This window comes from Zingiber officinale, chromosome 9A (assembly GCF_018446385.1).
Source record: "Zingiber officinale cultivar Zhangliang chromosome 9A, Zo_v1.1, whole genome shotgun sequence".
Lineage (NCBI taxonomy): Eukaryota > Viridiplantae > Streptophyta > Magnoliopsida > Zingiberales > Zingiberaceae > Zingiber > Zingiber officinale.
The window spans coordinates 106,073,700-106,145,788 of record NC_056002.1 but is presented as its reverse complement, the minus strand read 5'-3'; the positions used below and the strand labels follow the sequence as shown (position 1 = coordinate 106,145,788).

Genomic DNA, 72,089 nt, shown 5'->3' with positions numbered 1-72,089 from the left:
TAATTACAACCTCTAGTCAAACCTACATATGATCATGAAATCAAAATTATACTATGATCTACAACCAAGATCAAATACCTACACATAACAACTAAATCATATCTAATACAACAAGTATCAACTACCTCTACACATCATGTAATCAAATCCCTACACCATACCTCAAGTCCCAGCTGCTATTGATGCTGGATCAAATGGTTATTGTTATCGGAACCAAGATCACCTTCTCAGATCCTCACTGGTTTCCACAGAACATAATCCTCCTGAAATCCTTCCCTACTCAATTGGGTTAAAGTGAGATCAAGAACACCACAGAATAGCACCTCATTATCTACTGGAAACAACCGGATCACGAAGGAATCAATTAATGGAGATCACGGATCACACAATAAACCTTCAAGCCTCTGCCCAACAACTCAATTGATCCCATCATCATCAACTGAAACCTAAATCAACCACGAGAAGATGAGGATCAAGAATAGAGTATCGGTAACAGAGAAGAAGACCTAAGCTTACCTCAATCGATGGTCTCCAGAAGGTATCACCCAATCCGATTCAACTTGAGGATACACGGATCATTCTGTGAACAGCTCAAGAAGGAGAAAACGAAGGTCAATCGGCCGGAGACAACCAAAATCAAGCCCTAATCTACTGGAATCCGGCGATGTAGAAATAAAGGGAGAAGAGGATCGACCATCAATAACCAAAAGAACCTAACAGTGACGAAGCACACTGAGAGGAAGATCTCTACCTGTGATGAGCTTGCAAGCGATCGGGATTTGTGGCATCGACGGCGACACCGAGAGGAGAAAGTGATCGATGCTCTCGCCTAAGGCTGGAGAAGGTCACCCATGTCCGGATCTGTATCGGCGACTACTCCCCTGGGTCGAGATCGACGATCGCCGGAAGCCCGTTCGGCAACTGCTCCACTGGGTCGAGGTCGATGATCGCCGGAAGTTCATCGGCTTTGCTTCATCCGCGAGAGAGAGAGAGAGAAGAACGAGCAGAAGGGATAATTTGGTGTCGGGGAAGAAAGGAAGAAGGGTTCGAGTCGGGTGGATCGGCGTTTGGGGGAGAAGGAATAAAAGAAAAGGAATATATAATTAAAACTTTTCCTCACTTAAACGGGTATCCCAAACAGGCTTTATCTTAACCCGAAACTGATCCCCTCAAAACCCGTCGTACGAGCTCCGAAAAATTCTCAGAAAATTTCTAAAAATTCCAGAAAAATTTTATAAGGCAATTTCTCAAATAACCCTATTTATTTAAATTTTTCGATATCTCGCATTCTCCCCTACTAATAAAAATTTGGTCCCCAAATTTCGCTATAATTAGCAACAAACACTAGAATATAACCAAACAGTATAAATGCTGAAAGAAACTCTAACCCACACACCTCAAGTAAACAGATGAGGGTATCGAGCTCGGATCGTATCCTCCAACTCCCAAGTAGCCTCCTCGTCAGAATGATACTGCCATCCGACTTTAACCAGCCGGACAGTCTTGTTCCGCAACTGACTCTCTCTATGATCTAGAATCCGTACAGGAACCTCCTCGTAAGTAACGTCAAGCTGAATGGGAACTGATATATCTGATAGTGCATGTGCTGGATCGGATACGTATCTCCTCAGCATAGATACATGGAATACATCGTGAATGCCTGCTAAAGATGGTGGTAGCGCCAGACGGTAAGCTACTGCTCCAATCCTCTCCAAGATCTGGAATGACCCAATATATCGTGGAGCTAATTTACCTCGAAGACCAAATATCTTCACACCTTTCGTGGGTGAAACTCTCAAAAATACATGATCACCAATAGAGAACTCCAGGGGTCTCCGTCGCTGATCAGCATAACTCTTCTGACGATCCTGAGCCTCTAACATCCTCTTTCTGATAGTACGAACTAACTCTGCATCCTGCTGAGCTCTCTGAGGTCCTAGCAGTTGGACCTCCCCAACCTCCTCCCATAGGGTGGGTGTCCGACAAGGTCTACCATACAACGCCTCAAACGGTGCCATCTGGATAGCCGAATGATAGCTGTTGTTGTAGGCGAACTCCACTAATGGCAGGTGGTCCTCCCAGCTGCCCCCGAAGTCCATAACAGAAGACCTCAACAAATCCTCCAAAGTCTGAATAGTCCGCTCTGGCTGCCCATCTGTCTGCGGATAGAATGTCGTACTGAAACGAAGCTGTGTGCCCAAAACCCGCTACAGACTCTGCCAGAACCGGGACGTGAATCATGGGTCTCTATCCGATATAATACTTAAAGGAACTCGATGCAATTTGATAATCTCTCGACAATATAACTCTGCTAATCGATCCAGAGAATCAGTCTTTCGAATCGCTAAAAAGTGTGCGGATTTGGTTAATCGGTCAACGATTACCCAAATCGCATCATGGCCTCGTCGAGTCCTAGGCAATCCTACCACAAAGTCCATAGTAATATGCTCCCACTTCCACTCTGGAAAAGGGATCCTCTGAAGTAAACCAGCAGGTCTCTGGTGCTCAGCCTTCACCTGTTGACAAACAAGACATCTAGCTACAAACTCTGCGATGTCTTTCTTCATACCATTCCACCAATAGGAACGCCTCAAATCACGATACATACGGGTCCCACCTGGGTGGATAGCAAATCTAGAACGATGAGCCTCCTGAAGTAGCTCCTCCATAACCGGGTGAGACTGAGGTACACATAATCTTCCTCGCAAATAAATAATGCCCTTGTCATCTCGTGTAAACTCGGTCTGCTGTCCGGAAGCTATCTGGCTGCCAATGAACTGTAAATGCTGATCTCCGGCCTGGGCCTCTCAAATCCTCATCCTGATCGACGACTGAGCAACCATGGTAACAAGAATACCCTGCTCTGTCCATCCCTATTCCTCAAGGCCCAACTTGGAGAATCCCTGAATCAAGTCCGTGACTAAAACTCGGTGATAAGCTAAAGTCCCTCTGGACTTCCTGCTAAGTGCATCAGCAACCACATTAGCTTTACCCGGATGATAGCTAACAGTACAATTATAATCCTTCAAGAACTCCATCCATCTCCTCTGTCGGAGATTGAGTTCCTTCTGTGTGAAAATATATTTGAGACTCTTATGATCAGTAAGAATCTCAAAAGTAATATCATAAAGATGATGTCGCCAAATCTTCAAAGCAAAGATAATAGCGGCTAGCTCTAAATCATGTACTGGGTAGTTCTTCTCATGCTCCTTCAACTGACGAGAAGCATAGGAGACTACCCTACCGTGCTGCATCAAAACAGCACTCAAGCCCTGAAGAGATGCGTCTGTGTAAAGTACGAATCTGTCATCACCAGAAGGTAAAACCAAAACTGGTGCTGATACTAATCTCCGCTTCAGCTCCTAGAAGCTGGTCTCACAAGCCTCTGACCAAGTGAATTTCACACATTTTCTGGTCAGACGTGTCAACGACATAACAATACTGGAGAACCCCTCAACGAATCGTTTGTAATATCCAGCCAATCCTAAGAAACTGCGGATCTCCTGGACTGACTTCGGCTGCTCCCAGCTAGTGATAGCCTCGATCTTCTGAGGATCTACTGAAATACCTCAGCTTGACACCACGTGTCCCAGAAAACCAACTGAGGATATCCAAAATGCATACTTACTGAACTTCGCATACAGATGATGTCGTCGCAGAGTCTCCAAGACTATGCAAAGATGCTACGTGTGCTCCTCCTCAGAACGCGAATAGATCAATATATCATCGATAAACACAATAACAAACTGATCTAGGTACTCTAGAAAGATACGGTTCATCAGATCCATAAATACTGCAGGAGCATTGGTAAGCCCAAATAGCATTACCAAAAACTCATAATGTCTGTATCTAGTGCGAAATGTTGTCTTCTGAATATCAGAATCTTTGACTCTCAGCTGATGATATCCAGACCGCAGATCAATCTTAGAATACACTGATATATCTCTGAGCTGATCAAATAAATCCTCAATCCATGGCAAGGGGTACTTATTTCTGATAGTCATTGATTCAGCTGCCTATAATCGATACACAACCTCAGAGTACCATCCTTCTTCTTGACGAATAGTACAGGAGAACACTAAAGCGGAATACCGTGGGGTTCTCCACAAGGACACCGGAATGCTCCTACCCGTGCATGTCATATGCAGCTACTGCAGGGAGAGCTGTCCTCTGCTGACGATGCGAAGATTGGGCTTTCGGCCCGCCTCGCTGAGTCCCAGACTGACCAAACTGTCCTTCCGGAACAGAAATCCCGGAAGCTACATGCTGAGCCTTCAGCGAACAGTCTCGGCTCAAGTGCCCAGGCAGTTTGCAATAATAGCAAATTGACTGTCCTAGGGTGATCTCGGGATCCGCATTGGGTACAGTACGAGTCACTAGTGGACAGTTTTCGATTCTACTAAGAAGACCGGGAACGTCCTGATGAAGATCGTCCTAACTTCTGGGGTCGTCCAAATGACCCAGAAGTACCCTGACCCGACTGAGTATGATTGCTTTGCTGCTGTCCTATGGTCTGTGGCTGCTGGATCTGTCCGAAAGTCCGATCAGTCTACTTTCTCTTCTTGTATGCATTACTCTCTGATGAGCAGACTCAATCATAAGAGCTCTATCCAGTGCCTCTGTGTATGATGAACTACCAAAATCGGCAATCTTCACCTGAAGATGCCCGTCTAGTCCCTGGACAAACTGAAGCATACGAGATCTATCCTCGGCAACTAACTCAGGATAGAATCTGGCCAACCGATTAAATTCGGCATTATACTTTATCACTGAGCGGTTATTCTACCGAAGACTCAGAAAATCCCGCCGACGTGTCATCTGATACGCGCGGGGAAAATACTGACTCTCAAATGCCTTCCTAAATCTCGTCCAGGTAATATGCTGCTCGCCAATAATCGAGTGCTGTGTGTCCCACCAGATTTCTGCCTCGTCTCGTACCTCAAGTACATAGTAATAGGCATGACTGGAGGGGGTGCCGGGTATACTGAAGGTGATACCACTAGTGGTACAGTCGAGGTAGGTACCTCTGAAGTCGGAACTGTCGGGATCTTATAATCCGACGTGCCTATAATATCCTGACGAGTCTGTCCCTAATGGACAAGCTCGACCCGAGCAGATCTCTGTGAAGACTCTGTCTCCGGAGAATCTATTGACCTCTTACGTGTGCGACCACGTCTAAGTACTAGAACACGGGTATGTGTCATATCTGTAAACAAAATGTTACCCAGATACCACTATAGGCATAAGAACTATAAAATTACCAAATTTACCTATTGTCGTCTAGAGATGTCCTGTCGCTGCTTAGTCCCCCAAATAAATCTCGTCAACATACCTCGGAATTCTGAATCGAAAAATCGACGAAAATCCATAAAATTCGAAAAAACCCAGATAAACTTGTAAACTCCAGAACACGAGAAACAAGTATCAGAAATCCACTCTGATACCAAAAATATTGGTATAAGATTAAATCTTGGAAATCTAGAATGCCTAGCAAGTATCGTAACCTACTCTGATACCAAATAAATTGGTATCAGATAAACTCACAAATCCATAACACAAAAGCAGGTATCGTAAACCTGCTCTGATACCAAATATATTGGTATTAGATAAACTCACAAATCCATAACGCAGAAGCAGATATCCAAATAAATTGTCATGCCCCAGGTAGTCCCTATCTGAAGAAATTTCGACAGCATCTCCCCTGTATGGGTGACAATATCAATCCAGAATACATATATCTATACATCGGCCCACACGGCCGGAACAATACAATACAAATAAGAAACAAACCACGCAGTTTATGTCAACATTCCACACAGTTCAACATATACACAATCCACGCAATTTAATAAGGAAGGATGATATAGAATCCTCGAAGATATATGTAAACATCCTACTCCACTACAACGAAGAAAACAAAGTCCACGAAGTAATGAAAATATCCGCAGCAGAAAACCAAAAGTAGTAAACCCAAGTGTTCGATATAAAGTCCACAATACAAAACCCACATCACAAGTATATAAGATGCAAAAGCAAAACATATCCCGACAACAGGAAATTCTCGCGATAAAGGGGGCTAGCGACTGGAATATCTCCCGACGGCATCAACCTGAAAAGTAGTAATACAACGGTGTGAGTCCAAAGAACTCAGCAGGTAATCCAATAGATATGTACAGCAATATATAACTACCAGTAATAGCCTATGGTACAACCTCCTAAACCATAGCACATATAGTACAATTTCCTAACAATATAACAGATATGCATAGCTGAATAAACTGTAGTAACTAACAGTAAGCATGTAATACAGTTTACAGCAAAAATAATAAGAAATGCATAACTGAAATAAACTGTACTAACCTGCGAGGCTTGTGCAACTGACTGCGAACATACACAGATAAAAATAGTCAGAGCAAAAGCAAATAACCTGTATGCATGTCAATCATATGCAATCACCAAAATGCATTAATCACAAATAATGCAATCTGTGCATATGATGCAAATGACATGTCCTGGTCACCCCTACTGCCATGCTCAACCGTCTCACACACGAAGGTGAGACCGAGTGGGTAGGGCTATGACAACCGTGCACTCTGCCGTCACTACCCCTGATGAGTGACCGAGTGGACGGGATGCTGTCGGAGTACACCTATCCTCCTACCTCAAACATAGTGAGGGAGCGCAATGCTCTCATCTCTCAGTACACAATGACGGGGAGGGACCCCGGCGTGCTACCACGCTCCTATCACGCTACCCATGAGCGTCCTAGCGGAGCACCACTGGACAACCTGCCATACACATCCTGAGTGATGTGCCACTACCCATGCAGTGGTCACATTGTGTGCAGACCCATGTAGCTGGCCGACGAGCTCAACAATAATGGAGTCGTCAATCACTAACCAACATGCAATCATGCAATATGGTGCATGTGGCTACAGTATGTCATACCTGAATACAGCCTCCTCCATATATGTGTGTGCCAAAAAGGTAAACGCATATATATAACCATGATATAAACAGCATAAATCCAAGAACATCACATATAACAATGATATAAGTATCATGAATCCAAGAGCACGTATCAAACATGTAAAGCAACTAATCCAGTATAGTGGAGCACTATAAATATACATATCCATCTCTATAAACATAGATACACATGACAAAAGATAAAAGCATCCAGTTCTAATGTAAAGCAACTAACAGTAGAAATATGATAGGTATCAACTAAACTAAACCAAGGAAATACTAACTACCAACACTAGTAAGTATATATAAACTGCACATATCATAAGACACTATCAAGAGATAAGTCAAAGGGTACCCGCCTCAAATAACAGGTAGTATCACACCAAATCCAATGTCGAGACACCTGTCTCGAATCAGAGTCCTGTGTCAAACAATATATATATTTTATTTAGCTAAAATCCAAATGAATAGCTAAATAAAATCCCTAAAACTAAATCAGGGTAAAACCCTAATCACACAATCTTATCCTATCTAATTAAATCTAACGGTCAATTAGGATTAGTTATCTAATCCCTAATCTCCCATTAGATTAGAAATCCAACGGTTGACTAGGGTTAATTACCTTAACCCTAATCATTCCATTAGATTAAATCTAAGCAATTAATCTAATCACAATCAACAACTAATTACAACCTCTAGTCAAACCTACATATGATCATGAAATCAAAAGTATATTATGATCTACAACCAAGATCAAATACCTACACATAACAACTAAATCATATCTAATACAACAAGTATCAACTACCTCTACACATCATGTAATCAAATCCCTACACCATACCTCAAGTCTCAGCTGCTATTGATGCTGGATCAAATGGTTATTGTTATCGGAACCAAGATCACCTTCTCATAACCTCACTGGTTTCCACAGAACATAATCCTCCTGAAATCCTTCCCTACTCAATTGGGTTCAAGTGAGATCAAGAACACCACAGAACAGCACCTCATCATCTACTGGAAACAACCGGATCACAAAGGAATCAATCAATGGAGATCACGGATCACACAATAAACCTTCAAGCCTCTGCCCAACAACTCAATTGATCCCATCATCATCAACTGAAACCTAAATCAACCACGAGAAGATGAGGATCAAGAATAGAGTATCGGTAACAGAGAAGAAGACCTAAGCTTACCTCAATCGATTGTCTCCAGAAGGTATCACCCAATCCGATTCAACTTGAGGATACACGGATCATTCTGTGAACAACTTAAGAAGGAGGAAACAAAGGTCAATCGGCCAGAGACAACCAAAATCAAGCCCTAATCTAATGGAATCTGGCGATGTAGAAATAAAGGGAGAAGAGGATCAACCATCAATAACCAAAAGAACCTAACGGTGACGAAGCACACTGAGAGGAAGATCTCTACCTGTGATGAGCTTGCAAGCGATCGGGATTTGTGGCATCGACGGCGACACCGAGAGGAGAAAGAGATCGATGCTCTCACCTAAGGCTGGAGAAGGTCACCCATGTCCGGATCTGTACCGGCGACTGCTCCCCTGGGTCGAGATCGACGATCGCCGGAAGCCCATTCGGTGACTGCTCCACTGGGTCGAGGTCGACGATCGCCGGAAGTTCATCGGCTTTGCTTCATCCGAGAGAGAGAGAGAGAGAAGAACGAGCAAAAGGGAGAATTTGGCGTCGGGGAAGAAAGGAAGAAGGGTTCGGGTCGGGTGGATCGACGTTAGGGGGAGAAGGAATAAAAGAAAAGGAATATATAATTAAAACTTTTCCTCACTTAAACGGGTATCCCAAACAGGCTTTATCTTAACCCGAAACTGATCCCCTCAAAACCCGTCGTACGAGCTCCGAAAAAGTCCCAGAAAATTTCTAAAAATTCCGAAAAAAATTTATAAGGTTATTTCTCAAATAACCCTATTTATTTAAATTTTCCGATATCTCACATTGGATGTGTGCCGCGAAGAAGATTTGGCCCAATCGATTAGTTGATTGATTGAGAGTAATTGTCATGAGCACAGAACCTTTCCCAATCGATCTGCCGATCGATTGGGCACCTCCAATCGATCAGTCGATCGATTAGGGAGCTGGAAATCGCGCGATAGTGGTTGAATGGATCAGGAAATCGATTCAGAAATTTTTCAGTGAGCACAGACGTGCTCTAAATCAATCAGATGATCGATTCACATCCTCCCCAATTGATTGAGAGCCATTCAATCAATTGGGATCCGACCGTTGTGCAGGTTATAGTCGTTGGCGAGCGTCTTCTTCAGTGATTCTCCTCCAGCAACTACAGCGATCTTAGCGGCGATCTCAGCGAGCTTCTCCACACTTTCATTGCCAGTTCTTGAAGTCTCTCGGAGACAAGTGTTGTTACACTTCCAAGGTTCAAGAGGCAACAACAAGCAACAAGTAAGCAAGAAGAAAGAGTTTCCATTTGTATCTTTTGATTTTCTTCTTATGGGTGTTATATATTGTTGTGTGAGTTTATACGAGGCTTCTCCGCCTCCGGCTGCAACCGAGAAGGAGTGCTTTTATTAGTGGAGAGCGTGTCGTGTGTGGATAATTGAATTAGTCACCTCTTCTTGAGGTGGATACCAAGTAAATCCTTTGTGTTAGCATTGTAAGCTTGCTTCGAGTTCATTCCCCTGTATATCATCATCAAAGAAGCAAGCAATCAAGCGCGACGAGCTATTCACCCCCTCCTCTTCTAGCATATTTTGACCCTAAAAAAACGCTCTACAACAGATGGTCCTGTGGGCAGTCAGGGTATATAAACTGCCATTGTTTGCGGGAGACATGTTCTACCATAAATGGTCCAGTGGACAATCAGGGTATGTAAACCGTTATTGTTTGCGGGAGAACGCTCTACCACGGATGGTTCCATATGCAAACAGGAAGTATAAGTGACCACTGTCTGCAGGAGAACACTCTGCCATGGATGGTTCTATGGATAGACAGGATATTTACATAGCTATTTGTTGGTCCCTTTGGAGGTCGGCAAGAGGGGAGGGATGAATTACCTTGAAAAATAAATTCGACCTTTCTTGGATTTTCAACTAAATTAATAGCATTTATAATTATAAAACAGAAAGAGACTAAAAGAAACATACACAAAAGAATTACTTGATTTGCAATCAGAGGATTGCTAATCCAAGGAAAATGTAGCGCACTATCTGACGATCTCCTTCGGGCGGAGTAGCCTCTTTACAACGTTGACAGCACAAACAAAAATGTAGAAATGAAAGAACTGGATTACAAGTGAGTTGCTACAATTGTTGAAAAGCTTCTGGACCAAGGCTATATTTATAGCCTTGGTTGGGGTGCCCCGAAGGGGTTCCGGGTGCTCTGGGGGGATAAAACTTTATTCCCAATGTAATGGATCGCGCTTGACGCAATCTGGTCAAAAACGCAACTCCGAGCGCCCAGACTACTAAGTCAACCAAGTTGACTTCCTGGTCCGGGCCTTCTGCTCCGGTGCTGTTCGCCTTGATCCGGGTCTTTCACTTTTGGCTCCGCTTGCTTGGGTGATCTTGGCCATCCGGAATAGGGCTCACCCGAAATCAAGTTCTGGCCTTCTCCTCGAGCAGCCTTCCTTCCCGATTTCTCATCCCTCGAACGTCGCGTATGTTCTTCTCGTCCACCGGTGTACTCTTTCGCGGTCACCTCGTCCCTCGGACACACCAAGCTCATCGGCTCTCTCCCCATGCCGTCCTTCTCGCTAGTCACGTCTTCCGCTTGACTTCCTGTGTTCCTAAGCTCCTGCACACTTAGACACAAGGGTTAAACCACACAGGACCTAACTTAACTTGTTTGATCACATCAAAACACCTTGGGGTTCCAACAATCTCTCCCTTTTTGATGTGAACAACCCAAGTTAAGCTAGGGTAAAACAAACAAAAAGTAAAAACAAATAATGTTGAAAAATAAGTGTAAGCAATATTTTTTTAAAAGAAAATTTAAATACACCTCCCCTAGACTTAACATGCATTCATCTCCCCCTTTGATCACATAAAAAATGGGGTGCTTTTAACAAGTCTAAGATAATTTCTAAAAAAATTTCTAAGTAAAAAAAAATATTTAAAAAACTTTCTAAAAAAAATTATAAGTTAAGAATTTAGTGTAACGGAATAAGAAAAACATATTTTTCAAGGTTTGAGACATATTTCAAAATTTTCAACAGAAAATAAAAAGTTTCATAAGTGTTGAAAAAAAATTCTAAGTTTTCGTAAACATGAATATTTTTGAAAATATTTTCTAAGAAAAAATGTTTAAAAGACTTTTTAAAGCATTATTAGATTTCAACCTTAATGTTTTGTCAGAAAGTTAATTAAACATTTTATTTCAATATTTTGACTTCCAGGTCATAGCAAGGCACTAGACCTTCTTGGTTATTGGAGCAACAACCATTTCCTTAGATAAAGCCTTATAAAGAAATTCACTTTTTAATTTTCTCGCTGAAAAGCGCTAAATTTAATTAACAGTTCAAGTTAAACACGACTTTGGAACCCAATATAAATTCCATCCTACAAGGTTAATCAGGTATTTTCTAGGTATATAAACTTTTGATATTTTTCTAATATGACTTTTATGAAACCTATAGTACCAGTTTAATCCCTTATAACTTCTTAAAGCAGAAAAATTTGAATAGGTAGAGTTTTTCAATTTTTCTATTTCTTCTTTAAATTTTTCATTTTCAAGTTTAATTTTATCAAAATCCTCTATCATACATGATTTTGCTAAAGTTCTTTTTATTTCTAAGTTTTCATGTTTTTTAATTTAGTATTTTCACTTTTTAATTTATACATAGACTTTGCCATAGCCTTAATACCGAAATAAAGCTGATCAGGAGATAAGAGACATACCTCACTTACCATATCAGACTTGAAGCCTGACTCTCCCCCTGCTTCGCTGCATTCATCTGAGGTCGCTCTCCCTTCATCGATGCTGGGTTCCGATATACTTTGTCCTTCATAGCTCGTCATCAGTGCTAGTCCAGCATATTCTTGTACTTCGGATTTAGATGATGAAGTGTCGTCCCAAGTAGCTTTTAGCTTCTTGTGCTTCGTGGGTATCTTCACTTTGTCTTTCTTGAGTTCTGGGCAGCCCTCTTTTAAGTGTCCTTCTTTTTGACATTGGTAGCAACGAACCTTTTTTCTATTTCTTGGATTCTTCTCATTCTGCATTTTGTTAAATTTATTAGATTGAAAGAATTTTTTAAAATTCCTTACCATATACGCTTCTTGATCTTCTTCTGAGTCTGACTCGGGTTCATCCTTTTTGGTTGTGTTTAGCGCCATTATCTGACTTGATTCCTTTGTTGTCCCTGTACATCTAGTTTCATGTAATTCAAGAGTAGAAAATAACTCCTTGAGTGTACTTACCTCCAGGTCCTTCGAAATGTAGTAGGCGTCGATGATTGACGTCCATTCTGGAGTTCTGGGAAAGACGTTGAGTGCATAGCATATGGTGTCCCGGTTGGTTACCGTTTCACCAAGGTTCTCGAGTCCGGTAATTAATTCTTTTACCTTTGCATGTAGATCGGCTACTTTCTCACCTCTTTTCAAACGAATATTTGTCAGCTTGTTCTGAAGTATATCCCTTCTAGCGAGCTTGGCTTCTAATGTGCCTTCGTGAAGCTCCAGGAATTTTTCCTAGAGTTCTTTGGCCGATGAGTAGCTTCCGATGCGGTTGACTTCTTGAGGCGGCAGCACGCTCAGCAAGTGATACTCCACTCGGTTATTCGCTACGGAATCATTCTGCTCCTTCTTCATCCAAAGACTCTCTTCTTTTTCCTCTCAATTTTGATTTGTCGGAGCTACAAAATCGTACTTTATTATTAAACAAACTGTTTAATTTTCTCGCTGAAAAGCGCTAAATTTAATTAACAGTTCAAGTTAAATACGACTTTGGAACCCAATATAAATTCCATCCTACAAGGTTAATCAGGTATTTTCTAGGTATATAAACTTTTGATATTTTTCTAATATGACTTTTATGAAACCTATAGTACAAGTTTAATCCCTTATAACTTCTTAAAGCAGAAAATTTTAAATAGGTAGAGTTTTTCAATTTTTCAATTTCTTCTTTTAATTTTTCATTTTCAAATTTAATTTTATCAAAATCCTCTATCATACATGATTTTGCTAAAGTTCTTTTTATTTCTAAGTTTTCATTTTTGTAATTTAGTATTTTCACTTTTTAATTTATACATAGACTTTGCTATAGCCTTAATACCGAAATAAAGTTGATCAGGAGATAAGAGACATACCTCACTTACCATATCAGACTTAAAGCCTGACTCTCCCCCTGCTTCGCTGCATTCATCTAAGGTCGCTCTCCCTTCATCAATGCTGGGTTTCGATCTACTTTGTCCTTCATAGCTCGTCATCAGTGTTAGTCCAGCATATTCTTGTACTTTGGATTCAGATGATGAAGTGTCGTCCCAAGTAGCTTTTAGCTTCTTGTGCTTCTTGTGTATCTTCACTTTGTCTTTCTTGAGTTCTGGGCAGTCCTCTTTTAAGTGTCCTTCTTTTTGACATTGGTATCAATGAACCCTTTTTCTATTTCTTGGATTCTTCTCATTCTGCATTTTGTTAAATTTATTAGATCGAAAGAATTTTTTAAAATTCCTTACCATATACGCTTCTTGATCTTCTTCTGAGTCTGACTCGAGTTCATCCTTTTTGGTTGTGTTTAGCGCCATTATCTGACTTGATTCCTTTGTTGTCCCTGCACATTTGGTTTTATGTAATTCAAGAGTAGAAAATAACTCCTCGAGTGTACTTACCTCCAGGTCCTTCGAAATGTAGTAGGCGTCGATGATTGACGTCCATTCTGAAGTTCTGGGAAAGACGTTGAGTGCGTAGCATATGGTGTCCCGGTTGGTTACCGTTTCACCAAGGTTCTCGAGTCCGATAATTAATTCTTTTACCTTTGCATGTAGATTGGCTACTTTCTCACCTCTTTTCAAACGAATATTTGTCAGCTTGTTCTGAAGTATATCCCTTCTAGCGAGCTTGGCTTCTAACGTGCCTTCGTGATGCTCCAGGAATTTTTCCCAGAGTTCTTTGGCCGATGACTAGCTTCCGATGCGGTTGACTTCTTGAGGCGGCAGCACGCTCAGCAAGTGATACTCCGCTCGGTTATTCGCTACGGAATCATTCTGCTCCTTCTTCATCCAAAGACTCTCTTCTTTTTCCTCTCCATTTTGATTTGTCGGAGCTACAAAACCATACTTTATTATTAAACAAATTTTGAAATTAGTTTTCAGAAATACCTCCATACGACGCTTCCAGTGTGCGAAGTTCCCCTCGAATTTTGGTGGAACGATGCTTGGTTCGGCCATTGGTTGCTTACTTCGGTCGATGGTTAGTCCTTCTGAAGCGTCCTTGCTCTGATACCATTTGTTGGTCCCTCTGGAGGCCGGCAAGAGGGGAGGGGTGAATTGCCCTGAAAACTAAATTCGACTTTTCTTGGATTCTCAACTAAATTAATAGCACTTGTAATTAAAACAGAAGGAGACTAAAAGAAATAAACACAAAAGAATTACTTGGTTTACAATCAGAGGATTGTTAATCCAAGGAAAGTGTAACGCACTATCTGATAATCTCCTTCGGGCGGAGTAACCTCTTTACAGCGTTGACAGCACAGACAAAAATATAGAAATGAAAGAACTGGATTACAAGTGAGTTGCTACAATTGTTGAAAAGCATCTGGACCAAGGTTATATCTATAGCCTTGGTCAGGGCGCCCCGAAGGGGTTCTGGGCACCCTGGAGGGATAAAAATTTATCCCCAAAGTAACGGATCGCGCTTGTCGCGATCTGGTTAAAAACCCAACTCCGGGCGCCCAGAATGGTTCCGGGCGCTCGGACGATCTGGGCGCTCAGAATGGATCCGGGCGCCCGGACCACTAAGTCAACCAAGTTGACTTTCTGGTCCGGTCCTTCAGCTCCGGTGTTGTTCGCCTTGATCCTGGCTTTCCACTTTCGGCTCCGCTTTCTTGGGTGATCTTGGCCATCCGAAATAGGGCTCACCCGAACCCAAGATCCGGCCTTCTCCTCGAGTAGCCTTCCTTCTCGGTTTCTCGTCCCTCAAACGTCGTGTGCGTTCTTCTCGTCCACCGGTGTACTCTGTTGGTGCAACATCCCTCAGGTCAAGGTTGACCTGGTTGACCAAGCTTGAGTCTTGGTTTGGGTTTCGATGTTTGACAATGCAAGATTGATTGAAGAAGAGTCAAGTAGGTCAAGGATGACCGGATACTTGACTGGGAAGTCCTAACTGGGATGTTAGGCAGAAGGAAAGACCTAGTGAGTGAAGCTAGGCAGGAGGAAAATCTTGGTGAGTGAAGCCAGGTGAAAGACCTAGTGAGTGAAGCTAGGCAGGAAGAAAATCCTGGTGAGTGAAGCCAGGTGAAAGACCTAGTGAGTGAAGCTAGGCAGAAGGAAATCCTGGTGAGTGAAGCCAGGTGAAAGTCCTAGTGAGTGAAGCTAGGCATAATGGAAGTCCTGGTGAGTGAAGCCAGGCAAGGGAAAATCCAGATCGGACATCTGGTGTTGGGAAGTCCAAGTAGGTCAAGGGAGTGACCGGATACTTGGTATGAAGAGAAAAGTCCAAGTAGGTCAAGGGAGTGACCGGATACTTGGCACAAAGAGAAAAGTCCAAGTGGGTCAAAGGGATTGACCGGACACTTGGTGGGAAGTCCTAGCAGGTCAAAGGAGTGACCAGATGCTAGGCATGATGTACCAATAGGTCAAGGTTGACCGGATGTTGGTTTGAGAGGCTTAGGACTTGGTTTTGGGCAAAAACCAAGAGCTGGATCGATTAGTGGATCGATCCAGGAGCTGGATCGATCAGTGGATCGATCTAGGCCTTTCCCAGCGAACAGAGAGCCTCTGGATCGATCAGTGGATCGATCCAGAGGTCCCAATCGATAAGTGGATCGATTGAGACGCTGCTGCTTCGCCCGATAAGCGTTGGATCGATCCATGGATCGATCCAAGCGTTTTTCCAGAGCACAGAGGCGCTCTGGATCGATCCAAAGCCTCCCCGATCGATTGGGAATAATCGAATCGATCGGGATCCGACCGTTGCATCGTATTTGAGCCGCAGGCGAGTGTTGTCTTCGACATTTTTTTTTCTTCACCGATTCATTTTCAGATCTTCACCAGCTTCTCCACAGCTCTTCTCAAGCTCGAGATCGCCAGTTCTTGAAGGCTCTTGGAGGTTCTTCCAAGTCAAGAGGTGGATCAAAGCAAGAAGAAGAAACTAGGGTTAGGGTTTTTGCTCTCATTGTAAGCTTGTAAGCTTGTAAGCTTGTATTTCATTACCTTTCCCTTTCTTCTTGTATTGAGTCTTGTAGGGCTTCTCCGCCCTTGGTAGTTACCATAAAGGAGAGTTTTATTAGTGGAGGGTGTGTGTGTAGGTGTGGATCCTTGGACTAGTCACCTCTTGTGAGGTGGATACCAAGTAAACCAACCTTGTTAGCGTTGTGTGATTTATTTCTTGTATTTCCGCTGCACATCTTTGAAGAAATAAGCAACGACGAGCACCTAGCGAGCGACGAGCTATTCACCCCCCCTCTAACTACTTTTCGGTCCCAACAAGTGGTATCAGAGCGAGGCCGCTCTTCACCGGAATCATCGCCGGAAGGGGCAAACAAAACAAGCAAAGCTAGAGGGTGAATAAGTTGGAGCAAATTCATCAAAGTCAAAGAATTCAAGAAGCTCAACTTCAAGATGCAATTCCAAGATGGACTTGGATTTGACACAAGGGTGGCTCCATCGTACACATCCACAAGCTTCGATTCTTGGAGATCAAGAATCGAAAATTTCTTGATGATGGAGATAGAGCAATGGTTTGCTCTCATGGAAGGATTTGAAGCTCCAACAAACTCCAAGGGCAAGCCTCTCAAGAAAAGCAAATGGAGTCAAGAGCAAGTTCAAAGGAGCAAGGCAAATGATAAAGTGACCAAGCTTTTGGTCAACTTATTGCCAAGCAATATTTTGGCTCAAGTTGGAGAATTCAAGGATGCCAAGGAGCTTTGGAGCAAGTTGGCATCAATTCATGAGATCCCATCCACTGTACCGAATCAAGAGGAATCCAAAGAGGGTGACTCATTGGAGCAAGATCTAGAGGAGGACTCAGAAGTTGAGAGATGCTCAACTTCCGAAGAAGAAGTTCAAGAAGAAGCTTCATCTTCGAGGGAATGTAATGAAGGGAACAAGAAGGAAGCATACTCCTTGTTCCATGTACAAGATGATGAAGCCTCCACCTCTAGGATTGAGGGGGAGCAATCTTTGGTGACACCGGATCAAGAAGAAGGAGAAGCTTCTACATTCGGGTCAAAAGAAGAAGAGTATGATGAAGCTTCCATCTCCGCAAGTCAAGCAAAATCGAATGGAGGAATATCTTCGGATCAAGAGGAAGCTTCTACCTCCGGATCAAAAGGAGAAGATGCCACCCCTACAAGCAAAGGTATAAACATTTCAATTAATAATAAAAAGCATATAATATGCTTTAAATGTAGGGAACATGGGCATTACAAAAGTAAATGTCCTAAATTGGTCAAGAAGAAGGGCCAAGTGGCACAAAAGGGCAAGGTGAAGCTCAAGGAGACCATTCCCGGAACAAAGAAGAGCAAGGAGCACATTGTGTGCTTCTCTTGCAATCAAAAGGGGCATTACCGAAGTCAATGCCCTAAGGGGAAGAAGATGGTCAAGGCTCAAGGAGGCACTAGTCAAGGGGGAGCCTCCAAGGTAAAGAAGAAGGTAACATTTATTGAGCTTACCCCTTTACGTTATGGTAAAAAGCATGATAGTTCTAATTTTTATCATTTTAATACAATTTACCATAAGAATAGAAAGCATGAGGGCATTAAGGAAAAGCATGTGACCCTACATGCTAAGACTACCACACCTAGGATTAGGAAGATAGATAAAAATCTAGGAAATCACACTAAGGACCATAGTTTTAAGTCTAGAAACAAAAATGCTCATGGGTGTAATGAAAAATTAAAATCTAAGGATTTAATGATAGAAAATCAAGTCTTGAGGTCAAGGCTTGATAAAATGGAAAAGACCCTAAAAAGGATGGAAAATATCCTAAAAGGGCAAAATGAGCATAGCTTAGGTCTAGGAGCACAAAGGTCATCTAATAGCCATAGAGGTTTGGGATACAAACCCAAGGCTAAGAAGGATGTGCCCTCTTACCATAGGGTTCCATATAGTTATGGAACCAACCCTAGGTCTAGTGGTCAAGTCAAAAATACTAAGAAGGTTATTCCTAAGAGTATTTTTGCAATAAATGTGACTAAGACTTCTAAGAAGTCTAAGAAAGTCACTAACAAGGTCACAAGGGAAGCAATCCCTAGGGTTGATCTAGAAAAAGTGACCAAGGCTTCTAAGGAGTCAAACAAGGTCACTAGGAAGGTATCTAGGGAAGTTATCCCTAGTGAATACCTAGAGCATCCAAGGAGCACCAATAGGTTTTGGGTTCCTAGGAGCATCTTCTCTACCCCATAGATGGGTTAGAGAGTGTCAATTCTAAGAAGAAGGGTAGTTAACCCAACTTTGAGGAAATTGACACTCAAGGAGCATTTTCAAGATTTTTGTTAACCTTTGAAAATGAAATGGAATTATTATTTACTCCTTGAAAGAGTAAAATGTGCCTAATGGTGGAACATTTGATTTTATCTTAAAATGGCATAAATTGGGAAAACCTAGAGAAATACCAAGTTGAGATTTTGGTATTCTCTTAGAAATTTAAGGCAATCCGGACCTTGATTTATGTGATTACTCTTGAGGAAAAATGGAATATGCAAACATTTGAGGATATGCTTAATTTTTAAGTGGCATAAACAAATCAAGAGAAATAGAAATGTCAATTTAGGTTTTGGCATTTCTTTGAAGCATTTAGGGCAATCTAGGTTTAACGTTTTAAGTTAAATGAGTTAGCTAAGTGGTTAAGGATACTTAAAAAGGAAATCTAGGTATATTGTATTTATGCTAAACCTTGCCATGATTGTTTGCCCATCATATGCCATGACATCATGTCTATTTTTGCATTCATGTTTTATTATGAAAAATCCAAAAATACCATGTCATGACATTCATACATCATGTAGTTATAGGATATTTTCTTTTGAAAATTATTTCCTTTTGATGTATGCCATAACATAATCATGCATTAAGATTAATTCCTTGTAATTAAGGACAAATGGCATTTAACAACACTTATTAACAAGTGACATCCTAGGTGGATGTCTAATATCTCTAAAATACTTAGATAGATATGCATGATCCCTAGATTAGGGCAAAAACAAAATTTACATCTCACAAAGACCTATAAGATGACTTGTATGTGTTTTGTCCACAATAGATACAAGTGAGATGTTAGGATGATGAACAAAACTCAACATGTTGATTTAGTGCATTTCTTTGAGTTTTAAGTTCATCAAAACACATAGTTATGTGTTTTCCCATCATTGGGAAAGCTAATGTACAAGTCATGTGCATTAAGCCCAAGGAACATGGTGGGATATTGGTTTTGAAAAGGTTTTTATAATAATTTTGGAAAACCTTGGTGAAGGCTATCTTTTGATAGTAATCACCATTGAATAGTTAGACACAAACTTGAAGAAAACACTAAAGTTTTTGCAAGTTCTCAAGTTTGTGTCAATCTTTGAAAATATGATGTATTTTCATAGAAAACTATTTTTCCATGATAAATTATACCCTAAATAATGTCTACACAAATTTTTACGATTTTTGGAATTTTGTAGAATTTTCTAGGGGTTTCTGAATTGGCTGAAATTGAATTTCAGCAATTTTAGGCCTCCAATCGACCAGTGGATCGATTGGAGTGTCTCAATCGATCAGCTGATCGATTGAGAAGGCATTTCTCGTGAGCAGAAGCTCGCTAGATCGATCAGCCGATCGATCCAAGAAGACTGAATCGATCAGTGGATCAATTCAGAAGGGTTCAATCGATTGGAACCCAACTCCAATCGATTGAAGATGCTGATTTTGGCTGGGAAAGCTTATTTTCAGCATTTTGAACCTATTTTAGTCTAGGTAACCATTCCAAACCCCTGAAAATATATTTGTATACATAAAAAGGGTGTTTTCGTGTGGAAAACAAGGATGGATTGGTTAAGGAATGCTAAGTTGAAGTTTAGGTTGAGGTTTGTTTCAAATTTTGAATATTTGAACCTTAAAACTTCTAAAATTGGGTTTCCTAAAGTTTTAGGGATTCCAAGTCATTGTTGGTGCAATGACAAAAGTTACCACCATGTCTTTAGGGGGAGGGACTCTTTAAAGACATGAAAATTATTTTTTTTATGAACCTTGGAAGGTGGTTAACTTTCCGTTAAGAACATGCTCAAGGTTGAGCGTTTGAACCTTAATGTGGAGTGGATATCCTCATTGTTCAAGTGGTTTCAAGTGCTCAAGATTGAGCGTTTGAACCTTAATGGGGAGTGGATATCCTCATTGTTCAAGTGGTTTCAAGTGGATAATGCTCAAGGATGGACATTTGCCTACATTGGGGGAGAATGTAGGGTTAAGGATAATGAAGGGTATGGGACCTTCATTATCGTGTTGATCACAACAAGTGAAGTTGTGAACAACGATGAGAAACTCTTCAGGGGGAGAGTTTTCAACAAGTGAATTTGTTGATGTGTGCCCAAAAATGGGGCATGGTTTGATGTGTGCCAATAGGGGGAGAATGAAAGGGAGTAAGTTAGGCTTTTATCACCAATGAAAGGGAGTATGTTAGGCTTTTATCACCTAGAGGGAGTTTGTCCTCTTAGGGGGAGAATGAAGGGCTTAACTTATGTATTCATTACCTAGTGGCATTAAGAAGGTTTAGGCTATGGGATTAGCCTAACTTACATGTGGTATTGTAAGTGATAGTGTTGGTATTGTCAAACATCAAAAAGGGGGAGATTGTTGGTGCAACATCCCTCAGGTCAAGGTTGACCTGGTTGACCAAGCTTGAGTTTTGGTTTGGGTTTCGATGTTTGACAATGCAAGGTTGATTGAAGAAGAGTCAAGTAGGTCAAGGATGACCGGATACTTGACTGGAAAGTCCTAACTAGGATGTTAGGCAGAAGGAAAGACCTAGTGAGTGAAGTTAGGCAGGAGGAAAATCATGGTGAGTGAAGCCAGGTGAAAGACCTAGTGAGTGAAGCTAGGCAGGAAGAAAATCCTGGTGAGTGAAGCCAGGTGAAAGACCTAGTGAGTGAAGCTAGGAAATGGGAAGTCCTAGTGAGTGAAGCTAGGCAGAAGGAAATCCTGGTGAGTGAAGCCAGGTGAAAGTCCTAGTGAGTGAAGCTAGGCAGAATGGAAGTCCTGGTGAGTGAAGCCAGGTAAGGGAAAATCCAGATTGGACATCTGGTGTTGGGAAGTCCAAGTAGGTCAAGGGAGTGACCGGATACTTGGCACGAAGAGAAAAGTCCAAGTAGGTCAAGGGAGTGACCGGATACTTGGCACAAAGAGAAAAGTCCAAGTGGGTCAAAGGGATTGACCGGACACTTGGTGGGAAGTCCTAGCAGGTCAAAGGAGTGACCAGATGCTAGGCATGATGTACCAATAGGTCAAGGTTGACCGGATGTTGGTTTGAGAGGCTTAGGACTTGGTTTTGGGCAAAAACCAAGAGCTGGATCGATTAGTGGATCGATCCAGGAGCTGGATCGATCAGTGGATCGATCTAGGCCTTTCCCAGCGAACAGAGAGCCTCTGGATCGATCAGTGGATCGATCCAGAGGTCCCAATCGATAAGTGGATCGATTGAGACGCTGCTGCTTCGCCCGATAAGCGTTGGATCGATCCATGGATTGATCCAAGCGTTTTTCCAGAGCACAGAGGCGCTCTGGATCGATCCATGGATCGATCCAAAGCCTCCCCGATCGATTGGGAATAATCGAATCGATCGGGATCCGACCGTTGCGTCGTATTTGAGCCGCAGGCGAGCGTTGTCTTCGGCATTTTTTTTTCTTCACCGATTCATTTTCAGATCTTCACCAGCTTCTCCACAGCTCTTCTCAAGCTCGAGATCGCCAGTTCTTGAAGGCTCTTGGAGGTGTTGGTGCAGCGGAGACCGGCAAGAAGGGGGGTGAATTACTGAAAACAAGAGAACAAAAACTACCCTCCTCGGATTTCAACTCAGAAATAAAATCAGCAAAGTAATAGCAACTAAATTAATGAAACAGAAAAAGAAACAGAACAGACTCAGAGATTTAACCTGGTTACAACCAAGGAGGTTGTTAATCCAGGACAGTAGAAAAAGCGCAATAGAAGATCTCCTTCTCTGAAGGCGGAGAAGCCTTTTACACTTTGGAAGCTCACTAGTTGCTTAGGAATTGCTTACAGATTGGATGCTTGAGTTGTTGTTGAATTCCTAGCTCCAGGGGCCTTTTTATAGCTCCTGGAAAGTCTATCCCGAGGGTCCAAGGCGCCTCCAACGAGGTTTAAGGCGCCTCCAACTCGATCTGCAGATAAAACTTTATCCGCAGCGCAAACGGTCAAACTGGACTGCTCAAGGCACCTTGAACAGGCTTCAAGGCGCCTTTAAAGGCGCCTTCAAGCTTGTTTAAGGCGCCTTCAAGCTACAGTAACTTCTGCTACAGTAACTTTCTGCTACAGTAATTTCTAGCTTCTTTTGACTCTTTTTCTTCTTCGCTTTGGCTTCCGAAGCTCTGTTCTTTTGGGTGATTGCGGCCAACCGGAATAGGGCTCACCCGAACCCAATTCCCGGCCTTCTCCTCGAGCAGCCTTCCGTCCCGGCTTAACGTCCCTCGAATGTCGTGCACGCTCTTCACGCCCACCGGAGTACTCTTCCGCAGCTCTCTCGTCCTTCGGACGCACCGAGCCCGTCGGCTCCCTTCCCGTGCCGTCCTTCTCGCTAGCTGCGTCTTCCGCTCGACTTCCTGTGCTCCTAAGCTCCTGCACACTCAGACACAGGGATCAAACACAGCAGGACCTAACTAACTTGGTTAATCACATCAAAACTATCACTGGGTCCAACAATCTCCCCCTTTTTGATGTGCATCAACCCAAGTTCAAGTTAGGGTTTAAAACAGACATAAAGAGTAATTTTAAAGAAAAAATTACTAAACTAACAAGTTAAGCATAATTTTTGCAATTAGTAAAATTGCAACACTTTTTATAATAATAGAAATTTTAAATAATAACAAAAATTTTAAAATTTTCTAACTCCCCCTAAACTTGTACTTTTCTCTCCTCCTTTGATCACAGCAAAAATGGGGTTAATAGAAAAAAAATAACTTAAGTTAAGTGAAATGTATAGAATTTTAAAAGAATTCTAAGTTAAAAATGAATTAAAAAAAAATTTTGAATTTTCAAAAAAAAATTCTACGTCAATATGAATTGTTCAAAAAATATCTAAGTCCAAAAAAAATTTCTAAGTCAAATTTTTGAATTTTCAAAAAAAAATTTCTAAGTCAATATGAATTTTTTAAAAAATTTCTAAGTTAAAATGATTTTTTTTAAAAAAAAAAAATTCTAAGTCAAAATTTTTGAATTTACAGGAAAAATTTTCTAAGTAAAAAAAATTTCTAAGTCAAATTTAAATTTTTGAATTTTCACAATCTGACTTTTTAGAATTTTAAAAAGATTTAAAAACTTTTAAAGCATTATTTAATTCTACTGTAATGCTTTTTCAGAAAGTTAATTAAACATTTTCTTTCAATATTTTAGCTTCCAGGTCGTGGCGAGGCACTAGGCCTTTTTGGTTATTGGAGCAACAACCACTTCCTTAGACAAAGCTTCTATAAAGAAATTCAATGTTTAATTTTCTCACTGTAAGATTTTAATTTTTGAAAAATCAATTAAGCATAGATTTTGGAACCCAATAGAGGTTCCTACCTACAGGGTTATTCAGATACTTAGGGGGTACATAGTTTCTTGGTATTTTCCTAAGTTGACCTTGATGCTTCCTTATATACCAATTTAATTTACCATAAATTCTTAATTTTGAATTTGGAAATTGATTTAAGCATGCAACAGATTTCAGTTTTTCAATTTCTAATTTTAATTTATCATTTTCTGATTTTACACTATCATACATTTCAAGTGGACATGCTTTTGCTAATTTCATTTTTAATTCTTTATTTTCTTTTTCTACTTCGAATAAATCTTTAGAAAGCGATTTAATAAATCGAAATGACTGAGACGGGGTTAGATTGCGTACCTTACTTACCTGATCAGGTGACGCTCCCCCTTCACTGCTGCTTTCTTCTGACGTTCCTCTCCCTTCGTCGATGCTCATCTCTGAGCTGGACGTTTCTTCTTGCTGATGGTTAGCCATCAGTGCTAGTCCCGAGAATTCTTCGACTTCCGATTCGGAGGATGACGAATCATCCCACGTTGCCTTTAGGTTCTTGTGTTTGGAGGGTTCTGGCTTCTTGTATTTTGGCTTTTCCCTTTCTTTCTCCTTTCTCTTTAGCTTTGGGCAGTCATCTTTGATGTGCCCCTCTTCGTTGCAGTTGTAACAGTGAACCGTTCTTTTCTTTCGATGATGCCTCTGTGATTTAAATTTGTTAGTACTAAAAAACTTATTGAAGCGTCTTACCAGTAGTGCCGCTTCGGATTCGTCGACTGATGCTTCGGAGTCAGAACTGTTCAACTTTGCCTTTAAGGCAATGTTCTGACTTGTCTTCTCTGCTCCGTTGGGTTCTGAAACTCGAGATTCGTGAAGTTCAAAAGTGGAAAATAATTGTTCTAAAGTACTTACCTCAAAGTCCTTAGAGATGTAATACGCATCTACTAAAGAGGCCCACTCTGGAGTTCTCGGGAAGGCATTGAGCGCATATCGGATGGAATCCCGGTTGGTTACCTCTTCTCTAAGGTTCGTTAGTTGCGTTATCAGCTCCTTGATTCTCGCTTGGAGTTGCGCTACCTTCTCGCCTTGGTTCATCCGGAGGTTCGTTAACTGGTTCCGGAGGATGTCGCGCTTCGGAAGTACCTTCGTGAAGCTCCAGGAATTTTTCCCAGAGATCTTTCGCTGAGTCGTAGCTTCCGATCCGATTTACCTCCTGCGGCGGTAGAACGCTGAGTAGGTGGAACTCAGCTTTTCCGTTGGTGACGAAATCTGCTTGCTCCTTTTTTGTCCAGGTATTTTCCTCCTTGTCTTTCGGTACTACATACCCATATTTCATTATTAAAAGAATGTCAAATTTAGTTTTAAAAAATACCTCCATTTTGCGCTTCCATGTGGCGAAGTCTCCGTCGAACTTCGGGGGATGGATGTTCGCTCCGGCCATCGTCTTGATCGTAGTGCTTCAGTTGGCGGTTAGTCCTTCTGAGGTGATCAGGCTCTGATACCACTTGTTGGTGCAGCGGAGACCGGCAAGAGGGGGGGTGAATTGCTGAAAACAAGAGAACAAAAACTACCCTCCTCGGATTTCAACTCAGAAATAAAATCAGCAAAGTAATAGCAACTAAATTAATGAAAAAGAAATAGAACAGACTCAGAGATTTAACCTGGTTACAACCAAGGAGGTTGTTAATCCAGGACAGTAGAAAAAGCGCAATAGAAGATCTCCTTCTCTGAAGGCGGAGAAGCCTTTTACACTTTGGAAGCTCACTAGTTGCTTAGGAATTGCTTACAGATTGGATGCTTGAGTTGTTGTTGAATTCCTAGCTCCAGGGGCCTTTTTATAGCTCCTGGAAAGTCTATCCCGAGGGTCCAAGGCGCCTCCAACGAGGTTTAAGGCGCCTCCAACTCGATCTACAGATAAAACTTTATCCGCAGCGCAAACAGTCAAACTGGACTGCTCAAGGCGCCTTGAACAGGCTTCAAGGCGCCTTCAAAGGCGCCTTCAAGCTTGTTTAAGGCGCCTTCAAGCTACAGTAATTTCCAGCTTCTTTTGACTCTTTTTCTTCTTCGCTTTGGCTTCCGAAGCTCCGTTCTTTTGGGTGATTGCGGCCAATCGGAATAGGGCTCACCCGAACCCAATTCCCGGCCTTCTCCTCGAGCAGCCTTCCGTCCCGATTTAACATCCCTCGAACTTCGCGCACACTCTTCACGCCCACCGGAGTACTCTTCCGCAGCTCTCTTGTCCTTCGGACGCACCGAGCCCGTCGGCTCCCTTCCCGTGCCGTCCTTCTCGCTAGCTGCGTCTTCCGCTCGACTTCCTGTGCTCCTAAGCTCCTGCACACTCAGACACAGGGATCAAACACAGCAGGACCTAACTAACTTGGTTGATCACATCAAAACTATCACGGGGTCCAACAGGAGGTTCTTCCAAGTCAAGAGGCGGATCAAAGCAAGAAGAAGAAACTAGGGTTAGGGTTTTTGCTCTCATTGTAAGCTTGTAAGCTTGTATTTCATTACCTTTCCCTTTCTTCTTGTATTGAGTCTTGTAGGGCTTCTCCGCCCTTGGTAGTTACCATAAAGGAGAGTTTTATTAGTGGAGGGTGTGTGTGTATGTGTGGATCCTTGGACTAGTCACCTCTTGTGAGGTGGATACCAAGTAAACCAACCTTGTTAGCATTGTGTGGTTTGTTTCTTGTATTTCCGCTGCACATCTTTGAAGAAACAAGCAATGACGAGCACCTAGCGAGCGACGAGCTATTCACCCCCCTCTAGTTACTTTTCGGTCCCAACATACTCTTCCGCGGTCACCTCGTCCCTCGGACGTACCGAGTCTGTCGGCTCTCTCCCTCGTGCCGTCATTATCACTAGTCGCATCTTCCGCTCGACTTCCTGTGTTCCTAAACTCCTGCACACTTAGACATAAGGGTTAAACCACACAGGACCTAACTTAACTTGTTTGATCACATCAAAACACCTTGGGGTTCCAACACTATCTAGCTATGGACCACGAGCGAGCATACTACAACATATGGTTCGGTGGATAGTCAAGATATACAAGCATACAAACCAATAATTACAAGCAGTAACAATCACATTCAAGAGTAAACTCTGCTAACTACACTATAGTCTAATGATATCGTGCATATATAAATAATCAAGCATGAAGAACAATGTGACTGCATAGATATCAAATATACTCAATCTAAGGATAAGAAATAAAATATTAAACTTAGGAACTAATCTAGATTAGAGTTAAGGTAAGCAAATAACTATAGTCTAATCAATATATAACAATCAATAATCATGCACTAAGATCAACAAAACTATAGAAGTCAAGAAGGAACCACCCACCTCAACCATAGAATGTGCTGACTGACTTTTAATTAGAGGGTCTAACTCAAGACTAAATTCTACAAGTATAGAATATGAAATAGTCTAACTCTAGCTCAAGCTATCAATTTGTTCATATATTACTCCTTTAAATCCCTCTTAGTCAATTACCAATTCCATTAACTATGTAGTTAATTAAGTAAATTAATAACTCGATTAACTCTTAATTGATAACTTAATTATCCATTTAATAATTCAATTAATTTATCAAATTAAATAATACTGATCACTATTAATCAATAAATATAAGAAATCTAGTAATTAAACTTATTGTTAATTAATCAATTGGATAATTAATCTATCACTTATTAACTACTTAATAATTAATCAACAAAAATAATTAAGGTTACCTTAGTTTTCGGCTCCCACCTCGACGGTGAGCTTTCTATTGCAAGTGGCCAGTGGAGATGCTGAGGCTGGGGGTCGACGAATCCAAGCAGACGGCTCACAGTGGCAGCGGGTGGTGGTGGCACAAGCTGCGTCGATGATTTGCAAAGGGGCAATCAGCTACTGTTCACAGCAAATTGCACACAACAAGGGAGAAAGGAAGGAGGGTGGTCGGCGTCTGGGCGGTGGTAAAGGACACCTGGCACGATTGGTCACGTGCTCTAGCCGAGAGGAAACACGGCTGTGGCCCACTCGCTCACGGTGGACAACAGCGGCTTCGCCGCCTCGAGACGGCGGCAATGTGCCCTCCGCGTTTCGGCTCTGGCAGAGAAGGGATGGCACGATGGTCGACTACGGTGATGGAGGAGAGGGACACTTCTCCTGCTATCGAGTGGGCAGAGGGTGGCGTGGTCATTCTCATGCCGGAATTGCATGCACATGGGAGGGGGAGAAGTGGAGTCGGAGATTTTTAATCAAACTTATGTTTTGGATTAAAAAAAATTAAGTTTATTTTAATCGACTTCAAATTTAAATGCAAATTTCCAAATATACTTTTCTTCTATCCGACTTATCCCCTTAAATATAATCAAAATTTATTTTAAATTCTGAAAAAATCTTATAAAATCATATATATTCTATTATGTTTATTTCTTTAATTATTATTAATTAAATTAATATTTTATTTCATATTAATTTAAATTGGGTGCATAATTTATTAATTTGATTCTTCTCTTGTATAATATATAGTATATTGGAGCATCAACAGAAACGTAACCATTCGTCATTCATGTTATCTTGAACAAAGGAAGGGGTCTTCCTTCAGCGATCGACCTTTCTAGAGGGGAGATGAAAGAAAGTAGGAGTACGGCCTTGCATTTTATCTTGGTAAGATTTGATTAAAACTTGTACGCTATACATTAATTTTAGTTGATTTTTTTTATCATTAATTATACCTAATCAGGAATTGATTTTTTTTATCATTAAGATTTAGTGATAATTAGTTTAATTTGATCAAATATTATTATAATAATTTTAATTAAAATTTTTTAATGTAAAATAATTGATTAAAGTAGTTTGGTGAAAATTATAAATCAAAATTTGTTTATTATTAATAAGAAAAAAAGGCCAAAAAATGGCCTAAAAAATATGTTTACTTGGGAGAGCAAGCTCAATGCTGTGTTCAAGAACAAATTTACTCCTCCAAAAGGTAAAACCGAACCGCAAAGGATGCAACTTTTCTTCCATTTCTTCATCCTCTCACTTTGTTATGTTGGATGATAGAGTTGTTATATATCGCGTAAAGTTATTGTATTAGTGAGGATTTTATGTTTTTGCAGGTTGAAGTGAACAATAAATAAATAATAGTGTGCAATTTGCTTATTGTTTTTTTCCTCTTTCCTGTTATCCGTTGATATGTTTAGCGGAATAAATAATATCTTTTGATATATTTACTCTAAAACGTGAGATTAGCAGATGATATTTTATTTAATTATCTTTTGCAAGAAATAATGGTTCCCTCAAAGAAAGCAAAAAGTTGGTCATAGATTTTATGTTCTGCACTAGCAAACCTGCTTTGCCTTCAGCAGCTGGTCATAGATTTATTCTCAATTTTTCTCTTTAAATCAATAATAATTTTTTGGTGAATTAAACTTATAGTTCTCTTGCTAATATTGCCAATATGATAGTAATTTGACTATAGTTTGTTGAAGTTTAATTGTGATATTGATTGTTAATATAATGCCTCCATCAAAGATTGAAATCGTAAATGACCATTGGTTCGTCTTCTTTCTCATTTCTTTGCTTGTCTAATTTTATTAGGAAGAAAAGTAAGATAGCATGCTTTTCATTGGATTTAACTTTGAAAGCTCTATGTATAATCTAAAATTTGATATTGACTTCTCCAAATTGCAAGTACGGGCATGGATTCAACGTTGAGATTTCAAGCCCACGTGCATATCCAAGGTAACTTCCTCAAACTATTCTATGCAAGTGGAGGTGCCAGCTGAAAGAGTAGTGATCCTGTTCAAACCAGGAGTCAACGGACGTTGGGGATGTGGCGCTCCCTGCTGGATCCTCGAGTGCTCTGGCGAACCTGCAACAAAACCGAGCTGGGAGGGGTGTCCCGGCGACGACCCTCCGACGCTCAAATCAGGCGAGGAATAACAAAGAGGTGGCTTCAGAGATTCAGACCAGCGTGCCTCCGGTGAAGAAATGGAGACCTTATATAGACCTCTCGAAGGAGCCTGGGCGCGCCAATCAAAGCAATCACCTGCTTTCGACCATGCCCAGGTATGGGTATGTCAGAAGGGCATCCATGCCCAGGTATGAGTCTGTCAGAAGAGCACCCATAAGGTCATACCGCTACTGTATCAACCTCTCCATGATGTGACGGCAAGACCCTCTATCGTGAAATCTTGTGTACGACATAATCATCCGACATGCCTTTGCTGACATCCCATATTCCGAGCCGAACGAATAGGCCGCTCGGCTAACCTTTGTATCCTCGCCCTTATCCTGGCCGAACGGACCACCCGTTCGGTCCTTCGGTTCCAGCCGGGCAGACACCCGCTCGGCCATTCAGTCCTCCCGCCTTGGCGTCGGAAACCCAAGCCTATGGCTAGGTTATCTCTAGCTCCGCTCGGACCTGCTCAACTGCTTGACGCGGTCATTACCCGCTTAGTCAACCCTCCATCCGTCCTTAGGCTGGGACTCTTCAGAAAATGGGTCCCCCATTCTTAACGCCGGATCAAGTAGAATCATCAATCATCTTCCTCAACCCTATTCTCGACAAAGATATATAGCTAGCGGATGCAAAGGGCTCAACAAGCTAGGAGTCTTGGCATTAATGCACAAAACCTATTTGTTATTTGTGTAGAACAACATAATTTATTATTTGTAAATAATACCTTTATTTAATGCATTCAAATACGTACAAAGCAACAGTGAGTAATTATTTATATATCCTATTCGGCTATTCGATTAATTCGATCCTACCTGTACAGACAGTGTCCCAACCTCTCACATTAGGATGGTGGGACTCACATTTAAATGTGGATCCCACCATCCTAATGTGAGAGGTTGGGACACTGTCTGTACGGACAGGGTGAAATTTACCCGGCTATTCCTGTAACATTCACTAATGAATTAAGCAGTATAAGGAGGGATGCCTTGTTCGTTCCAGAAGTAGTTCTCCGGGTCAACTCGAGCCTTGACTTTCGCGAGCTTCTCAAAGTTGTGCAGGAAGTATCTTCTTCCCCAAGCGCTTGCCTCCTTGTAGCTCGTCCTGCCTTCCTCTGTGCTGATCCCCAAGTCGATGTCCTTGTAGTTAAGATACGCAGCTCTCGGATTGCTCGACACGTGAGGGGTCATGTAGTCGTAGAGCCTCCTCATCCACCTCAAGTGCCTCGCCGTAACCGCCGCCTCTGTCTCGAACCACCTCATGAAGTACTGAATGTTATACAAATTCCCCTTCCTGTGAGGGAAGGCAATGGCGTCGTCTTCTATCTCCCAAAGCCTTCCGCCCCACGGCTCAAATATCATCTCCAGAGGCTCCTCCTCCCCCTCCATCATAACCTTCCATATCCCCTCCCATGCCTTCTCGGAGATGGGCTCCCTCACGAAGTCCGACTTGGCTTTGAAGGAGCTGTTGAACGCCGGCCGCCGGTTCAACAGCGCGCGGGTATTATTCAATGCACGCCCATCGAAGTAGAGAGTCGACTCCACCCAACTCACCTCGTTGCAGTCCTCGGCCCTCACGCGCAGCTCAGGGAAGCTCTTCTTGATGGCAGCAAGCGTCGCGCGACGCGGCCCAAGGAACAGGCCTTGGAATGTGGCCTGGATCGTGCGGTTCACCGGCGCTTCTCCGATCGCAATCACCAAGGCCCTGATCCATAGATCGTCGGCGAGCCGCGGCGCGATGCTCTGCCATGAATGCAGCAACCTCGTCGCACCCTGCCCTAGCGTTCTGCTAACGGAGAACACCGTCAGCTTGGGCGGCACCGGAACGAGTCGCAATTTGTAGGCCACGACGATGCCGAAGTTCGCCGCGCCGCCTCCTCTTATCGCCCAAAACAAGTCTTCCCCCATGGTCTCCCTGGTCAACAACTCGCCCTCGGCGTTGACTAGCCTGACATCAACGACGTTGTCCGCGGCGAGGCCGTACTTCCTCTGCAGCGACCCAATGCCGCCGCCGCTGATGTGCCCACCGACACCGACCGTGGGGCAGATGCCGGCAGGGAACCCGGCAGTGGGGCTGGCGGCAGCCACGTTGTAGTACACCTCGCCGAGGGTGGCGCCAGCGCCGACCCAGGCGGTGTGGTCTGCGGCGTTTACCTCGATGGAACGAAGGCCAGAGAGGTCGACGACGGCAAACGGGCCATCAGTACTGGAGAAGGAGACGTAGGAGAGTCCCTCGTAGTCATGGCCGCCACTCCGGACTCGGAGGCGGATGCCGTGACGGCGGCCGCAGAGAACCGCGGCCTGGGAGTCGTGGTCGACGGAGGGGAGGATGATGAAGGAGGGAGTCTCTGCGCCGGAGGAGAGAAACCGGAGGTTTTGGACGGAGGAGCGGAAGAGGGTGGAAAAGGAGGTGGTGTTGGGAGTGTAAATCTTCGAAGGAGAAGAGGAAGATCCTCCGGTTGCTTCAAGAAAGCAATTGAGGAAGTTGGCTTGTGTATGATTTGCTGCGTGAGAAGTGCAGAGGAGGAAGAAGATGAAACAGGAGAAGATGATAGTGGTGGACGCCATTGCAAACTTGCATGTTCTTCTGCGTAACACGCTCTAGGGGACTATATAGAGATCGAAGACGCAATATTTATCCAAAAAAACCCTCCTCCTCCTATTACGTTTTGAAAAGATCCATATAGTTTCACAATTATTAAATTGTCACTTATTGCAAAAGTATTACCGAAATGTCTCTAAATGATGAATGATTATTGTTTATAATTCAAATATACACAATATCATTTGCAAATCAAATTATAAGGCACATTCCGTGGCATTCTTTTACCATGCTTTTTGTAAATTGGAAAGTAGGAGGTGATGTATGAAAAAAAAAATAAAGTTGGTATATGATACAGTAAAATACATAAATAGGTCCAGTTTAACCTTCACAGACTAATTAATATATAGATTATGTAGAGTTTTCTTTTTTTTGCCTTTTCTGGAATTAATTAATTATCGAATGCAAATTTTCATTATTTCTTAATGCTTCATAATTTACATGAAGAGCATCATATTGATATTAATACATAGGTGTTATAACATGTAAATAGTGTTCCAAAAAAATAACTAATATGGATGAGTGCTGTCACATAGGTGTTATAACATATAAATAGCCTTATAAATAGTCTTATAAACTAATATGGATGAGTGTTATAACATTCACATATTAACAATATTCAACTAATTTAAACATTGATAATGAGCAAATTTTATAAAAAAAGCATTTAAAAAAAAATTGAATATAAAAGAATAAATGAATAGTGAGGTCAATAAATAATCAATATTAATATTAAAATAAATGTGACCGTATGTTAATAAAAGAGTGGTGTTAATATAATAGGTATATAACATGTTATTTAAAAAGATGACATATATTAATGTTTAAATCAATACGGATGTCCTAATACATGTAAAGGTATACTTCACCTTATTTTGATACATTAAGAGCATTTGTATTAATTTGAATGTTAATATATACCACTTCTTCAAATAACATATTGCATACTTATTATATTAACACATTCTTTTCATTAACATACATTTACATTCATTTTAACAGCATTTGTATTAATTTGAATGTTAATATATACCACTTCTTCAAATTAAATAACATATTGCATACCTATTATATTAGCACATTCTTTTCATTAACATACATTTACATTCATTTTAACATTAATATTGATTATTTATGGGTTTTACTATGTATTTATTCATCTTTATTCTTTATATCCAAAATTTATTTATTTTTTATAAAATCTACTCATTAACCATGTTCAAATAATTGAACCTTATTAATTTATAATTATTATAAAACTCATCAACATTGATTATAACATCATTCAGGTGTTATAAAATTCATACATATTTTTTTTAAGGTAAAATAGGTAAATATACTACATATTTTAAAAAAACATATCAAATATTTATTATATTAATATTTTTTATTAGCACACCCATATTTATTTTAATATTAACACTGGAGTCTCACTATCTACTTATTTATTTTTATTGCTTATAAGCAAAAATTATTTTCTTATTTTATGATTTTTTTATAAAATCGATCATTAATAAAGTTTAAACAATTGAACGTTATTAATTTATTATAATACTTATCAACATTGATTATAAGTTTATAACATCATTTGGGTGTTATAGAATTTATACATGCCAATGCCCAAATATCTTCTTTTTTAGGTAAAATATGTAAATGTTTCATGTAATATCTATATATTAATTTTTTATATTTATTGTCTTAAGCATATAGAATACGTAAGTAGTTTACAAAAAAATATTGTTAAGATACGTCACTTTGATTTTGGTAAAACACGTGTCAAAGATACGTCACTTTGATTTTGGTAAAACACGTGTATTTGACGTTGACATGGATATTTATAGGAATTTTTTTCTAAATAAGGGACAAAAACAAAAGATATTGGGTATAAAAAACGTTGTGTTTCTGAATTTATCACCATGTACTTTTTGATTTTTTACGATGATCAAAATTTTCGTAAAATCGGATAGATTAATTAAAATTATTATTATTATTGGCTACGTAATTATTGCGTATGTTTTTGGGATAGATTATATATATTTTTAATAATTGGTCATTCAAATATTATTATAAATTAAATAGTTGACTAGGCTATTCAAAATACGATTTTAAAAAGATCATTTAATTTATTAATAACATGTAATGTTTGCCCATCCGCCTATAGCAGATGAAAAATTTTTATGGAGCTATTAATCATCCTCAAAATTAATCAATTCAAAAAATTAAATATTTATATTTAAAAAACACTAATTATTTATCAAAATTTGATGTTATTCATATCTTATTAAATAAAGTGGTTGTATTCACATGAAAAACTAAAATACTAAATGGTAAATGTGAAAAGGACGTTTTTTTAAAACTAATCTCCAAAAAAGACATCATATATTAGGGGATAAATCATAATTAGATATAATTAGATCATGATCACGATCTAACCTCAAATAGTTACGATCATATTCTGAATTTATCATCCCTCCAAGTTATAGTTTGAATTGGGATGAATGTTCGGAGACCGTCAGAGGTGGGCAAGTGGCCAGGCTGTAGGTGTCGAGCAGGAGACAGCTTTCGACCACTTGTCCCGACCCAAACTATAACCTGATAGGGATGATGAACTTAAGGAGAGATCACAACCAATTACGGTCAGATCGTGACCACAATCCGGTTACAATTATAAGTGATATATTTCATGATCTATTTTTTTGTGGACCAAGAGATCTGACCTCTTTTACCATATATAAAATGATATAATTATCTTTAAATATTATTTTAATTATTATCCTACCTATGTCTCTAGCTAAATTGAGCACATTATAGTAACTATAAAACTGTAGTTACTATATTGTTATAGTAGTTACAAAATTATAACGACTACAACATAAGTTTTTTTTAAGACAAATTATTTTGAGTAGTTGAAAAAATTTTAAACTAAAAATTAAAATTGAGCAGTTATAGTTATAGGTCTCATCTGATAATTGAATAAATTTTAATTTGATATATTACCGCATGATTTAATTTAAATTAAAAATTATGATATCTTAAAATTTAAAATTAAATATTTACATTATAGTTGCTGCGATGTATATATTAAACCCTAAAAAATGAATGCTATCAGTGTAGTTTTTATGTTTTTGTTATTATTTTAAAGTTATGTTCATTTTGTTGAAGTTTAATTATGTGATAAAAGATAAAATTGTCACTTGACGACTTCTCTAAGATGACCCTTCACTTTCTGAAAAGGGATAAATTATGGAGAGTTTTATCCAATAATAATAGCATATAAAAAAGGTAAGATAATCAGTAGTAAAGTATTTTACACTTATTTAGAATTGATCTCGGATTTATCTGCTTAATCGAGGATTTTTTTTATAATTTTTTTTTTCCGAAGTTCAATTGTCCATCAAGGATGTCAACTTTGTGGGTTATACTTTTAAAAATTTTGAAATCGTAAATGACCATCAGTTCCAGGCGTTGGTCGGTCTTCTTTCTCATTTCATTATTGCTTGTCGAATTTTGTTAGGAAGAAAAGTAAGATAGCATACGTTTCCTTGGATTAATTTAACTTTGAAAGTTCTATGTCTACTTTAAAATCTGTCCTCAATTTCTTTATCCCTGAGTCTTCCATTTCTATTTGTCTTTGTACAGCTGAGCTGAAGAAAAAAGAGTAATGAGTCACAGAGGCCAACAATTAAACCATTGTTTGATGTTGACTTTTCCAAATTAATTTGTTTGGATAGCAATTTGTTTGTGGAGATAAGGCATCGCACATACAGATTCAACGTCAATTTAAGTTCACATATTCAAGGTTGCTTCCTCAAACTACTCTCTCTGCAAGTGGTGGTGCCTGAAAGCGAGCCCTTGGAATGTACTTGTTGTCTGTCAGATTGTTCAAATTAATTTCAGTGGATCTCATTTGTAATCTAAAACGACTTCACAAGTATTTTTCTGTAATTAAATGCATTCAAATACAAAGCATAAGTAGTTGTTTATTCATCAAGCAGCAAAAGGAGGGATGCCTTGTTCATTCCAGAAGTAGTTATCCGGGTCAACTCGAGCCTTGACTTTAGCGAGCTTGTCAAAGTTGCGGAGGAAGTATCTTCTTCCCCAAGCGCTTGCCTCCTTGTAGCTCGTCCTGCCCTCCTCTCTGCTGCTCCCCAAGTCGATATCCTTGTAGTTAAGATACGCAGCTCTCGGATTGGTCGACACGTGAGGGGTCATGTAGTCGTAGAGCCTCCTCATCCATGTCAAGTGCCTCTCCGTCGACGCTGCCGCCTCTGTCTCTAACCACGCCATGATGTACTGAATGTTATACAAATTCCCCTTCCTGTGAGGGAAAGCAATGGCATCGTCCTCTATCTCCCAAAGCCTTCCACCCCACGGCTCAAGTATCATCACCAGAGGCTCCTCCTCGGCCTCCATCATAACCTTCCAAATCCCTTCCCATGCTTTATCGGAGATGGGCTTCCTGACGAAGTCCGACTTGGCCTTGAAGGAGATGTTGTACACCTGCCGCCGGTCCAACAGCACGCTGGTATTATTAAATGCACGGCCATCGAGGTAGAGATTCGTCTCCACCCAACTCAGCTTGTTGCAGTCCTCGGCCCTCACGCGCAGCTCACGGAAGCTCTTCTTGATGGCCGCAAGGGTAGCGCGACGCGTCCCCAGGAACAGACCTTGGAATGTGGCCTCGATCGTGCGGTTCACCGGCGCCTCTCCGACCGCCCTCACTAAGGCCCTGATCCATAGATCGTCGGCGAGCCGCGGTGCGATGCTCTGCCATGAATGCAGCAACCTCGTGGCACCCTGACCCAGCGTTCTGGTCACGGAGAACACAGTCACTTTGGGTGGCACCGGGACGAGTCGCAACTTGTAGGCCACGACGACGCCGAAGTTGGCCGCGCCGCCGCCTCTTATCGCCCAAAACAAGTCTTCCTCCATGGTCTCCCTGGTCAACAGCTCCCCCTCGGCGTTGACCAGCTTGGCATCCACGATGTTGTCGGCGGAGACTCCGTACTTCCTCTGCAGCGACCCGATGCCGCCGCCGCTGAACTGCCCTCCGATACCGACCGTGGAGCAGATGCCGGCAGGGAACGCGGCGGTGGGGCTGGCTGCGGCCACGTGGTAGTACACCTCGCCGACTGTGGCGCCAGCGCCGACCCAGGCGACGCGGGCTGCAGGGTCTACCTTGATGGAGCGAAGGCCAGAGAGGTCGACGACGGCAAACGGGCCATCAGTACTGGAGAAGGAGACGTAGGAGAGGCCTTCGTAGTCATGGCCGCCGCTCCGGACTCGGAGGCGGATGCCGTGACGGCGGCCGCAGACGACTGCAGCCTGGGCGTCGTTATCGACGGAGGGGAGGATGATGAAGGAGGGAGTCTCTGCGCCGGAGGAGAGAAACCGGAGGTTTTGGATGGAGGAGCGGAAGAGGGTGGAGAAGGAGGTGGTGTTGGGAGTGTAAATCTTCGAAGGAGATGAGGAAGATCCTCCGGTTGCTTCAAGAAAGCAATTGAGGAAGTTGGTTTGTTGATGATTTGCTGCGTGTGAAGTGCAGAGGAGGAAGAAGAGGAAACAGGATGACATGACGGCGGACGCCATTGCAAAGCTGCGCGTTGCACTGCGTAAACGCAATATATAATGGACCCACATAGATAACATATTTATCGATCATTACCGTCCCCTTCAGCAAAATTTCGGTTAATCGAAATCATTGATATCGAATGAGAAACTATTATTAATTTATTTTTTTTAATTTTAAATCATAAATATTTCAATTTATTAAATTCAATAATTTTAAAATTTTGAATTCAACTAAATAGATTGAAACAAATTGATATTAATTGATCGATATATTTGAATTACAATTCAACTAATCAATCAAATTGATTCTATATTCAATATAGATTGATAAATCGATCCAATTTATTAAATTTTATTGATTAATTTAGTAACTAATTGTTTTAATCTATTTTATATTTGTTTGATTCGTTCAATTTTAATAATAAAATTCTAATAATTATATTTAATTAAAAATATAAATTAATTAAATTCAATTGATTTAATTTTTAATCGAATGGCTACTATGAAACATTACCCTACGTTTTGAAAAGAAGCATCTAGTTTCACAATTATTATTTTATCCCTTATTTAAAGTATTATCGAAATGTCTCTTGATCCTACTTGAGACCGTCAACGAATGAGCCACCGTTGAGCTGAAATTGATGTTGATTTTGTTGTTGATCTAATCACCAAGGAATTGCGGGGACTAGTGAAAGGATTTATCAAAGTCTGAATGGAATAGAACAAGGAAGAGAGGGTTGGGATGAAGGTTAGGAGATTCCCTAACGCAGTCACTCTGTTGCTTAATTAAGTTTCTGGCAGGAGAGAATGAAGAAGAAAGAGAACCATAATTTAGGATTTATGGAAGCTAGGCGTGTGAGTACTTGCGCCTACGGAAGTAGGCGATCTTTTATAGGGTTGTAGTTGTACCGTCACGTTCTCCACGTGTTCCGAGATTTCCTCTTACGTTACTCATGTTTCCTGCAATAAATAGTTATGTTTTTCCATGTTCTCCCACAAAATAATTGTTGGTTCTTGTTAGGTCGGCTAGAGCGGAGGTAAATAGCCCTATAATAAAATAGAACAATCTTTTACTTTTTGAACTTAACAAGGATATAAGTTAGTTACGCACAAGCAATTAACATTAAAGAAATAATAACAACTTAAAAGAAAAGAGGCACAATAGTTGCTTGGTTACAACCTACTGTTGGTGCAGAGTGCTTTTGAATTAAACTTGAATTTTGATGTTGTCAAAGGTTGAAGTTAAGTCTTGTTGCGATCTAACAAGTTGACCAAGTGTGTAGGCTGTTTACTCAATCGGGAAAGTCCTAGTTGGAGGCTAGGCAGGAAAGACTTAGCAGATTATGGAAGCTAGGCGGAAAGTCCAAGTGGGTCGAAAGGACTCGACAATTGGCAGGGAAGCTCAATAGGTTTGGAGGACCGAAGATCGAGGGAAAGTCCTGGGCGACCGATCCAATACTAAGCGGCAAAGTCCAAACAGGTCTGCAGGACCAAGGTTTTGTTGGAACTATAATGTTGTTTTGATGTGATCAACAAGTTAAGTTATGTATTGTGGTGTTTTAACCTTGTGTCTAAGTGTACAGGAGCTTAGGAGCACAGGGAGTCAAGCAAAAGACGCAGCTAGCGAGAAGGACGACACGGGAGAGAGCCGACGGGTTCGGTCCGTCTGAGGGATGAGGTGCTGCGGAAGAGTACGTGGGCAAACGAGAAGGAAGCACGCGACGTTTCTGAGAGACGAGAAGCCGGAGTGGAAGGTTACTCGAGAAGGTCGGAAGTTGAGTTCGGGTGAGCCCTATTCCAGATGGCCGAGATCACCCAACTAAGCGGAGTCAGAGCGGAAGACCCAGACCGAAGAGAGCTGAACCGGAGTAGAGGGTCCGGACTGAAAAAGTCAACATTGTTGACTTTCTTGGTCCGGGCGCCCGTGTTGGTGCAACCTTAGGTCAAGGTTGACCTGGTTGACTAGACTTGAGTTGACTGGACTCGAGTTGTGTTTTGATGTTTGACGAGTTATGTTTGACAATGGTTGTATCTTGATGTTTGACAAGGATACAAGCTTGGGAGATTGTGGGTGCAACTTGTGGTCAAGGTTGACCTGGTTGACCCGAGGTGAGTTGACCTGACTCGGAAAAGTCCAAGCAGGGAGCTTGGCACGGGAAAAGTCCAAGCAGGGAGCTTGGCATGGGAAAAGTCCAAGCAGGGAGCTTGGCACGGGAAAAGTCCAAGTATGGAAGCTTGGCACATGGGAAGTCGGAGAGGGCTCGGTAGCTCGTTCTCCGGACTGTGGTCAGAGAGGGCTCGGTAGCTCGTTCTCTGGACTGGATGTGGAAAAGTCCTGGTGAGTGAAGCCAGGCAGTTAGAAAGTCCTGGTGAGTGAAGCCAGGCAGTTAGAAAGTCCTGGTGAGTGAAGCCAGGCAGTTGGAAAAGTCCTGGTGAGTGAAGCCAGACAGTTGGGAAATCCTGGTGAGTGAAGCCAGACAGATTGGAAATCCTGGTGAGTGAAGCCAGGTGAAAACCCTAGTGAGTGAAGCTAGGTGAAAGTCCTGGTGAGTGAAGCCGGGCAAGGGAAAATCCAGATGGATCAAGGGTGATCGGACATCTGGTGATGGGAAGTCCAAGTAGGTCATAGGATTGACCGGATACTTGGTACGGAGAGAAAAGTCTAAGTGGGTCAAAGGGATTGACCTGACACTTAGCGGGGAGTCCTAGCAGGTCAAGGGAGTGACTGGATGCTAGGCGCAATGTACCAACAGGTCAAGATTGACCGGATGTTGGTTTGGACTTGGTTTGGGCGAAAACCATGAGCTGGATCGATCTGGTGATCGATCCAGTGATACCGCGAATATTCTGATCGGTCTGGTGATCGATCAGTAACACATCAGTAGCATACTGTGTGATAACTGATCGGTCTGGTGACCGATCAGGAGTCGATCAGAAGCGACGATCAGGACGCACTGATCGGTCCCGGACCGATCAGGAAATTCCTGATCGGTCCGTGACCGATCAGAGGTTGATCAGCGGGGACCGGCTTGACCTGATCGGTCTCCGGACCGATCAGGGAACTCCCTGATCGGTCTGTAGACCGATCAGAAAGTGATCAGTAGCTTGCCAGGCTACTTCTTCTTCCTTGGACCGATCAGTGTCTGATACTGAGCTTTGTTGAGCTCGCTGCTCAAGCTTCGCGTGAGCTTCGTCCGTTGCTGATCAGCTTGGCGTGAAGTTGCTGCTTCATCGCCCGCGGTCGACAGAGAAGGCAAGCGAGTGTTGCATTCATATTGTTGTTTGTATTTGCTTCTTGCTTTCCTTGTACTCCTTTCTTGTTGTTACAAGTATTGTGGCGAGGTTTCTCCACCCACAAGGAGCATCTATTAGCCGGTTCTCCGGGGACTCATCCACCGACGGATTGATAGGCTTCGTCCACCTTACGGACACGCCGAGGAGTAGGAGTTTGTCTCCGAACCTCGTTACATCAGTTTGTTTGAGGTTTGTCTTCTTTCCCTTTCGTTTCTGTGTTTATTTTCAGCTGCGCTAACACGTTTTGTAGAAAGAAATGACGATTTGGGGTCGGCTATTCACACCCCCCTCTAGCCTCCGTACGAAGGATCCTAACAAGTGGTATCAGAGCAAGACGCGCTCTTCGTCGGATTAACACCCGTGGGAGCACAAGCTAGAGAATGGATCGACTCGGAGAAGACATCACGTTTCCACCCTTCTACGAGTGCTGCGACTTCGCGTATTGGAAGGTAAGAATGAGGTATTTTCTTATGACTAACCTTGAAAATTGGAGTTGTGTTCAATTAGGTTTCAAGCCTCCGATGGACAAGAAAGGAGAAACCCTAGAGAAGAAGGAGTCGACCAAGGAGCAAATCCACCAATCAACCATCAATGATGAGGTAACGAAAATCATTGAATTCTCTTTACCTAATGATGTTTTGTGTAGGATAGGTGGATATAACGATGCCAAGGAGTTGTGGAATAACTTGGCAAAGTTCCATGAGGAGAACTCCACTTCAAGTCATGAAGAGGAGTCAAGTGAGCCAAGGAGTTCACATCATGGAGGAATGGATTTAGAAGTTGAGGGTCACTCAACATCTAAAGAAGAAGAGGAGAGTTCTTCTTCAAGTTTGGAGCAAAAAGAAGAAGCTTCTACCTCCGGAAGGGATGAAGGAGAGAGCGTTCATCCATCCTCAAACCTAGGTAACTCAAGCATTTTAATTTCTAGCAAATTACACATAACGTGCTTTGAGTGTAGGGAATTTGGGCACTACAAGAGTAAGTGTCCAAAGAGGGTTAGGAAGACTCCACCGGCGCCAAAGGTCAAGAAAGCCGGAGTCCCGATACGCAAAGGCAAAGAGCACGTGGTGTGCTTTCAATGTAAGCGAAGGGGACATTATCGGAGTCAATGTCCGAGGGGGAGGCAATCTCACAAGGACAAGAGACCGAGCACGTCGATAGGGGGAGCTAAGGCAAACCCTAAGGTAATCTCTAAGGCACATTCTTGCAATTCTAGTAGGATGCATGCTAGTAGCCTTATTGCTATTGTCAAGAATGATAAACATGTTAATTATAGGAATCAATATACATGCTTAGGTGCCAAACATGTGAGCCTAGATGAGGATAACACTAGGAAAGCCAACCCTTGGACTAACTCATCTAAGGCTAAGGAAAACCTAGGTAGAAATCCCAAATCAACTAGACACATGCCTAGGAATACCTCCAAGAAAAATGAAAAATTAAAAATTGAGGTATTAGAGAAGGAGAATCAAGTCTTGAGGTCAAGACTTGATACTTTGGAAAAGGCTCTTAAGAACTTGGAGAAGTCATCTCTAGGGTTTAAGGGTCAAAAACCAATGTCCAAGGACAAGAAAGGTTTGGGTCACAAACCTAAGTCCCAAATGGTCAAGCCCACCTATCATAATGTTCCATTCGATTATGGAACAAAACCTAGGGCTAGGAAGACCAACACCAAGGTCACAAGGGGAGTCACCCCTAGAGTTGATCTTGATGAGTCCCAAATGGCCAAGGCTTTAAAGCCTAAGAGGGTCATTAGGAGGGTTGCTAGGGAAGTTATCCCTAGTGAATATTTAGTGAACCCAATGAGCTCTAATAGGTATTGGATTCCTAGGAGCATCTTCTCTACCCCATAGATGGGTTAGAGAGTGTCAACTCCGATTAGAAGGGTAGTTAACCCAACTTTGAAGAAATTGACACTCAAGGAACATTTTCAAGGTTTTGTGAATCTTTGAAAATGAATTGAATCTATCATTTACTCCTTGAAGAGTAAATTGTGCCATATTTAAAAAAAATTATATCGACTTTAATCTTTATTGGCACAAGTTAGGAAAACCTAGAGAAATACCAAGTTGGGGTCTTGGTACTCTCTTAGGAATTTAAGACAATCTAGGCCTTAATTAAAAAGGTGCTATTCTTGAGGAAATATGAAATATGCCAATATTTGAGGATATACTTAATGTTAAGTGGCATAAATTAATCAAGAAAAATAGGAATGCCAACTTAGATTTGGGCATTTTCTTGAAGCACTTTGAGCAATCTAGGTTTAGATTTTAAGTTAGCTAAGGTGTTAAGGATACTTAGATAGGTAATCTAGGTATTTTATTTGTGCTAACTTACCATGGTTGTTTGCCATATGCCATGTCATGACATCATATTTATTTTAGGATCATTTGAAATGTCATGATAATGCTTAGGTTAGTTATATGTCATGCTTTATTTAAGGTTCATACTTTATGCCATGACATCATGACATTGACACATGTTTTCATTTATGATATCATTTTATGCCATGTCATCATTTCTTGCATTTATAATCAATGAAATTGATCTAAGGATAAACAACACAATTTGATATGGAGATCAAGTTGTTGTTTTAGAAAATGCATGAAAACTTAGCCTAAGATAACCTAAACCCATATCTCACATCAAAATTGACTTGGATGTGTTTGATACACCTTAGATGTGTGTGAGATATTAGGATGATGAGTTAGGATCAAGGTGCATAGCTCTTGTACCTAGATGAACCTAATTCAAAATTGGGGATCATAGGGAAAACTTATGTACAAGTCATGTACATATAGCCCAAAGATTGTGGTCCCAAATTAAAGGGTTTAAAATCATTTCAAAATTGATTTGAAAAACCTTAATGAAGCTTTTCTAGTGATAGCATTCATCATTGAGCAAATTGATACAAAGTTGAGGTAAACTTGAACTATTTCAAAGTTTTTGAACTTTGTATCAAGATTTGAAAATGGAAGTTATTTTTATAGAAAACTATTTTTCCTTGATAATATATGTTATGAGGAATGTATCCTCAAAATTTTACGATTTTTGGAATTTTCTGTAATTTTCTATGAGTTTCTGAATTTCTCCCGGGGAGAAAATCAGAAATCTCTGATTTCAGAGGCTGGATCGGTCACCGGACCAATCCAGAGAAGTCCTGATCGGTCTGGCGAACGATCAGTGACGATCCAGAAAGTGAGGATCGATTTGGGAATCGATCCAAGGGGTTCCTGATCGGTCTGGGGACCGATCAGTGCGTGCCGAATTTCTGATTTTCAGCAGGTGTCTGAAATTTCAAGTTTTTGGGAGTTGAGTTTCGGATCTCTAAAGGATTGAAACTCTCCAAGACATTGTTGGTGCAATGGTCAAGGGGGAGTTGACCTTTAGGGAGAGTTTTACCTATTAGTCAAGGGGGAGTTTTTACTCCTTAAGACTTTTGAGGATTAGTGATATGGAATTGTCACTAAGTTGAGTGTTGACTCTAGTGTCAAGGGGGAAATTAAGAGTTTCAATGAGAGGTATGTGACATTCATTAGGAAGAAACCCTTGACCTTGATTCACTCTTTTTGATGTGTGTCAAAAAGGAGGAGAGTAGAAAGGAGAATGGAGAATGTCTAGAGAATGTTCAGGGAAGAACATTGGAAAACCTAAGTTAGGTTATCAAGTTAACCTAACTTGACTATGGGTTTGATTATGGGTTTTGTCAATGGGTTTTGTCAAACATCAAAAAGGGGGAGATTGTTGGTGCAACCTTAGGTCAAGGTTGACCTGGTTGACTAGACTTGAGTTGACTGGACTCGAGTTGTGTTTTGATGTTTGACGAGTTATGTTTGACAATGGTTGTATCTTGATGTTTGACAAGGATACAAGCTTGGGAGATTGTGGGTGCAACTTGTGGTCAAGGTTGACCTGGTTGACCCGAGGTGAGTTGACCTGACTCGGAAAAGTCCAAGCAGGGAGCTTGGCACGGGAAAAGTCCAAGCAGGGAGCTTGGCATGGGAAAAGTCCAAGCAGGGAGCTTGGCACGGGAAAAGTCCAAGTATGGAAGCTTGGCACATGGGAAGTCGGAGAGGGCTCGGTAGCTCGTTCTCCGGACTGTGGTCAGAGAGGGCTCGGTAGCTCGTTCTCTGGACCGGATGTGGAAAAGTCCTGGTGAGTGAAGCCAGGCAGACGGGAAAGTCCTGGTGAGTGAAGCCAGGCAGTTAGAAAGTCCTGGTGAGTGAAGCCAGGCAGTTGGAAAAGTCCTGGTGAGTGAAGCCAGGCAGTTGGGAAATCCTGGTGAGTGAAGCCAGGCAAATTGGAAATCCTGGTGAGTGAAGCCAGGTGAAAACCCTAGTGAGTGAAGCTAGGTGAAAGTCCTGGTGAGTAAAGCCGGGCAAGGGAAAATCCAGATAGATCAAGGGTGATCGGACATCTGGTGATGGGAAGTCCAAGTAGGTCATAGGATTGACCGGATACTTGGTACGGAGAGAAAAGTCTAAGTGGGTCAAAGGGATTGACCTGACACTTAGCGGGGAGTCCTAGCAGGTCAAGGGAGTGACTGGATGCTAGGCGCAATGTACCAACAGGTCAAGATTGACCGGATGTTGGTTTGGACTTGGTTTGGGCGAAAACCATGAGTTGGATCGATCCGTGATCGATCCGGTGATCTGAATATTTTGATCGGTGCGGTGACCGATCGAACTATCGAGTATCAGTGATAATGATCGATCGGTGACCGATCGAGTCGATCGAAGCCGAGAGCGGGCGCAGAGGGGCTGATCGGTGCGGGACCGATCGGCCTAAAGCCCGATCGGTCCCGGACCGATCAGGAAGTTCCTGATCGCTCCTGACCGATGTGGTTCCTGATCGGTCCATAGACCGATCGGTACCGCAGGCACAGGTAATTTTCAGAGCTCGAGGGCTAAAGGGCTGAATCCTCTCTTCTCCGCTACTTCTTCTTCCTTGGATTGAAGCTTCTGCTCCTGTGCTCTGAGGTTCTGAGCTTTGTTGAGCTCGCTTCCGAAGCTTCGCGTGAGCTTCCAGTCGTCGATCAGCTGCTGTAGTTGGGTTGTGAAGTTGCTGCTTCATCGCCTCCGGTCGACAGAGAAGGCAAGCGAGTGTTGCATTCATATTGTTGTTTGTATTTGCTTCTTGCTTTCCTTGTACTCCTTTCTTGTTGTTACAAGTATTGTGGCGAGGTTTCTCCACCCACAAGGAGCATCTATTAGCCGGTTCTCCGGGGACTCATCCACCGACGGATTGATAGGCTTCGTCCACCTTACGGACACGCCGAGGAGTAGGAGTTTGTCTCCGAACCTCGTTACATCGATTTGTTTGAGGTTTGTCTTCTTTCCCTTTCGTTTCTGTGTTTATTTTCAGCTGCGCTAACACGTTTTGTAGAAAGAAAATATGATTTGGGGTCGGCTATTCACACCCCCCTCTAGCCTCCGTACGAAGGATCCTAACAGCCCGGACCTGGATTTTATCCAGATCGCGGTCAAACGTGATCTATGCAAAAAGGGATAAAGTTTTATCCCCTCCCAGGCGCCTGGAACCCTTCCAGCCGCCCAGACCAAGGCTATAAATACAGCCTTGGTCCAAAAGCTTTTCAATAAAACAAGAAATTGTAACAACACTTGTGCGCTTCTACTGTTTTGTTTAGCTTCCTTCTTTCTGTGCTTACACTGCTGTAAAAATGGCTTCTTCGCCTAAAGGAGAATTTAGTGTGATCATCTTCCTTAGATTAACAACCTCCCCGGTTGTAACCAAGTCAAATCCGTTGTCTCTTTTCTTTTAACGTTCTGTCTTTATTTAATTTATGCAAGTGTTACTTTAAAAGTTTGAGAAGAGTTTTGCTTTTGATTTTTGCAGGGATATTCAACCCCCTTTCTAGCCGGCCCAACGGTCCTAACAAATGGTATCAGAGTCAGGACTCTTCAGGAGGATTAACCGTCGATCGAAGCACCGAACAAATGGTTGGACCAAGCATATACCCATCGAAGTTCGAGGGGAAGTTCATCAGCAGGAAAAAGTGAATGTAGGTATTTTTCAAAACTGACTTTGATTTACTTCTAATTATGGAATTTAGTTTTATAGTACTGGAGGGCAAAGATAAATACTAGTGGATGAAAAAGGAGCAGGCCGACTACGTGGCAAATGACAAAGTAGAATTTCATCTGCTGAGCGTCCTTTCGCCACAAGAAGTCAACCGGATCGGCAACTACGACTCAGCAAAGGAACCGTGGGAAAAGTTCCTTGAACTGCACGAAGGGACATCCGAAGCCAAGCTCGCAAGACGGGATTTACTTCGCAACCAGCTCACTAACCTATGACTTGAAGAAGACGGAACAATTGCACATCTGCACTTGAGAGTTAAAGAGCTCATCACCGAACTTTCGAATCTTAGAGATAAGGTAAGTAACCGAGATTCCCTAAGATACACACTCAATTCATTTCCTAGAAATATGAAATGAGCATCACTAGTAGATGCCTTCTATATTTCTAAGGACTTAGAAATGATTACCTTAGAAGAATTATTTTCGAAGTTTGAAGTACATGAATCAAGATGTGCAGGTACGAAGGAGCCCCAGCACAACATCGCCCTCAAAGCAGCAAGAGATGAACCTGAGTCAGAGTCTTCTCTCGACAATGAGGAAATGGTTATGATGGTAAGACGTTTTAAGAAACTTTGTAAATCAAGAAAAACTAACCATCCGTAGGGTAGAAAGAGAAGGACTATCAGATGCTACCACTGCAATGAAGAAGGGCACGTCAAGGACAACTACCCCAAGCTAAGGAACAAGGACAGAGACAAAGGAAAGAAGCCTGTCTAAAAACACAAGACTCTGAAGGCAACGTGGGATGATTCGTCGTCTGAATCGGAAGTCGAGGCCTTCTCCGGACTTGCATTAATGTCAAGTCATCAAGACGAGGACTATGATTCAAGCTCGTCCAAAATGAGCATCGAGAGCATCGATGAAGGGGGAGTTACGTCGAAAGAAAGCAGTAATTCAGGAGGAGCTACGAATAACGAGATCGACAAGGTAAGTTAGGTACGATCTCTCCCACTTGATAAATTATTTAAATTTGTTAAATTATTAACTAAGGATTGCTGTAAATTAGAAAAATAGATTAAAAATTTAAAAGTAATTTTAGCTAAATTTTGTTCATTAGAAGAGTTAGACAAATTAAAATTAGAAAATAATAATTTAAAAATACAAGTATATAACTTAAAAAATCATGCATGTTCATATAATACAAATTTTAGAAAATACAACAATCTAAATTGGTATTTTAGATATCACAAGGGACAAATTAGGAATATTTCAAAGAAGTATGTCCCTAGGAAATTCTTAGTTAATCCAGTTGACTGGAACCTATATTGGGTTCCAAAATCTTATTTAACCTAAACTCTAAAATTAGATTAGCGCTTACAGGGAGAAAATTAAACGTTAAATTTCTTTATGGGGCTTTGTCTATAAAAGCGGTTGTTGCTCCAATAACCAAGAAGGTCTAGTGCCTCGCCACTGCTTGAAAGACAAAATATTAAAATAAAATATTTAATTAACTTACTGATAAAGTATTATAATTGGAATTAAATAATATTTTAAAAAGTTTTTTTTAACATTTTCTTCGAAAATTACTTAAAATTCTTTTTAACCGTAGAATTTTAACTTAGAAAATTTTCTTGCTTTAAATTTTTGCTTAGAAAGTACTCAAAAATATATTAATTTTTTAAAAGTTATTGCAAATTTTTTTTATCAATAACTTTCAAAAATTTTTACAAAAGTTTTTTATAACCCTTAGATTTTTTCTTGGAATCCTATTTTTTATGTGATCAAAGGGAAAGAAGGAAAATGTTAAGTCTAGGGGGTGGTAGATCAATTTTTTATTTTTTATTTTTTGTACTGTATTGTAAATACTTTATTGCAATATTATTTATTTTATCTTTACATTTGTTTACCCTATCTTAACTTGGGTTGCTCACATCAAAAAGAGGGAGATTGTTGGAACCCCAAGGTTGTTTTGATATGATCAACAAGTTAAGTTAGGTCCTATGGTGTTTTAACCTTGTGTCTAAGTGTGCAAGAGCTTAGGAGCATAGGGAGTTGAGCAAAAGACGCAGCTACTGAGAAAGACGGCACGGGAGAGAGCCGATGGACTTGGTGCATTCGAGGGACGAGGTGCTGCGGAAGAGTACGCGGGCGGACGAGAATGAAGCGCACAGTGTTTTCGAGGGACGAGAAGCCGGAGCGGAAGGTTGCTCGAGAAAGCCAGAAGTTGGGTTCGGGTGAGCCCTATTCTGGATGGTCGAGATCACCCAAGCAAGTAGAGCCGGAGCGGAAGACCCGGACTGAGGGGAGCTGAACCGAAGCAGAGGGTCTGGACTAAAAAAGTCAATATTGTTTACTTTCTTGATCCGGGCGCCCGGAACTAGTTCGAGCGCCTGGATCAGTTCGGGGTGCCCGGAACCCTTCCGAGCGCTCGAACCTGGATTTTATCCAGATCATGGTCAAACACGATCTATGCGAAAAGGGATAAAGTTTTATCCCCTCCTAGGCATCTGGAACCCTTCCAGGTACCCCGACCAAGGATATAAATACAGCCTTGGTCAAGAAGCTTTTCAATAAACAAGAAATTGTAACAACACTTGTGCGCTTCTATTGTTTTGTTTAGCTTCCTTCTTTCTGTGCTTACACTGCTGTAAAAGAGGCTTCTCCGCCTGAAGAAGAATTTAATGCAATCATCTTCCTTGGATTAACAATCTCCCCGGTTGTAATTAAGTCAAATTCGGTGTCTCTTTTCTTTTAAAGTTCCGTCTTTATTTAATTTTTGCAAGTGTTACTTTAAAAGTTCGAGAAGGGTTTTGCTTTTGATTTTTGCTGGGCTATTTAACCCTCCTTCTACCCGACCCAACGGTCCTAACATGTTTGGCAGGTAGGTTGAGGTAAACAACTGGAGGAGCAACAGTGAGGTCGTGTTCCTGAAAGGAACAACCTAAGGTTGCTGATCTAACTGAAGAAACCAAGAAGGTTTCCAAGTTGAGATCAAGACAGTTCTACTGTCTAATACTGCTCATGTATCAAATATAATATTACTATGCTAACCTTTATTTTGCAAGATTATATTGTCTAACACTATTTTGTAGATCCAGCCTGATTGGTTGATTAAACGCAGGGATCGATTGACCAAACCAGGTGGACTCAAACCAAAGATCAAATCAGAGCAGAATAAAGCAGAGTTCGATTCAAGTCTGATCGGTCGATCGAACCTTAATGATGTGGCACAGATCAGACCAAGCCAATGCAAAGAAGGAAACATAGCTAATTAGTCAACTGAATAACAGTATCAGTCGACTGAATGATCATTGCATTAAAATTATATTAAGTGCTGATCCTGTTTGAAATCTGTGAAGATGTGCTCTAGCTCTGGTGAACGACGATCCTTGATGAAGATAGCCTTTGGGAGACCTAAAAGAACCTCTCCACGATCATATGCACAGTGAGATAAACCAACAAAGCATTAGTGACTTAAGATCGGGGTGGAGATCCCTGGCTAGGCCCTCCGACACTCAAGTCAGTCTCTCTCTCAAGGGTGGAAGGAAGAAGAAGAAAAACAGTAATTGAAGTATTTGGAAACAGAATTTAGATGCTAGAACTTACGTACCTTTTCAACGGAGAGGATCTCCCTTTTTATACTACCTCATGTGACCTTCGTAGTCATGAAGTAGTCCCCGACTCGTTAGGGTTTGTTAAGAGATAGTGTCATTTTCTATACTTCGTGCAATAATCCTTCAAGGAATCCTTTTTGCACCCTAGATGTATCTCTTTTGTCATTTATGACTTATATTTATGATGGGGACACGTCATTATAACTGAAGAAGCTTCTAGAAGATATTGTCTGCCAAATATTCTATTCGGCATGTCTCGGTCGGTCGTTCAAGCCGGCTGCATATATTAAGAATGTGTTTTGTTGAACAAGTCTTGGCCAGTCGTTCAAGCCGGCTGCATATATTAAGAATACCTTTTGTTGAGCATGTCTTTACGTGCGGTCGGACTTTGCTCGGTCGGGAATATGTTAAGAACCATATATAAAGCTAAGTATCTTTATGCTCGGGCGGCCTTTGCTCAACCGAGCATATATGAGCACATGGGTACTCACTCGGCTTTCGATCGATCGTCAATGTAATAGAAGTCATTCATAAGGCTAAGTGTCTTTACGCTCGGGCGGGCTTTGCTCGGCCAAGTGTATATGAGCACATGGGTGCTCGCTCAGCCTTCAATCAGCCGATAACATGTTAAGAACCATATATAAGGCTAAGTGTCTTTATACTCAAGTGGGCTTTGCCCAGCCGAGCGTATATGAGCACATGGGTGCTCGCTCGACCTTCGGTCGACCGGTAATGTAATAGAAGTCATACATAAGGCTAAGTGTCTTTACACTCGGGCGGGCTTTGCTTGGCCGAGTGTATATGATCACTTGGGTGCTCGCTCGGCCTTCGGTCGGTCAGTAACATGCTGAGAATCATATATAAAGCAAAATGCCTTTACGCTCGGGCGGACTTTGCCCGACTGAGCATATATGAGCACATGGGTGCTCGCTCGACTTTAGATTGACCGATAATGTATTAAAAGTCATAGATAAGGCTAAGTGTATTTACGCTCGGGCGGACTTTGCCCGACCGAACATATATGAGCAAAGATACTAAGTGAGAGAAAAAGAAAATATAGTTGTAAAAATGTAAAAACAATTTTAATCTCTGGCATAATTACATCACTAAGCTCCCCCTTAAATAAATAATTTTAGTTTTGAAAGGAATTTAAAACACTTAGTTAAGTTTAAAAAAAACTTTTAAGTACCTAATTAGTTTTAGAAGGAAAATTTTTTAATAACTTTAAAGCTTAAGCAGTTATCTTTAAAAAGGTTTTGATAAAAACTTTTAAATACTTAGCTAAAAACCTTTGAAAAGGAAAAAAAAATCTAAATAGTTAGCTTTTTGAAAGATGTCTTAAGAAAATTTAAATACTTAAAATTTGAAAGATGTCTTAAGAAAATATAAATACTTAGCTTTAGAAAAATTTCTTAAGAAAATTTAACTAAAGATTTTCTTAAAATTTTTTTTACTAAATACTTAAATTTAGAAAAACTTCTTTAAGATTTTAAAAAAATGAAAAACATTTAAAGTTTCTTTTCAAAGATAGTCAAACATTAAACCCTTAACTTTTGCAAGATTTAAAAAAAAATTAACTAAACACTTAGCTTTTGTGAGATTTTCAAAAAAAAAAAAAAAAAACTAAACACTTAGCTTTTAATAGATTTTTTTTTAAAAAATATAACTAAATACTTAGTTAAAAAAAATCCTTGCAAAAATAAATAGATAAATAGATGATTTATTTGAAAAATACTTTATCAAATACTTAGTTAAGTACTTAATAATTTTTTTGTTAAGTATATAAAAACTTAGTTAAAAATACTTTTTTAAAAATTAATTTTTCTAGATAGAAATATTTGAACTTCCTTTTTCAAATATTTAAAATTACTTTTTAAAAATAGTTAAACTTTCTTTTTAAAAATACTTAAACCAAAAGAAACACAAAAAAACAATTAACTTAAAGAAAATGCTTTAACTTAAAAGAATATTTAATTTTGAGAGTAATTAAAAACTTTAACTTTAAGAAAATATTTAACCAAAAAATATTTAATTGAACCTAAGTCCTTTCACTCCCCCCTGATTAATGTAAAAAAAAAATATGAAAATTATTTAATTTTTGAGGGTCTTAGAGTCCAAGCAAATAAGTAATTATTTATTTATTTTTTCTGATTTTCTATCTCGCCCTTTCTAAGTTATCAAATATGTGCATCTTATGAGTTTATGAGAGATATGGAGAGAATTCTAAAAAATATTTAAGTTTGAAAAATATTAAATTTTGAATTTTAAAATATTTAAGTTTGAATTTCAAAAATATTGAATTTTGAATATTAAAATATTTAACTTTGAATTTTAAAAATATTAAATTTTGAAAATTTTATTTTGAAAATAACTAAGTTTTAAAGTTTGTGTTGAAATTAATTAATTTTTCAAATTATTAGGATTTTGAAATTAATTATTCTTTTGAAATTAATTAGGAATATGAAATTAATTAGGAATATGAAATTAATTATACTTTTGAATTTAATTAAGAATATAAAATTAATTAATTTTTGAAATTAATTAAGAAATTAAAATTTTGAAATTAATTAAAGTGACTTAGGTTAGTTAAATTGAATTAATTTTAGTTGAATTTTAATTAGGTTAACTTAATTGAATTGAGTTTAATTAATTTGGATTTGGTTAACTACTATTTATATTAAACCTAGGTTCATCTCACCCTTTCTAGATTTACAATGCGGGGAACCTTATAAGTTTTATGAGATGATTAATTTAATCTTTAATTTAAATTTAAATCTAAGGATTGATTTATATTTGAGTTAGACTAAGGTTTAACAGTTAATCATTTAAATATTTATTTCAATAATTGACTTCCAAGCTATGGCGAAGCATTAGACTTTCTTGGGTATTGGATCATCAACCACTTCTAGACAAATCTTTTTAAATAAATTGAATATTTAATTTTCTTTCTAAAAATCTTAGGTGTAACTTGCCAAGTGTGAATCAAGTCTAGGTCTTTATCTATCCTAATTTAAGCATGGATAATAAAAAATGGTAAAGCAAGCATCAAACAAATTTATTTAATAATAGAGATGGTCTTTCTATTGGCTTCCCCTGGATCATAGCCTCAATAAGGTCTATCAAGGTAATGGATTTGATCCTTGGGGATCCAATATTGACCAAGTCCAACTTGATTAATCAAGTTAGACTTGGGGACACATGCTTGGACTATTCTTCTATTTGATTGATTCATTAAAGACAAGTATGATTTGAATCGATTTCTAGCTTTGTATCCAAGTCCGGTTCGATTGTATATAGTCCTTTGTTTTCCAAGAATTAGATCAAGGTTCTTAGAACCCAAGGTGAACCGTTCCAATATGTCCTTAAGTTCCTTGACTTTTTAAATTGAAATTCTCTTCCTCAAGTTATTGGACTTGAGTTGAGGTTCCTTCTTGAATTTGCTCAGTTAAAGAACTCGAGTTAGTCACTTCCTTAAGGACTGTTATCTCCTTTTGGAATGACTTAATCTGGAGATTGGATTTAGCCAATTTTCTTAACAAATATTCAATTAGATTTCATAATTCATTTATTTAAGTACCAGCAAACAGAGAAGTTACAAAGTGGTTTGACCCTTCTGAAACAGATACAGATCCGTGGCTTCTTTCAGACTCGGTTTCTAATTCCGCTCTAGTTTTGGACTCGGACTCAGTTTCGGTAATGTACGCTTGTGATGGTAGAGCAACGAAGCTTGCTTGCTCGTGTTCTTCTTCGTCCAACTCTTCTGATGGCTCGGACCAAGTTGCCTTCAACACTTTCCTTCTTGCTTGCTTTTGGATTGGACATTCAAGCTTGTAGTGTCCATTCTTATTGCAGCCGTAGCAGAAGTAACTCTAGACTTGGCCTTCGTATTCAATTGGGTCACCTTCTTCTTCTTAAGTACTTGCTGAACTAGTTTGACTAGTTCGGTGGTGATTTTATCTTCTTCTGAGTTTGATTCATCTTCGGACTCGGGTTCAATCCAACGCTTAGTTTTGGTTCCCGCATTCTGCTTGTTCCTACCATCAAAGCAATACCTTTCTCAACCTGAGTAGTATTAGTTTGTTCATGAAGCTCGAATTTAGAAAATAATTTGTCTAATTTATTAAGGAAAGGTCCTTGGATACTTTGTAAGAATGTATCATGGATGCCCATAAAGTATTCCTTAGAAATGCATTGAGCACATACCTGATAACATTGCGGTTTTCACCTTCTGACCAATTGCATGAGGTAGTTGAGCATGTCTTGAATCCGCACATGAAATTGGCTTGCCGATTCAACTTCTTGTATTTTTATGTTATATAGTTTATTTAATATCAAATCACGTTTGCTTACCTTCGTGTAGGAAGTCCCTTCATGCAGTTTGATTATCTTCTCCCACAACTCCTTTGCTCTTGAAAATGGGCCAACTTGGTTAAGCTCTTCTTTTGTTAGGCCACATTGTAGGGCTCGAGTCGCTTTGGCATCAGCCTCGATTTTCTTCATTAGACTTGTGTCCTAGTTTACACATGATACTAGTTTGTTAGTGCTGTCAAGTGGAAGCGCGAGGCCGGTTTGGACGATTATCCACATTTCTACCTCGATTTTCAGATACTACTTCATTCGGCCCTTCCATTAGCTGAAATGTTCTACAGAGAATAGTGGTGGTCGAGCGGTACTATAGCCTTCTTAGTAGGCTATTTAGAAAAAAAAATCTTGCACACAAAAATATATAGAAACTTGTCCCAAGACTTAGTTTTGGATAGTAGTGTGGGAGATAAAGAAATTGCTCAAATAGTATTGCACGAATTTTGAGGAAAATACTAAAATAATATTAAAATAATAATAAAAATTATTATGATAATTTTTTTTAAATGTAATATTTCATAGATTCTGACTAATGATGAAAAAAATGAAAGTGACTATTACGTAATCATAAGTGTACGATTTCGTCATCAATATTATAAAAAGATATCGTATCCACAGGGATTGGTTATAAGCACTAGAGATGTCTCACAATGAATTAGCTAAACAATCGACAAAGGAAGTGAATGTACTAAATAACAACTCAAAATAGAAATAGAAAAGTAAATGTAAGAACTTGGGTTTTATGAGAGTTCTAGGAGTTCGGTTTCATTGTGATATTTATCGATGTGAGGTGATCTACCAATTCTTATCCTCAATTGTCATGCATTTGTAGGAAGTTATTGGTTTTCTCCTGCAGAAGTCAACCGGCAAGGAACTTTTATCTATACCTCTAGTAATTTAATAGTCATGCTCCCTATGAAGTCCGTTAGCGGGGTAGCCTATCACCAACGCCCCTCGGTCATACAACATAGAAACACATCACCATTCAATCCACATAAAGGCATAGGGGATAAATGCACTCAACTATTCCACCTCCTTGTAGAGACTAGCTTCACCTTTCAAGGTGATCCCCTAGATGTCCATTAGCGGGGTAGCTTGTCATTAGCGCCCCTCGGTCAGATGATCAATCCCCCTACAAGATCCACAAGTATCACAAACATCCAATCAAGCATAGTAATTAGATCCAAAGACAACAATCCATATAAGATCAAATAGATACAAAATATAACAATATCATTGAGATAGAAAATTGGCATATCCATGAGATTTTTACATCAAATCACACCACAAATACTCCCTTAGTCCTAGAACAATGAATCTATTCCATAATATAAAGATAGAGATCCGAAGACAAAGAGATAACAAACATTTCAATCCCAATCAAGAGAAGAGATTAGAAATACTTATCTAGTAACGAGAAGTGATCTTCGGAACTAATCCCTAGCTTATGGAGTTGAATCATTGATAGAAATGGCTTTGGAACGATGGATCAAAGCTGTGAAAGGTGAAGGTTGGCTTCAAATTTGATCTCCCCAAAAGGGAGAGCCTCCTCCCTTTGAAAGGGAAGAGACCCCTTTATATAGAGCAGGGCACGAGCACCACACGTCCCGTGCCACAGTCGTATGGCACACACGACCCCAACTGCTTTGCTCTCGGGCAAGGCCACACGACCATGTAGTCTTCACACAACCATGTACTCCTTTGCCACTGGATGGCTCACACGGCAGTGTGTGACACACGGCTTGGCAATTCTTGGCCTCTGGGTACCTTGCATGTCACGCCCCAGAGGAGTCCCTACCGAAAATTTTTTGACAGCATCTTCCCTATACCGGTGATAATATGAAGCAATATACATACACAAACAACTTAATAACATATTCATCAGCCCACACGGCTGGAACACACATTACCGCACAGTTTATATAATACAACCTACTCAGCTGGAACAAAACAACAACACCCACACAGTTTAAAACACTAACAGCACACACGGCTGCACTGAAAACAGCGAAATAACGGAAAGAAAACCCATAAATGCAAAGTCCACAAAACATCACAGATAAAAAGTCCACAAAACTAGTGTCAAAACATAGTTAGTCCTCACAACACCAAATCCAACGAATATGAAATGCAAGTAAAGAGAAACAAAAACCAAAATCATTTCTCAGATATGACGCATGACTGGCAAGCAACATCTCTCCAAGCATCCTTGATTCATCTACCTATTACCTGATGAAAGAAAATCATTTTTGTGGGGTGGTGAGTATTGGAACTCAGCGGGTAAAAGAAAGATAGTGCATGAACATAATATCCAAATAGAGAGTGCCAACAGTATACAACCTCATAAAGGAAATAACATATATTAAAATAAAATCGTGATATATGCTCATACCTGAAACCATATCCTAGGCTAGTAAAATCAGGAGTAGAACAACTCTGCTATAGAGCTACTCATAACTACAAGGGTAACATGTGAGGTATATACATATTACCAATAGGTAAGTCAGTCTAAACACACACAGCAGATATATATCTCAACCTATGTAAGCATATCAGCATAAGTAAGCAACAGCAGCATGAGTAACCAACAACAACATAAGTAAGCAACAACATCAGTCAGTATAATAATAACAACATATGCACGGATGGTCACCCCACCCACCTCTCTACACCATGACCCCTGTATGGTCGAGAGGCCGGATCGATGACAACTGTACCACTCAAAGGCTGCCACTACTCTCGAGTGACCGAGTGGATAGGTGCTGAGTAGCTAACTAGCTACAAAGCGAAGGGGGTCTCTGCTGCTCGTAACTCCAGCTACCACTACCCATGAGTGGTCGAGCGAGGCACGACAGGACAAGCGACATCTGCTCCAGCTATCACTCTCTCGAGTGGCCGAGCGTGCGACCCTGATTAATGACTCTCTCGACCGCAAGGGAGAATTTGTCTTAACATATATGCAATGATATGATGTACAACATACAACAGTCATCATATAAATATAAACAGGAATCAGGTATGCTACATGAAGCCAGCATGCTCAATACGATACATAAATAAACAACAATCAAAACATATAAGGTTGGTATCTAATATCTGCTAAATATCATAGATGACAACAAGAGATTGTATGGATATAGAAACGAATATCTCAAAGATCGCATGGAAGTATCAAGTGCAGGAAAAATAAGAGTGGAGTTAAGGTAAAATTAGTTTCTATCCAAAGATAGCTCATGCACTAAGTTCAAAGAACTACAGAATCAAGGTAAGAAGTACTCGCCTTTATACATAAATTATGCCAAACCAACCCAACGTCAAATCACCCGTATCGAATCAAAATCCTGCAAACACATGATGCATATTATAGCTATGTCAAATATGAACCAGTTAACTAAACCCATCATAAATTAGGTGGCTAACCTATAATCGAATCTGATTAGGGAAAACCCTAATTTACTACTAAAAACCCAGAATCGCATATCAAACCAAATTCCCTATGCTGAACCATTACAACCTCGAAATCAATTTGTCAACAATTGAATCTGCTACTAGAATCCCGGAACCATCATGAAAATAAAGCGACCATGGAGACAAATCCCCAATCCACTCAAATCTGTTACCCCATCCTCCATTACAACAAGAAGAAACAAGTATCAGGTCACGATAAGAAAATCATTAACCCAAAACCCTAATCTTCCTAAATTTGTCTAGAAATTTGAAGGTATCATGAACAACAAGCCCCACACCGAAACAAATCTAAAAACCACCAAGAAGAACCGAAAGAAGCCATAGGAAGAAGCAAGGGCATCAACGGAAACCATTTATACACCTACTCCTATCCCTCATTCCCGAAACCCATATCTACAGGAGAGATTATACTTGCTGGATCAGTTAGGGCACGACTGTGTTGGCGGCAGGGCTCTATTTGTGTTGATCTGAGAGAGATAGGAGGAGAGGGAAGGGTTGCGACTCTGGTGCTCGCCTAAGGGAAAGGGAGCCGTGACTGTGGCTCGAGGGAGAAGAGGATTGGTGGCTATGGTCCGCGGTGCTCGTGCGAGTGAGAAGAATCGCCGCTGTGCTATCCGCGTGAGGGAGAGATCGCCGGCTACTAGGGCTCGTTGTGACCGGCGGTGGTGCGACGTCTCTGATACTGGCGTGAGGAGGAGAGGCTGGCAGCATTCGGGAACTCGAGAGGGGAAAGGAAGGATGCAGAGGGCGGTGGTGCGAGGTGAGGCTTGGGGAAAGAAGGGATTCAGCGGTGGTTTTGGGGAGAAGATAGCGAGAGGGAGAGGGTAGAAGGAAGTTCAGCGGAGGGAAAACTAGGGCACGGGAATTTTCTTTCTTTTTTTTTTTTTGTAACTTTGGGATTTTTAAATTAAACCCTAGATCAATTCCTCAATCAACTCCCACCTTCGGGTATTCCAAATAGGCTTTATCTAGCTTAACCGATCCATCCCTTTTAAACTCATCATATGGGCTCCGATTAAATCCAAAAAATTTCTAAAAATTCCAATAATATTATTTCCTCAAATAACCTTATTATTTATTTATTATTTGGATGTCATATTTTACATTGCACGACTATGTGGTACACACGACCCCGGCTTGCCTCTTCTCTGGAAATGTTGCACGACCATGTGGAGATGTTGCTTGGGCCGTGTAGATCTACATGGCCTCATGCTGCTGGAGTCACACGACCGTGTGGATCCACACGACCATGTCAAGCTCCTCCTCTGCTGAAGCTACACGGCCTGCCTGCTCCACACGGCCATATCAAGCTCCTCCTTTGCTGAAGCTACACGGCCTACTTGCTCCACACGGCCAAAGTCATTTTCCTCCCTGCTCCTTTAGCATGGTTGTGTGGCTCACATGGCTAGTGTTGTCTTCCTTTACTTGTTGGCTGGATCAACCATGAACATAATTTCTTCTTCAAATTCGACTCCTGAAGATAGAAAATACACAAGAGCATATCTCCAAACAAAGAAGAATATTTATGCTGAAAGTAAGGAAAAGAGTATAAAAGTGCATAGACAAAGCATGTGTAAAATATGTGAATGTGCGTCAAAACATGATAAACAAGTGTATATAATCTACTCACATCACGCCCCTAGACTTAAACTTTTGCTTGTCATCAAGAAAAATGCTGCAATCTAAAGTCATGTGTTCTATAATGCATCATAATCCCTAGTGCACTTTCCTAACTCTATCTACAAGTTTCATTGATAAGTATGATCATGGAAATAACTCAAGTATGACCTAAGAATAAGTTTCTTGTGCACAGTGCAATAAGTGACCCAAACTCTTCAAGTTTCAATCGTTGTCCTAGTCAAGTTGTCATCCAATCAGGTTCCTAATGTTCCCGATGATATGCACTTACCTGTCACACACTTAGTACATATTTCTCAATCAACCCAAGGTCTCAAAGGCGTGCTGAAATCAAGAGAAATATAGAAGTCATTGTAGGACCGTTGCGGCCGGTTGGAAGGGGGTTGGTTGACTATCCTGCAAACACAAAGACAAACCCTTCCTCGAACTCTTTAAGCTAACACTTGCATAAATAATAAAGTAAGATGATAAATTAAAAGCATAAAGAAAAAGCGAGGCATAAAAGGTTTACTTGGTTACAACCGATGTGGTTGTTAATCCAAGGAAGATTAAGCTCACTAAAAATCTCCTTCAGCGGAGAAGCCTCGTACAGCAATGTAACGCAGAAAACAGAAGCTAAACTAGAACAGAAGCGCACAAGTGTTTGGAATTACAATTTAGAGTTCATTAAAAAGCTTCTAGACCAAGTCTATATTTATAGCCTTGGTCGGGGCGCCTGGAAGGGTTCCGGGCGCCTTGGGGGGGATAAAACTTATCCCCCAACGTTCAGATCGAGTCAAAACTTGATCTGGTCAATTTTACTACTCAGGGCACCCCGGAGGGTTCCGGGCGCCCCGGAGCCCAAAGTCAACAGTTATTGACTTTTTCGTCCGGGACTTCTTCTCTGGTTCAGTCCCGTCTCGGTCCGGTTCTTCTCCTCCAGATTCGCTCGCTTGGGTGATCTCTGCCATCCAGAAAAGGGCTCACCCGAACCCAACTTCCGGTCTTCTCGAGCAGCCTTCCGCTCTGGCTTCTCGTCCCTCGGAATCGCTGCGTGTTTCCTTCTCGTCCACCAGTGTACTCATCCGCAGTCTTCGTCTCTCGGTCTCACCCCGTGCCGACCTTCTCTCTAGTTGCGTCTCTTGCTCCCCAAGCAATCTTCCGCTCCGGCTTTCGTCCCTCGGAACCACCGCATGCTTCCTTCTCATCCACCGGGGTACTCTTCCGCAGCATCTCGTCCCTCGGACACACCGCGTGCCGTCCTTCTCGCTAGCTACGTCTTCCGCTTGTGTACCTGTGCTCCTAAGCTCCTGCACACTTAGACACAAGGTTAGAAACAACGCAGGACCTAACTTAACTTGTTGATCACACCAAAATAACCTTGGGGTTCCAACAGTCATTTCCCCAGTAACCTAACTCGATCTCAAAGGGGTAACTTACTTATTTCCACTCACAACAACTATTTTTTATATCCCTTATTCATCATTTTTTAAAATTTATTTAATGATTGCAAGATGCAACACTTGAACACAAATTCATATAAGTGCAAATGTTGGGATATTTTGATTTTTCCAAATGAGCTTACATGACTCAAGCATCATCCAGTAACAAGAGGTAGTTTGAGAAATCACCATGGAAACTAAGAACTAAACAAATAGGATGAATCATCACTATTCCAATGATTTCAACTATTCAAGCTCAAGTAAAGTGATAATAGAATCTTTAAGGTTAAGCCAAAACTTGAATTTGTTTCCGTACAATACTTAGCTCATATCATGCTACTTAAGATAGAGAAAAGAGGTACACTAAACATACTAGCATAATATCTCAAAACATCATGAATCAAGATATAAACGTGCAAACAATTTTACTCTTAGATAAGTCAATAGAAGTGAGGAATGATGTTCTCAATATGTCACATGTTTCAAAAAAAATAATCAAGTGACAGTCAAAAACAAGCCAAGCAACAAAATAAAGAAAAACTAAATGCAAGACATAAGCAAAAAACTAAATGCAAGCAAAGAAAAAAAGGAAAATACAAAAATTTCAGGTTGCATACACATCCCCCCCCCAACAGACTTAAACTTTTCATCTTCCCAATGAAATCAATATCGTGGTGGTGGAGGGGGAGGGAGGGGAAATGGAGGTCTACGGAGTCGGTCAGCAGGAAAGCTAGGAAAACCAGGATCTCGCTCAAGATCCTATGATATTCATAAAGGGTGTCAACTTGTTGACACGTAACATTCATGTCCGAATTCTCTCATTCTAGCTTGATCCGTATCATAATCCTGGATAAATTTAGCCACCTGACCCTGAAAGTTCCTCGTGAACTGAAAATGATCTTGCACCTCTCTATACTGGTCATCAGACAAGGTGAAGCGGTCCTCCAACATTACTCGTTGGGCCTCTTGCTTCTCATGAAATGAGTCTAGAGAGGTACGGAAATCTGAAAAATCAAATCTAGAGTGACCCATACCATAGGCAAAAGAGTGCCTAACAGGTTTCGGATGTCCGAACGGCTGTGGGTGTCCAGATAACGAGGGCTCAAGGTGGGGCTCAGCGTCTCCGAACAAGGAAGGGACATTCTCAAGATCTAAATTAGTGATCACCCGATTAGTAGGATTTCAAATAGAGGTCTGCTCGGGATAAGGAAGGGGTAAATGGAACCCATCCTTTTTGGGAAAGGTAAACACATTCTCATCCCGAAAAATCATCTTCATGGCAAGACATGCATCGATATCGATCATGTCATTACCATGAATGACTTCTAACACATCCAGATCACAACCTAGATTTATAGCTATTTGGGTAATCAATCAACCAAAGATAATCAATCTCGAGGATGCTTTCCCGGCTCTCACTAGGTTTTGCAAAAAATAAAAATTGGAATCAAAGTCAACCTTATGTAACATAGCCCATAGAGCATAAAGTTCCACTTTCCTAATGACTCCATCATTTCCCCCTCTACCAAAAATAGTTTTACCCATAACTCGGTGCAAATATCTAAAGATGGAGTTTTGCATATGAGAAGCTTTACCTCTAGAAGGCTCATAAGGTTGATCCAATCTAGTATTGAATTCCAAAAACTATTCCAATTAAATCTAGGGTCAAACCTGTGAGAGCCGCCAGTAGACAAATCAAAACAACTATTGAAGTCACTAAGTGTTCACTGAATTTCTTGATTCATTAACCTAAAAGTTATTTTGCCAACATAATCATCTTCATTTGAATAGTGGACATCTAATGAGCTTAAGAATTCAAGTATAATTCATGGGTATGTAGGAAGATGTGTGTACATAATATCATCCCAATCTAGAGAATTAATCATTTAATCTACATCATCTCTAATTCCTAAAACGTTTAAAATAGTTGGGTCCATGTATCATGTACACACAACCTTCCTTGTGACAAGAATATCAAATCTAGCTTTATGATCCTCATTTCTAAAAATAATATTGAATTCATTATCATTACCTTCGTTGTGTGCTCTTCATTTGCCTTTCCCCTTTACAACTTTCTCCTTGCCCTTTTTCTTTGATGGATCCTTTTATCAGCTTGAACCACCACCTCCTTTTCAAAGTTTCTTCAAAAGGTTGGACATGATGTCAAGTTCCAAGGGGAAAAGTGTTGTTTATTTAGAGAAGTGAGATCTGGAGAGAATGGGTCTTGAAAAATAGGATCTTAGGGAAGGAAGTTGTAGATCTTGAGGTACGAGAAGAGAATTTCTATTTAGATCTAGATCTAAATGTAATTTATGGAGAAGAATGATTGAGAGATTTAGATCTAAGAATTTAAGAAGGAAGGTTGAAGAAGAGTAAGAGTTGGAGAGAATAATTGACTTGGGGGGTGTGGCCGACATGGCATTGGCACGGCCGTGCCTTATAGACATGACTAGGTTGAGATGCTCCACACGACCGTGTAGATCTACATGGCCCAAGCAATCCTCTTTTTGGTCAGATTCACACGGTTGTGTCAAATGGCACGGGTGGTGTCATCTCTTCCTCGGCTGGGCTCACACGACCTCCTTCTTCTTCTCCTCTGGAATTTTCACACGGTCGTGCGAAGTCACACAACCCTGTACTTCTTCTTCTTGGATGGACTCATACAGCCAGTGTGAGTCACACAGCCTTGTGCTTCTCTACCTCTATAAGTGTCACAAGGCCATGTATGTCACATGGCCGTGTTCTCCTCCTTCTTTGGCAAAGTCACACGGCTGTGTTCGGTACACGGTCGGGCTTTGTTAAGACCAAAAAATGCTACATTTCCTCTTTTTCTAACTTCTCCAATGCCTCCATGCTCATGAAATAATCATGGCCAGCTCATGGAAGTTATGTTCAATCTGAAGACAAAAACAACAACAGATAAAAAACACTAACTAATGAAAAAGAAAACTCAAATTGAATCTAATAAGAGAACCCTTGGGTTGCCTCCCAAGAAGCTATTATTTAAGGTCATTAGCTTGACCCTGTTTCCATTTCACGGCTATATCCAAGGAGATATGGATTCCATTCCTAGGGTTGAGTGTGCTCCTTCTTCCCTCATTCTTGCCCTCGGAGGGAAGATGTATTTTTCATTTTTAATGGGAGGCCTTCTCCACCGCTTCCTCGTCGAAGTCTCCTCAAGATTTGAGACATGATGTGCAAGATAGAACCTGAGGAACTTCTTGTGGGTGGAGATGGATCTTGAGGATGGAGGAGGGGAAAGAAAAAGAATAGGAAAATTGTTCCTCTCTTTCTGGATTTGGGGCTTGAAGAAATCCTAGATCTAGATGTAGATCTTAATAAAGATGAGTTTTAGGTGTAGGAATTGGAGGTTGAGGTGTAGTGTGGAGGAAAAAACTTTTGGGAGAGAAGGAGATGGGAATTAGGGCTTTTTAGGGAAGTTGGCGGCGCACACAGGTAAGACACAGTCGTGTCTTAAAGACATGGCCTGGTAGCTTGGGTCACCGCACGGCCGTGCCGGTTGGCACAACCCCTTCTTTTCTCCTCTCGGTCGAGATCACATGGCCATGCCAGATCTGCACGGCCCATGCCCTCTTCCCCTCTGGTGACTTCGCACGGCCGTGCCAACTCCAGTTAGCACGGCCGTGTATTATTCTTTCTCTGCACAGGCCACACGACCATGCAGGGTTGCACGACCAGTGGCATTTCTTCCTCTGTTAGCTTCACACGGTCGTGTGGGGTCACACGACCGACTCTCTTACACACATAGTGTCTCCCCCTTCACCTTTTTGACTCCTCTGACGCCCCCATGCCCATGAAACGATCACGGCCAGCTCGTGGAGGTTATGCATATCCTGCAAACAAAGATCTGACAATAAAAAAAAAATACTTCATTAAACTAACTAAAAAAATAGAACGACAAATTGATAACGAATTAAAATGAAAACCCTTGGGTTGCCTCCCAAGAAGCGCTTGTTTTAGATCTTTAGCTCGACCCCATATCAGTTAGTGTGGACTAAACCCATGGAAGCACGACTCTCCTCCTAGGGTTAATGATCCAGTCTGCTCCTTCAGTTTCGCTCGTCCATGATAGATATACTTCTCTTTTCTTGTTGGAGGTGACCTCTCTTGGAATCTGCATTCCTCAGCTTTGTGTATATTCGTCTTGCTAGAATTTCCCTGAGAAGAGGAGATGCAGTTAGGAGAATCAGATATATCGAATTCTAACCTTTCTTTACCAATCTCCAAGGATAACTTATGATTTTTCACATCAATGAGGGCTCCAGCGGTGGCGAGGAATGATCTTTCAAGGATAATTGGGATCTTGGGATCCTCGTCCATATCCAGGATAATAAAATCTATGGGAATGATGCATCCGCCTACCTCTACTGGCACATCTTCCACTATACCCATTGGGTATCTACATGAATGGTCAGCCAATTGTAGTGTCATAGTAGTAAGTTTGATGTTTTGGAGTCCTAGCTTCTTACATAACGAGTATGGAAGTAGGCTGATACTCACTCCCAAGTCGTAGAAAGCCTTCTGTATAAGCTCAGAGCTAGTTTTACATGGTATAGAAAAGCTTCCTGGATCCTAGAGCTTTAAGGGAATATCTGCCATGAGTAGAGCACTACACTTCTCTGTCAATGCTATAGTCTCGAAGTCACCCTTCTGTCTTCTGTTAGATAGAATACCTTTTAAAAATTTGGCGAACTTCGGTATTTGGTGCAATGCGTCTATCAGAGGTACTTCAATACAGATTTCTTTAATCTTCTTAAGGAATCAGTGGAACTCTTCATCCTTTTGGGATGTAATTAGTTTCTGGGGGAAAGAAATTATCTGACTTTGTGGGGGAAGTGGAAGAGTCCCTTCAACCTTCTTGGTGATCTCCTCCCTGTCTTTGTTCTGGACCAAATTAGGCATGAGAGGAGAGGGCTCTTCCTCTGAGTTAATTCCTTTCTGAGTAGTCATTTGGGGATCTCCCATAGTCCGTCCGCTCCTCAGCTCAATGTGGTTACAATGTTGCACCGGGTTCATGTCGGGCTTTCCCGGAAATGCTCCCAGTGCTCTTGAAAAGGACTGGACTATCTGGGCGATTTGGTTGTCTTGCATCTTTTGATGCTTTTCAGAATTCTCCAATCTTTGATTCAATTTCTTGATTTCATTCTTCATCTCTTTTTGCTCCAAGAGAGCTTCTTCAAGCATCTTTTCGATTCTGAACAGTTGTGAAGGTTGTTGATAAGTATGTTATCTAGGTGGATATCTTTGTTGCCCAGGTTGGTAACTTTGTTTTGCTGGTCCTTGATCTTGATTGCCCAGGTAAGAAAATTTTGGGTGGTTCCTCCCCTCAGGGTTGTATGTGTTGGAGTAGGGATTGTTTTGCTTTTGGTTATAACTGACTATCACATCGTATTACTCAAGTTGGTTCATTTGTGCTTGTATTGGTCCTAAGGGGCAAGTATCTTGAGCATGATCCGAACTTCTGCAAGTTTCGCAAACACACACTATTGCATTGGATGTGTTGTTCCCCATGGTCTCAAGCTTCTTGGTCAGAGCATCCAGCTTTGCAGACATGAGCGTGATTGCATCTACATTGAATTTTCTGATGCCTTTATTGGATTCCCAGAGAAAGAACCTCTAGATCTTTCAATTGCCCACTGATGGCGGTTCTATGCCACATTTTCTATGATCTCTTCAGCTTCATCAAGGCTCTTGTTCATTAATGCCCCTCCTGCTGTAGAATCGAGGGACACCTTCGTGTGGTAGTTGATTCCATTATAGAACATATGTAGCACCAACCACTTCTCAAGGCCATGATGGGGGCACTATCTCAGCATACTCTTGAATTTGTCCCATGCTTCGAATAGAGATTCTGAGTCTATCTGTTTGAAACTTGTAATTAAATTCCTCATGTGTGGAGTTTTATTCGGTGGGTAAAATTTGTTCAAAAAATTCTGCTCACACTGATCCCAAGATGTTATGCTATTTGCTGTAGAGAATTAAGTCACTGCTTGGCTCTGTCTTTCAGGAAAAATCCAAAAAGAAGTAACCTTATTGTTTCTGGAGGGACCCCATTTACTTTCATAGTGCGGCAGATCTCATAGAAAAGCTCCAAGTGATGATTTGGACCGTCATGCGGTCCTCCTCCAAATTGATTTTGTTGGACCATGTGGATCACTGCAAGCTTGATTTCAAAATTGTTGGCTTCAATTGGTGGTCGGGTGATGCTAGACCGAAGCCCTCGTGCATAAGGTGCTGCGTAATCCTTCAAAAGTTTGTTAGCCATTTAAGAAGTTTCTTGTTTTGCTTGGAGTTTCTGCAAGTTTCTTCTCCTCAGGAAAGTTCTATCAATTTCTGGATCGAACGATAGAAGCTCTCCTGGAAGATTAGTTCTTCGCATACAAGAACAAGATATTGAATAATCCAAGTGTAAATAAAGAGTTAAAATATATATTTATTTTTTTTAATGTTTTTTTAGAGTTTTAATAAAAATGCAGAAAGTAAAGTGAAATAAAGAAAAATAAAGTCTAGTCTAATCCAATATGATTTTCACTAATGTTATAGACGCAGTCCCTGACAACGGTGCCAAAAACTTGTTACGCTTCTATAAGTTGACGGATACGTCGTTAGTAATAAAAGATTATTGATCCCACGAGAACTGGTTATAAGTACTAGCGATTGTTTACGTAGAATTAGCTAAACTACCATTGGTTGTAAGTTAACTATTTCTTAGGAAGAAAGGAAATGGGGAAGTAGATGTGAGAACTAGCAAAAGAGAGAAAGGTTAACTTGGCTTAGGAAGAGTTCTAGGAGTTCGGTTTCGTTGTGGTGGAACCTGATGTATCATGCTCTATCTTTTCCTCATTGTCAATCAACATGCATTTGCCGGAAGTTAAAACTACTATCATTAAGCACTAAACAGAGAAGATCCATGTGAAATCCTGTTACGGTTAACCCCTGTCACTAGGGCACCTCGGTAGATCACAAGAATACAAATCTAATCGGTATCATTAGGGATAGAGATAGGGGTTTGGTTTGGTCTCTTACTTCCTTGTGGAGAAGTTGCCTCTCCTTTCAAGGGAGTATCCTAGATGTCCGTGAATGGGTTACCCCTGTCACTAGGGCACCTCGGGTATACGATCTAAGATCCTCTCTTTACGAAATTAGCAATTCCTACACAATCAACTAATATGACAAGGTAATCTCAACAACAAGTCTCATGCATATCAAATAGAAACAAGGCAAGCGAAATCATCCAATGAGTAAAGGCATAAACATGAGTCTTACATCAAACCCTATCCACAACTACTCCGTGATCCTAGAACAAAGAATTTACTCCATAAACGTAGGAGAAAAACCCAAAGACATAATATAAGTAAGCATATAATCCTCAAACAAGAAGAGAGAAAGAGAAGAGATGCTTATCCAATAACGTCGAGTAATCTTCGGATCTAATTCTTTTCTTCTGGAGTTGATGTGGTGATGAAGGTGATCTTGGATCATTGAATGGAGGTCCAAGATAACGTGGAATGACACCAAGGTAAATCTGTTTTGACGACTCGCCTCCCCCCCTCTGAGGAGAAGAGTTAAAAGCCTTTATATAGGCTAGGGCAAGGGCACCATATGGCTCGTGACATGGCCGTGCGAGATCCATACGACCAAGCTCTTCTTCTCTTCGAGTTAAGTGGCATGGTCGTGCCACATCTGCACTACCGTGTCTTGCTTTGGCTTGGGCTGCACTTCACGCTGTGAGAATCTTGGCTGCTGGTTGTGAGGCACGGTCGTGCAAGGTTGCACGACCGTGCTCTGCTCTCTGTCTAGAATGGCCACACGGTCGTGCAGGGTTGCATGGCTGTGCTCTGCTTTGCTCTGGTGCATCGATAATCGTCGTTTTCACTCCAAAAGTTGTCCCTGTCAACATAAAACCAAACAAAGAGCAGATTGTAACGACCCGGCCCTTTGGCCTCTTGGGCGGCCCTTGCGGCGGCCCAACTTGATCTCACTTGGTTACCAGGATTCATAAATTCTAATACTTAAGCCTGAGGTTTAGAGTTCGAATCCTGGGGGAGGCAAAAATCCACTGCTAGGGGTGGAAAGTCCTAGTGAGTAACGGCACGGCCAAAGGGTCGTCGGTCAACGACATGAGAGGTCGCCAAATGGGCCGACGACATAAGGGTCGCCAGTTGGGCTGCCGCAAGGGCCGCCCAAGAGGCCAAAGGGCCGGGTCGTTACAATAAAAGGCGCCTTTTTATTGTAACGACCCGGCCCTTTGGCCCATTTGGCGGTCCATTTGGCGACCTCTCATGTCGTCGACCGTCGGCCCTTATGTCGTCGGCCCATTTGGCGACCTCTAATGTCGTCGACCGACGACCCTTTTTATTGTAACGACCCGGCCCTTTGGCCCATTTGGCGGTCCATTTGGCGACCTCTCATGTCGTCGACCGCCGGCCCTTATGTCGTCGGCCCATTTGGCAACCTCTAATGTCGTCGACCGACGACCCTTGGCCGTGCCGTTACTCACTAGGACTTTCCACCCCTGGCAGTGAATTTTTGCCTCTCCCAGGATTCGAACTCTAAACCTCCAGGTTTAAGTATTAGAGTTTATGAATCCTGGTAACCAAGTGACCACCCCTGGCCAGTGGATTTTTGCCTCCCCCAGGATTCGAACTCTAGACCTCCAGGTTTAAGTACTAGAGTTTATGAATCCTGGTAACCAAGTGAGATGATCTCACTTGGTTACCAGGATTCATAAACTCTAGTACTTAAGCCTGGAGGTCTAGAGTTCGAATCCTGGGTGGAAAGTCCTAGTGAGTAACGACACGGCCAAGGGTCTTCGGTCGACGACATTAGAGGTCGCCAAATGAGCCGACGACATAAGGGCCGACGGTCGACGATATGAGAGGTCGTCAAATGGCCCGCCAAATGGGCCAAGAGGGCCGGGTCGTAGCTATCACTGCAGAGGTTCCAGTGGTAATTGAGACTCCACCAGCTACCCAGGGAGCCGTCACAGCACCCCAGAGACCAGAAGCTTGTCTTATACAGTGACTGAAGTTGAAACCAGAGAGCTTCTCAGGAACGACTGAGCCCTGGGATGCCCAGGCTTGGTTTAAAACACTAGAGAGCACTATGGAACTTCTTGACTGGCCAGAAGTTGAGAAGGTCAAGTGTGCCTCTTTCTGCCTGTCTGGAGATGCTCGTATGTGGTGGGAGAGGATAAAGACCAAGAGAGCAGCCGATCAGATGAGCTGGGCAGATTTTCAGTTAGAGTTCTATGAAGAGTTCTATCACCAACAAGCACTATGAGGAGTTTATAGAGTTCAAGCCAGTCAAGATAGAATACAAGACAGTAGGGAGCCGGAGCTCCAGTCAAGTAAGTGCAGAAGAACAGAAAGAAGGTAAGAAAGAGGCGGTTCGGGTGGTCTGTGAATATCCCGAGGTATTCCCAGCAGATCTACCTGGACTACCTCCCAATAAATGAGTGGATTTGAGATTGAATTGGTTCCTGGAACCGGTCCAATTTCAAAAGATCTGTATCGCATGTCTCCAGCAGAGCTGAAGGAGTTACAAGAACAACTACAGGAGTTACTTGACAAAGGCTTCATTCGTCCTAGTCATTCATCCCGGGGAGCTCCAGAGTTATTCGTTAAGAAGAAAGACGGATCCGTGCTAATGTGCATAGATTCCAGAACGCTGAGCAAAGTAGCAGTTAAGGACAAGTACCCCCTTCCCAGGATCGATGACTTATTTGATCAGTAAAGAGGAGCAACAGTGTTCTCAAAGATAGACCCACGCTCTGGGTACCATCAGCTGAAGGCGAAAGAAAGATATATACCCAGAACGACATTCATAACCAGATATGGACACTACGAGTTTGTGGTCATGCCTTTTGGAGTGACTAATGCACCTGCGGTCTTCATGGACTTAATAAACAGAGTGTTCAGAGAATATCTTGACAAATTCGTCATCGTATTCATCGACGACATTCTGGTCTATTCAAGGACCCCAGAGGAGCATGACACGCACTTGAGGATGATACTGCAGACTCTTCAGCAAAAGTAGCTTTATGCTAAATTCTCAAAGTGCGAGTTCTGGTTAAATCAGGTGGCGTTTTTAGGTCACATTATTTCTAAAGAAGGTATTCAAGTGGATCCAGCCAAAGTGGAAGCGGTCAACAACTGGAGTAGCCCCAAGAACGTCAGAGAGATCAGAAGCTTCCTTGGTTTAGCTGGGTACTACAGGAAGTTCGTGGAGGACTTTTCCAGGATAGCCTCTCCACTAACAGCCCTCACC

General features: G+C 41.1%; 2 protein-coding genes and 1 non-coding gene across 3 annotated transcripts; 1 reads left to right on the top strand and 2 right to left on the bottom strand.

The window, feature by feature from the left end:
• Positions 1-30,719: 30,719 nt before the first annotated feature.
• Positions 30,720-32,356, bottom strand: LOC122019427 (berberine bridge enzyme-like 22). The gene has a single exon (XM_042576894.1). It carries the CDS (start codon positions 32,354-32,356, stop codon positions 30,755-30,757), a length of 1,602 nt encoding a protein of 533 aa, XP_042432828.1. The 3' UTR covers positions 30,720-30,754.
• A 3,958-nt stretch (positions 32,357-36,314) lies between these two features.
• On the bottom strand, positions 36,315-38,028 carry LOC122018719 (berberine bridge enzyme-like 26). The gene has a single exon (XM_042576118.1). The coding sequence runs from the start codon at positions 37,977-37,979 to the stop codon at positions 36,378-36,380; it is 1,602 nt and encodes a 533-aa protein (XP_042432052.1). The 5' UTR covers positions 37,980-38,028; the 3' UTR covers positions 36,315-36,377.
• A 29,579-nt stretch (positions 38,029-67,607) lies between these two features.
• On the top strand, positions 67,608-67,715 carry LOC122022070. Its single transcript, XR_006122816.1, has one exon. It is a non-coding gene; the product is annotated as a small nucleolar RNA R71 (small nucleolar RNA).
• The last annotated feature ends 4,374 nt before the right edge of the window (positions 67,716-72,089 follow it).

Excerpts from the sequence above, each read along its gene's own strand:
- LOC122019427 (XM_042576894.1), bottom strand. The coding sequence starts at position 32,356 with ATGGCGTCCACCACTATCATCTTCTCCTGTTTCATCTTCTTCCTCCTC.
- LOC122018719 (XM_042576118.1), bottom strand. The coding sequence starts at position 37,979 with ATGGCGTCCGCCGTCATGTCATCCTGTTTCCTCTTCTTCCTCCTCTGC.